This window comes from Suncus etruscus, chromosome 1, assembly GCF_024139225.1.
Source record: "Suncus etruscus isolate mSunEtr1 chromosome 1, mSunEtr1.pri.cur, whole genome shotgun sequence".
Lineage (NCBI taxonomy): Eukaryota > Metazoa > Chordata > Mammalia > Eulipotyphla > Soricidae > Suncus > Suncus etruscus.
In genome coordinates, this window is record NC_064848.1 from 183,023,231 (window position 1) to 183,094,139 (window position 70,909).

At 49.5% G+C, this 70,909-nt stretch overlaps 1 protein-coding gene across 1 annotated transcript; it reads right to left on the bottom strand.

Moving 5' to 3' along the window:
• Positions 1-6,551: 6,551 nt before the first annotated feature.
• On the bottom strand, positions 6,552-38,991 carry ITGA3 (integrin subunit alpha 3). Its single transcript, XM_049779039.1, has 26 exons — positions 38,969-38,991; positions 38,307-38,517; positions 30,493-30,620; positions 30,173-30,252; positions 27,870-28,119; positions 27,060-27,146; positions 26,530-26,737; positions 25,920-26,113; positions 23,277-23,365; positions 23,013-23,149; positions 22,787-22,873; positions 21,256-21,323; positions 21,049-21,185; positions 20,388-20,537; positions 20,185-20,282; positions 19,514-19,661; positions 19,236-19,304; positions 18,658-18,737; positions 18,489-18,566; positions 17,978-18,080; positions 17,664-17,846; positions 17,368-17,490; positions 16,717-16,830; positions 15,730-15,828; positions 8,891-9,016; positions 6,552-7,819 (listed from the first exon to the last, which is right to left on the bottom strand). Exons 2-26 carry the CDS (start codon positions 38,513-38,515, stop codon positions 7,664-7,666), a joined length of 3,201 nt encoding a protein of 1,066 aa, XP_049634996.1. The 5' UTR covers positions 38,516-38,517; positions 38,969-38,991; the 3' UTR covers positions 6,552-7,663.
• Positions 38,992-70,909: the final 31,918 nt, after the last annotated feature.

Genomic DNA, 70,909 nt, shown 5'->3' on the forward strand with positions numbered 1-70,909 from the left:
TCCTTTTTTTTTTTTTTTTTTTTTTTTAGTCCATACCAGGCAGTGCTCAGAGGTTACTACTGGCTCTGCACTCCGGAATTACTCCTGGAGGTGCTCAGGGAATCGTATGGAATGCTAGGGATCAAATCTTGGTCAGTCACATACAAGGCAAATGTCCTACCCACTGCACTATTGCACTGGTCCTCAGATTATCTTCTTAACGCCTCTTGGGGTATCCAGTGTTACTACTTTATTTTCAGGAGTCCACACATTTGATTGTCTGCTTACATATTTTTTGGCTGTAGCTTACTTTTTTTTTTTTTTTTTTTGCCAGAGGTGACATGCTTTGTTTCTGTGCATGCATGCTTCCTTATGCTGCTTTCTGGAAATCACACAAAAATATTCTAAACTTCCAAGGATTCCAAGCATTAGTGATGATAGGATCACACTCAGCATGTGTGTGTCAGGGATCAAACTTGAGTCTTATGTCTGCACAAAAGATTCTCTATCACTGATTTAGTCAATTAGCCCAGGTTTTTAAAGTTCTGACATTTTAAATCCTTACTGCCTTTTTTTTTTTTTTTTTTTTTTTGGTTTTTGGGCCACACCCAGCAGTGCTCAGGGGTCACTCCTGGCTGTCTGCTCAGAAATAGCTCCTGGCAGGCACGGGGGACCATATGGGACACCGGGATTCGAACCAACCACCTTTGGTCCTGGATCGGCTGCTTGCAAGGCAAACGCCGCTGTGCTATCTCTCCGGGCCCTGCTATTTCTATTTCTGCAGCTTTGGGCTTGGACAGGTAGCCTGGTTCAGCTTCCCTGTGACCCTGAAAGGCCAGGCTCCCCCCATCCCAGTGAGCCCAGAGTGTCTCACTCCCTGGGCTCCTAAGTCAGCCTTGACTTTGGGCTTCCTCTAGCCCAAAAGACCTCAGGCAGACCTCGAGCATTAGGTGTGGAGCTTGGGCCCCACCAGCTTTAGACTTGGTTCAGTTCAGCAGGGCTTTTATCAAAAAAAAATTTTTTTTTTATTTGTTTGGTGTTTGACCTTAAGGCCACAGGGCTTATTCTGGCTCTGTGCTTAAGATCACTCCTGGTGAGTTCAAGGGACCATATGGAACCATCCCTTGAACCCAAGTTGGCTATATGCAAGACAAACCACTGTACCAGTTTTTATAACCCTTATTAAGCTTTTTAAATTCCAGATTCAAAGAGATAATACAGCAGGTAGGATGCTTTCTCTGTACATGGTTGACTGGGTTCAATCCTTGGCATCCCTTATGGTCCCCCAAGTACTGCCAGGAGTGATTTATGAGTGTAGAGCCAGAAATAACCCTTGAGCATTGCCAGGTGTGGTCCAAAAACAAAAACCAAATCAAACCAAAAAATAGATGTTTAATTCTTCTGAAAGTTAAACAACAGTCTATATTATTGGTATTTTTTTGGGGGGGAGGACACAATTATTAGTGCTCAGTACTTACTCTTGGCTCTGTGCTTAGAGATTACTTTTGGAAGTTTTCTGGGTATCAATTGTGGTGCTAGGGATTGAACTTGGGTCAGATACAGTGCAAGGCAAGTATCTTACCCTCCATACTATCTATCCTCCTTAAACAAGGTGTTTTTTGTTTTTGATTTTGGTTTTTTGGTTTTTGGGTCACACCCGGCAGCGCTCAGGGGTCACTTCTGGCTGGCAGGCTCAGGGGACTAAATGGGATGCCGGGATTCGAACCACTGTCCTTCTGCATGCAAGGCAAACACCCTGCCTTCATGCTATCTCTTCAGCCCCTCCAACAGGATTTTTACAAGATCTTATTAAGGAACTGGAGAAATAGCACAGCAGTAGAACATTTGCCTTGCACGCAGCCGACTCAGGATGGACCTAGGTTCGATTCCCGGCATCCTATATGTTCTCCAAGCGTGCCAGGAGCGATTTCTGAGCTCAGAGCCAGGAGTGTCAATGGGTGTGGCCCCCCAAAAAGATCTTATTAAAATGCAATGGACAAAGACATTGCTCAGGTTTGAGGTATGTTTGTTTGTTGCTCATATCTTAGAATATGTCCATATTTGGCCAGAACATACTAGATTCTAGGAAATTTCAAATAATTTTAGGACTTCTATATGAACATTTATACACTATTTAAGAGGGCTAAATATTTGAGGCCAGAAATATAGTTCAGCAGGTAAGGCACTTGCCTTGTACAAGCTGACCCAGATTCAATCCCCAGCATCCCATATGGTCCCTGAGCACTGACAGAATTGATCCCTGAACCAGGAGCATCTCTGCATGTGGCCTTCCAAATAAAAAAGATTAAATATTTTTCCTTATGTGACAGCTTCTTCCAAGAAGTTTCACTATATATATATGTGACCCAAAAGCCAAATATATATATATATATATTTGGCTTTTGGGTCACATCCCACAGCGCTCAGGGGTTACTCCTGGCTCAATGCTTAGAAATGGCTCCCAGCAGGCTCAGGGGACCATATGAGATGCCGAGATTTGAACCACCATCCTTCTGCATGCAAGGCAAACAAACGCCTTACCTCCATGCTATCTCTCCGGCCCTGAAGTTTCACTATATTAAACAGGCCTATTTAATTTTTCTTTCCACAAGAAGAGAGAATAATTATGGAATGACTTTGGAGCTCATTTAAGATACCCTACTTTTTTTATAATTAAAACATTATTCTTTTCTGAAAAGAAACTTCGATTTCCTTGTTTATTTCCATTATAATTAAAAGGTTTATAACACACAGATCATTATCTATCAATACTTAATGACCCAAAGAAACCAAAGTGTAAGGATTTCAAACAGTGCAAAAAGCCTTCCGTGGTTGTAAATATAAGTTGGCATATTTAAAATCAAAACTAATGTGCTGGGGCCAGAAAGATAGTTCAGTGAGCAGGGTTCTTGCTTTACAATGGGCCAATTAGGTTCAATCATCAGAGCTTTATGTGGTCCCCTCCCAAAGCCCGGCAAGAGTGATTCTTTTTTTTTTTTTTTTTTTTTTTGGTTTTTGGGTCATACCCTGCAGCGCTCAGGGGTTACTCCTGGCAGGCTCAGGGGACCATATGGGATGCCAGGATTCGAACCACGGACCTTCTGCATGCAAAGCAAACGCCTTACCTCCATGCTATCTCTCTGGCCCCAAGAGTGATCCTTGAGTGCAGAGCCTGAGCACTGCTGGGTGTGGTTCCCCCAAAAGAATCCAAAAAATAAAAAAACTAGATTTGCATAAGTCTATGCAGTTATCTGATATTATATAATGCCTGTGTTTTCTATAAGTTACTTAATAATTTACAATGTTATTAAAATAGTCATAATCCTAAGAATATTTTTGCCTCTTAATAGATTAAATAAATCAGTCTAGTTTATAAGAACACTATGAATATTAAAAACTTAATTTAAAAATGATTATTTTGGGGCCGGAGAGATAGCATGGAGGTAAGGTGTTTGCCTTTCATGCAGGAGGTCATTGGTTCGAATCCCGGCGCCCCATATGGTCCCCCGTGCCTGCCAGGAGCAATTTCTGAGCCTGGAGCCAGGAATAACCCCTGAGCACTGCCGGGTGTGACCCAAAAACCAAAAAAAAAATGATTATTTTGGGGACCAGAGAGATAGCACAGTGGTAGGGTGGTTTGCCTTGTAAGCAGCCAATCCAGGACAGACGGTGGTTCGAGTCCCGGCATCCCATATGGTTCCTGAGCCTGCCAGGAGTAACCCCTGAGCATAGCCGGGTGTTACCCCCCCAAAAAAGATTATTTTTTTTGTTTATTGGGCCACACCCAGTGATACTAAGGGGTTACTTCTGTCTGTGCACTCAGAAATCACTACTGGGTGTGCTTGGGGGACCATGTCAGGGATGGAACCGGGGTTGTTATGAGCAAGGTAAATGCCATATTTGCCTACCAACTGGCACTATCTCTCATCTGCAGTAGAAAAGGTTTTGTCATAGGGTCACTACTGCATATGATTTAGCTAGGATGTTCCACAATATAACAGTACTGCTATATTGCTTGAGGCTGAAATTCCCATAGCTACAGTAAAATAAGGAAACAAAGAACAAAACCAAAACCAAATCCAAATCCACACAGAACTTTTAGCTGTAAAAATCCTCCTAAAGGAGCTAGGTAGAGGTCTTTAAATCTTGTCACAGGCTTACGGAATCTGCAATTAACACAAAGGTCTCAATGATCAAAAGTCTCAAACAGCCAGGATAGACGGTTTCTGGTCACACTAGGGATCACCCAGTCTTGGAGTCTGTTGATTCCTTCCAAATTGAAACTATTTTTCACCATTAAGAATGTGCCTAAGGGGCCCGGAGAGATAGCACAGTGGCGTTTGCCTTGCAAGCAGCCGATCCAGGACCAAAGGTGGTTGGTTCAAATCCCGGTGTCCCATATGGTCCCCCGTGCCTGCCAGGAGCTATTTCTGAGCAGACAGCCAGGAGTGACCCCTGAGCACCGCCGGGTGTGACCCAAAAACCAAAAAAAAAAAAAAAAAAAAAAAAAAGAATGTGCCCAAGGAAGCTGGTGCCATGAGGGGAAAGGAAGACTTCCCCAAGACAAATGGGGTTTTTCTGGGATCATCAACAATTTCACCCAGGAGGTCTGCTAAGTACAGACTGCTGTCTGCTCCCAGTACCAGGATTCACAGTTCCTCCTGGCTGGCTTGCCAAAATCTGTTACTAAAACCCAGATCTGATTGCTTGTTACTCAAAGTTCAAGACAGCCAAGAGTTGGTGTGAGAAACATAGTGACTTTATTTAGATGGCCACAACCTGAGAAGATGTGGTATTGTTAAAAAAAAAAAAATCCCTTGTAACTTCTAGACCTTGGGATTGGGGTTTATATAATGGGGAAAGGGTAAATGGGACAATGGGAGGGTAGGAGAGACAAAATCCTGTGGCTGTCAGTCTTGTGTCAGTGGTTTGGTGATGATGATCCACTTCTGGTAAAGGCTTTGAGGTAATTTCTGCTTCCAGGAGCCTTCCAGAATGTATAACCATATCCTGAGCTTCCTCTCCCCAAGGACCTGGCGATCTTTCTTCCATTCTTTTATGCCCATGACTGGCTCCTTGTTCAACCTTGTTAACACATTATATATGTAAGTACCCCTTTTATTATGAACTAGACCTGGTAAGGGCTGAGGGGAATGAAAAGTTGTAAGAAGTAATATATGACCAAGACAGAATCGCTGGTGCTTACTTCTAGATGCTCCAGTATTGAAAATGGCTACTTATTCTCAGGTGTATGTTTTAGAGGAGGAGCAAAAGGATTGTGTGTTCACACACACACACACACACACACACACACACACACACACAATCACTTGCAACACTGGGGATTTAATAATGGAATATGAAGATTGCACCTTTATCTTGAGCTGGAAAAGGTTGTGAAGGACAGGGTTGTTGGTTTGAGCTCTGCCCAACCGGAGTTGAACTTTGTCAGATTTTTCTTCTTACTAGCTGGCAATGGAACCCAGGATCTCACACATAAAAGGCAAGCTCCACTGTTCAAGTGGCATCCCAGGCCAACCTCGGCTAAACTTTGACAGCCAACCTGTGGGGTTTGTCCTGACTCAGTGAATAATTTTGACTTGGAGAATTTTGGATGGGGGCTGGGTCATCCTGAAGGAAAAGGTCACTTCCTGTTTATTAATCCGAGAAGGGGCAAATTCCAGCACAGAAAAGGAAGGGAGCCAAGATGGGAGTGGGGGACAGAGGTGGACTCCGGAAGGAGAGTAGGCAGCCACCACAGAAGCAGAGTGAGGTAGATCACTGGGAGGAAAACAGTGAGGGTCTGGAAGTTCAGTGAAGCTGAAAGGAGCTGACCGGAGTTTTTCTTTTTTTAATGAACAAACATTTCCAGCCTTCAGTGAAGTCTGGCCAAAGGGCTCAGCCTTGGGGAGAATTCAGAGAAAGCCTTGTACTCAGTTAAGGACAGATCCTGGGAAGGGCTGCATTATTCCTGCTCTCCAGTCCCCTGTGGAGAAGGAAGCAGGGGCCCTGAGGCAGTGCTGGGACTAAGTACTCAGCACTGAGCACTGCAAGAGCAGCTAGGTTCTGATACTCCTGCTAGTGCTGGAAGTGGCTACCATCTGTCTTGTTAGCCTTGGAGGAAAGCCTCACCTCCTACTGATGACTCTCATGGTGCCTAGGGATTCAGGCGGTGGGAAATCACAGTGCTCAGTGGAGTTCATCTCCACCAGGGTCTGTCTACCCTTACACCCTTATCTAAGACAGCCACTTTCTGCCTCTCCAGTCCCTGTGCACAGCAACTTCTGCTCTACCTCCCTATTCAGGGCCAGCCAGCACATTGTCCTCCAACAAGCCTTTTGGGACCCCATCATCTCTGGACCTCTCTCCCTTTTCCTAAGATCTGGGTCTGTTCTATGTGCGTGGCAATCCCTGAGTTGCAAGAACTTCCCCTCACCTCCAGATCTTCACTTTCCCACTTCCCAACACCTGATGCCCCTCACTTTGTTCACCTAGAGGGGCAACTGGTTGACAGTTATCTGTCCACTTGATACGGGGTTGGAGAGGTGGGATGCACAGAGACAGAGACAGCATACAAACGGGATCTGTTTATTGGTGCCGTGAGAAGCCTATATACAAAGAAGGCACAAGGAAGGGGAGGGGGCTCCCCATACAGTACCGTGGAAGGGGATGGGCAGAAAAGGGGTTTGCTGACAAGCAGAGGTCAGCAATGGTCTTCTGGAACCAGCCTCAACTTCTACAACAGGGCCTTGGGATCCAGTCCGTGGGAGAGGAAGCAGAGCCAAGTTGGCTCTGAAAGCTAATGACAGCCACAAAATATCCTTCCAGATTCCCAGCCCTTGGTCAGGGGGCGCAGAGGGTGTCTGGCTGGATGGGGCAGGAATAGGGTTCCCCTGCCCCGTTGCTACATTCAAGCGTCGCTCCCTCTGGGATCTTGTAGAGAAGTGGAGAGTTTTCTCTCCCGGCCTTTTGGGGCCAAAGATGCAGTGGTGGGCTAGAAGTGGTGTCTCCCCTCTTTGCCACATCTCTTCAGTCCAGGTTCAGTCTTCTCTGCAGAGGACCCTCTGTCCCCCTCACAGCGTGCCCAGCAGCAGGTCCCCTGGCTCCTTCCAGCTATAGCTGAGGAGAGGGGCTTTGCAGCACACTTTGGAAGGAAACCTTCCTGGGAACTTTCTAGTTCATCCTGCACACAGGTCTGAACCTATGAGGTCCTGCAGGGCCCCAACACTCTGGCATGGGTGTTGGTAGCTGCAGCTGAGAGCATTGGGGTGATGAGGGGAAGGCATGTTCCCTGTCAGTAGTTTTCAGCTCGAGGGCAGAGTCAATCCAGTGACTGTGGCTCGAGGGTCCAGTGTGAACAAGGGAGGGTTAATGCGTGCTCCGGTCCTTTCCTCCTGGCACTGGGGGTAGGTCCTTTGGTTGATTTGGGCACAGGCAGAGGCTGTGAAATGCGCCTCTGTACCATCTGCGTGCACAAGCACAGTCCATGAGCAGAGGGGTCCACATGTCCAGGGCACGGTGGACCCGGCATTGCAAGGTCTGGGGAGAAGCCTGTGGCCAGATAGCACCTGCATGTGCTTGAAGAGGCACGTCTCCAGCCAAAGGTGCACCGTCAGGGGCATCATTGATGATAAATAGAAGAAAGGGGCCTGGGATTAGGGGCAGGAGGGGACCAGGAAGGACATCAGTAGTAAGGGTCCCGACTCTGCCAGCTGGTCACCCAGTGCTTCTTGGTGGGCGGATTGGCCCCTGGAGGCGGGTAGCGCTCCTCCTCTCGGATCCGCACGGCGTGGTACTTGGGCATGATCTGGTAGTACAGAGTCCGCTTAAAGAAGTTGCACTGGAGGAAGTGGTAAGAGAAGGACAGTAGTCAGTGCTAGGGGGTGGCGAGTCTCTTCTTGTGGGGTGAGGTCCCTGCCCCAGAGGAGGGAGGAGGAAGGCAGAGAGGAGTGAGCAGGACAGGGACATGAAGACGGAAAGGCAGTGTGGAGGGGATGGCTCAATCCAACTGCAATATTAGGGGAATGTCTGTGTCACCACCAGAGGGTAACAGGAGAAGGAATGCTGGATCCCAGGAGATGGGCTCAGGAGAGGGCCCCTTCCCTGGGGTGGGGATGGGGAATTTGCCTTGGTGCCCAAAGAGATGGGTGTGGACTTTTTCCTGATTTCTAGCAAGCAAAGGAGATACTGGGAGGGGTTGATGACTTCTTCATGGGGTCTGTGTCTTTGAGGGGCTCAGCAGAAGGCTGTGAGGGTAGAGACCATGGCACTGCCAGGCTGTGGAGGGCAGGCAGACGGTGGCCTGCTATTGGCAGGGGTGCTGCTAGGGACAGAGGGAGGTGCAGAAGCGCCTTGTGAAAAAGGAGGAGACAGGACAGTCAGAGGCCCAGCAGCTGTGGGGCTCGAGGAAGAGGGCCCAAAGGCCTCGTTACCCGGGGGGCCGGGGTGGGGGGCTATCCCCTCAGTAGTCGTCTGTCAGCCTCTCTGTCTCTGACGGCTGGCTCTTCATCTCCGCCTTCTGCCTCTTGGCTTCATACAGGGCACGAGTGCGGGCTCGCTTGAAGAAGCCGCACTATGGAGGGGAGCAGTGGGGAGGGGCCATCAGGGGGAGCTGGTGGGGGGGTGCTAGGCCAGCACTGGCCGATACCTGGGCCCCAGTCACCGCTTGGTGGTATGCTCCTGAGTTCCCCTTTCTGGCTCACTGAGGCCGCCCCACCCCTTAACCCAGTGGGATCACCTGTGGGGAAGGTGAGCCTCGGACAGGGGGTGGACCTGGAAGCTAGAGAGTAGGGAGGGCATGCGGGAAAGGGGGGTGAGATGGACATGAGGAGTGGGGTGGACCACAGACCACAGGTCTGTAGGTAGGAGGGGTTGGAATGGGGGGGTTTGATGGGGGGCTTGGGGTTCTAACCTTCCATAGCAAAAGGATAATCAACCCAAGCACCAGCAGCCCGACGCTGACGGCCACAAGTATCAGCCAGAGCTCAATTTCGGGGGGCAGTTCCTCGGCCAGCTCAGAGTCAATGTCCACGGAGAACTGGAGTGGAATGGAGAGGGAGGGTCAGTGGGGCTCTCTGCCCGGACCTGCTATTCCGTTTGCTACCAGCAGAGGGCCCTCGACAACTGGGAAAGCCCGACTGCTCCAAGCTGAGGTGTTTTGTTTTTTTTCTCTCTTCCCATTTTAATCTGGAGTTTGGGTTCCCCACTCACACCTACAGAGTTGGGTACCAGCTCCACTGCTGAGAGCTTTGAGATCTTAATCAATTTTACTTCTCTGAATCTCCACTGCATGCTCTCTGAGATGAGATTTCTTTCTTTTTTTTTTAAGATTTACAGAAGTTTCCCGACAAGACATACAAAACGGTCACAAGCTTTTTGTTGAAAGGAGGATTTTACACTTGACAGCAAAATCACAATCTTATTAATAAAGGCTGTGGTGTTCGTTTAATGTTCCTGTTTTGGTTCCAACTTGATTGTCCATCTACAGTTGTCTAAATAAAGTTAGGCTTGGGCCCGGAGAGATAGCACAGTGGCGTTTGCCTTGCAAGCAGCAGATCCAGGACCAAAGGTGGTTGGTTCAAATCCTGGTGTCCCACATGGTCCCCCGTGCTTGCCAGGAGCTATTTCTGAGCAGCCAGCCAGGAGTAACCCCTGAGCAACGCCGGGTGTGGCCCCAAAACCAAAAAATAAATAAAAATAAAAATAAAGTTAGGCTTGGCTAGAGAGCATATGCCAAAGAACTGGTTAGTTGCTTTTAGCCAATGTAATTAGATCAAGATCACCATAATAAAGAGGAAAGGAACCCATAAAATTTAAAACTACCTTCCCCCCTCAAAACAAAATTCCCACACTCCTGCAGCTAACCCTGGCAGCTACCTTCATTTACAGTACTTAAACCATGATGGAAGAAATTAATAAAAGCAGCAAAGAGCGAGACTGGATTTTTTTTTGTTTGTTTGTTTGTTTTTGGGTCACACCCAGCAGTGCTCAGGGGCTACTCCTGGCTCTACGCTCAAAAATCGCTTCTGGGGGGCCGGAGAGATAGCATGGAGGTAAGGCGTTTGCCTTTCATGCAGAAGGTCATCAGTTCGAATCCCGGCGTCCCATATGGTCCCCCGTGCCTGCCAGGAGCAATTTCTGAGCATGAAGCCAGGAGTAACCCCTGAGCACTGCCGGGTGTGACCCCAAAAAAAAAAAAAAGAATTAAAAAAAAAATCGCTTCTGGCCATTTCGGAGGACCATATGGGATGCCTGGATTTGAACCACCATCCTTCTGCGTGCAATGCAAACACCCTACCTCCATGCTATCTCTCTGGCCCCAAGACTAAATTTTTTTTTTTTTTTTTTGGTTTTTGGGCCACACCCAGTGGTGCTCAGGGGTGACTCCTGGCTGTCTGCTCAGAAATAGCTCCTGGCAGGCACCGGGGGGGGGGGGGGGGGGGGACGGGACGGGGGACGGGACGGGACGGGACCATGTGGGACACCAGGATTTGAACCAACCACCTTTGGTCCTGGATCAGCTGCTTGCAAGGCAAACGCCACTGTGCTATCTCTCCGGGCCCAAGACTGGATTTTTACTGCCTACTTCCTAGTTAGCGGAGTAGTCAAGCATGGCCATGTACAAGATGATATTAATTATGTCATTTTGGGAGGAGAGTTACTTTACCTCTCTGTTGTTAATCTCTAAAATGGAAATTATAGAGGCCAGAGCAATAGCACAGTGGCAGGGCATTGCCTTGCAAACAGCTGACTTGAACAAACCTAGGTTTGATCCCCATCATTCCATATGGTCACCGGAGCCTGCCATGGAGCAATTCTTTGTGTGTGTGTGTGTGTGTGTGTGTGTGTGTGTGTGTGTGTATGTGTGTGTGTCTGTGTGGTCACGCCCAGTGGCACTCAGGGGTTACTCCTGGTTCTGTGCTCAAAAATCACTCCTGGCAGGCACGGGGTGGGTGGTGGGGGAATCATATGGGATGCTGGGATTCGAACCACCCTCTGTCCTGAATCAGCTGCGTGCAACGCAAATGCCCTACCTCTGTGCTATCTCTCTGGTCCCAGGAGTGATTTCTGCACACAGAGCCAGGAGTAAACCTGTGAGTGCCGCCAGAGGTGGCCCAGACACCAAAAATAAATAAATAAATAAATAAATAAATAAATAAATAAACAATAAAATAAAATAAATAAACAAAATGGGATATAATTAAAAAAACACCTGGGTTGGAGAAATAGTACAGTGGGTAAACATTTGCATTGCACATGCTCAACCCAGATTTGATGTCTGGCACTCCATATGGTCTCCCCAACTGCTGCCAAGAGTGATCTCTGAGTAAAGAACTAGGAGAAAGCCCTAAATGTTGTCAGGTATGACCCGAAATACAGAAAATAAACAAAGAGAGAAGCCAAAAAATCTACCTGATGGGTCAGACTGAGCTCAAAGGGCTTTGAGCAAGCTTTGTACTTAAGGAGCTCGGGTTCAACACTGACCCTCAAACACAGAGCCAGGAGAAGCTCCTCTCCCCAACCAGCACACTGGCTGTGGCCAAAAACCAAAACAAACTAAACCAAAATCAAATAAAACCTACCTCATAGATTTCTGAAGAGGATTTAGTATGTTTCATTAAATTTTGTTGTTGTTTTTTTATTTGGAGGTTACCTCTGGCAGTGCTCAGGGGTTATTCCTGGCTTTGCACTAAAGGATCACCTCTGGTGGGCTCAAGGAACCATATAGGGTGCAGGGATTGAACTCGGGTCAGCCACATACAAGGCAAGGACCCTACCCATAGTACTATCTCTTTAGCCTCCAGATTTAGTGTGTTTCATCTGAGTAAATTGCTCTGAGCAATATATGGTAGAGTAAGCATTTCCTATTTACAAAAACAAAGAATATTCTACCATAGTTCTTTCCCTATAATGGAAATATGTATATATATATATATTTTTTTTTTTTACAGGCTATGTTGAGTATTATATCTTACACATCAAGGAAAACTTTTGATCATATATGATTATTCCTTAAAAATTGGGGGGCCACTCCTGGCTATGCTTAGGGTAACTCCTGGTTCTATACTCAAGAATTATTCCTGGTGGTGCTCAGGGAACCATTTAGGATGCAGGGGATCAAACCTAGTTCATTCGTGTGCGAGGCAAGCGCCCTACCCTCTATACTATCCAGCCCGTCCAGTAATTTTAATCCCTAGAAATAAATGTTTAACATCTTGGTGGATCTCTTTCCATATCTTTGTATGCACATATCTTTGATTTTGAAGCCGCCCCTCTGTGGTGCTGCAAAGGGGCTATCCCCAATTCAGTGTTTAGGGGTTGGTCCTAGTGCTGCTTGGAGAACCATGTGGTGCTGAGGCTCAAATTCTGGGGTCAAACCTGGACTTCCCACATGCATGGCATGTTCTCCAGCCCATTGAGCTTCCTCCTGGTTTCTATACTATTTGTTGTTGTTGTTGTTGTTGTTGTTGTTTTGGGCCACACTCAGCAGCACTCAGGGGTTATTCTTGACTCTTTGCTCAAAAATCTCTCCTGGCAGGCTCATGGGCCATATGGGATGCTGAGAATTGAACCCCAGTCTGTCCTGGGTCTGCCATGTGCAAGGCAAACGCCCTACTGCTGTGCTGTCACTCCAGCCCCTGGTCTCTACACCTTTAATGGGCATGTTATATGTCTCTCTTTCTCTTACAGGAGTGAGTCTTATGTGTACTGCAGATACTCTTCCCTAGGCCTGCTTTCTTTCTCACTCCTTACTGTCATTTTTTTATATTATTTTTTTGGGGGGGTCACACCTGGAGGTGCTCAGGTTACTTCTGGCTCTGCACTCAGAAGTCACTCCTGGCAGGTTCGGAGGATCATATGGGATGCCAGGATTCGAACTGGGGTCCATCCTGTGTTGGCCACACACAAGGCAAATGCCTTACCACTGTGCTATCGCTCCGATCCCCTTACGGTCATCTTTTACTGTCAGTTCATAAAATCAACCTAATGTCTTCTGAGGCTTGCACATTCATCGCAGGAAATGTATCACAATATATTGAAACCCACAGAAAGACATTTAAAATGATTCCAGCTTTATGTCACATTATAAACAATACTTTTAAGTGGCCCCATATATTTCTCTTCACATACTTATTCAATAAGCTCCTTGAGGTGCGGGATTTAAGGAAATGGGCATTTAAAAATTTAATACATATTGGCAAATCATCTCCAAAAATAATCTACCAATTTATACTTTAATCGATAGCATTTTCTCCTACCTCATCAGAACCAGACAGCATTATTCTTTTTAATATTTTCTAATCTGACAAGAAAAATATCTCAATATGATTTTTATTTCTTTACACTTGAGGCAAGTACTTCAATTTCTCCCTAGAGACACTGCTTGTTATGTGTCCCTTTATCTTTTTGGGGAACCAGGATGGTTTGGGAACACACCAGTAGAGCTCAGGGGCTTCTGTGCTTAGGAGAACATATGTATTGGGAGGGGGTAAATGAGGGTCTGCATGCAAGGAACACGCCTTCATTCCTATATTATCTCTCTGACCTCTTCCTTTTTTTTAATCATAAATATATCAAGATATGTCAGATTTACTATAAACTTTTTTGTCTTGTTTTGTTTGTTTCTGAGCCACACCTAGTGATGCTTAGGACTTACTCAAGAACTACTCCTGGCCTTGCACTCAGGAATTATTCCTGGCTGGCTCAGGGAACCATATAGGGTGCCAGGGATCAAACCTGGGTCATTTGCATGCAAGGTAAATGCCTTACTCACTCACTGTACTATGTCTCAGGCCCCAAGTGTGTTGCTTCTTTAAAACTTTACAGCAGGTGGGGCCAGAATGATAGCACAACGGGTAGGGCTTTTTGACTTGTATGCGACCAACCTGGGTTTGATCTCTGGCATCCCATATGATCCCTCAAACCCTCCAGGAGTAATTTCTGAGAGCAGAGCCAGGAGTAAATCTTGAGTACTTCTGGGTATAGCCCCAAAAGCAAAATAAACAAAATTTATAGCAGAGGCTAGAGAGATAACACAGTGGGTAGGAATCTGCCTTGCAAGCAGCCTACCTGGGTTTAATCCCAGCATCTCTCCAGGTGTGGCCCCAAAACAACTATAAACAAAACAAAACAAGCAAATAGACAAACCTATACACTCTTGGGCTAGAGAGATAGTATAGTGGGTAAGACCTTTGCCTTACATGCAGATGACTTGGCTTGAATTCTCAGCATTCCATATAAGCCCCCAAGCACTGTCAAGAGTAATTCTTGAGCACAGAGTCAAGAATAACCCCCTGCACTGCCAGGTGTGGCCCCAAACAAAAAACAAACCCCCAAACCAAATACTCTCCACACTTTTAATTTCTTTACCATGTAGATTTAACATCTCTTCTAAATGAACTAATGCAGCCAAGAAGAGAATGTAGGTAGCAAGGAGTATGCTTGGTGCATGTAAGTTCTGGGTTCAATCCCCAGAACCATGTACCCAGAGAACACAGGCAGGAGGAGCCCAGTGGCCCCCATATAACTTTTTAGTGATAGTAAAACTTCATATAGTCTAATTTGTTCAAATTTTCCTGTGACTTCTGAGTTAACTGATCTATTTTTGTCTGGGGACCCCACCTGTTGAGGGATAACTCCTGGCTCTGTGCTCAGAGGTTCACTCTCAGCAGGGCTTGGGGGATCATATGGGGTCCCAGGGATAGAAACCTGGGCTTTTAAGGTAAGAGCCCTATCTGCTATATGATCTGTTTGTTCCAAGTTCTTAGTTTAATAACATAATTTCCTATTTCTATAGCTATTACTATACTTTTCTAGATTTTCCTTTTGGCATAACAGTGTTTTTTTATTTAAATATTTTGTGTAACTTTGGGCAGCAGCCATAGTTCAGTGGGTAGTGTACTTGCCTTGTATGCAGCCAAATCAGGTTTGATCCCTGGCATCCCATATTGTCCCCCAGGCCCTGCCAGAAGTGATTCCTGGCTGCAAAGTCAGAAGTAACTCCTGAAAACTGCCAGATGTGGCCCCAAAACAAAACAAAACAAAAATTCCATGTAAATTCAATGTGTTTTTGTTTATGGAATGAGGTAGAGCTTGTCTTTATTTTCCAAAGTGTGTTTGCACAATACTATTTAATAATCTACTTCCCTCAACTCATTAAAAACGCCATCTGCTCAACAGTGAATTTGTATTCAGTTCTTTCAGACCAATTTTTGAAAATAGAAGAGATCTAGCCTACCTTCCATTTGTCTCTTACAAGATCACTTGGAATTCTTCACTGATAGCCCTTTTCACACAAATACCAGCCCGTTGGTCATACCGGTTTTTCTACACGTAACTCATTGAGTTTTTTTGTTTGGTTTGGGGGCCACGCCCAGCAGTGCTCAAGGTTTACTCCTGGCTCTGTACTCAGGGATCATTCCTGGTGAGTTTCAGGGGACCATATGGTGTGCTGGGGATAAAAACCAGGTCAGCAGTATCCAAGGCAAGGGCCCTACCTGCTGTACTTTCACTAAATATTGGAACTTGGTTTCAATTTTCTATAGTAGTGGAACATCTAGAGAATGGGGCACAGACAAGCTCATATGGCCAGAACAGGGGGTGGAAGTGCCTTTTAACTCTTTAGTACCAGAATCCCATTCCATAGACAGCTCTCTCTGGGGGGTCAGCCTCAGGGGGTCAGCACTGAAATTGTGAACAGCTCCAAGGATGCCCCACCCACACCGCCTGGCCCAGTGCTCGCTCACTCACTTGCACTGTCTTGTTTTCCATGGTGATGGTGGGGATGTTAGTGCGAAGAAACAGTGTGGCCTTGCTGGTTACTGTGACTCTGTCAAAGCCTTTGTAATCCTAGAGGGGGAACATAGATCCAAAACAGCAGGTGAGTCCCCTCTGGCAGCTCTGCTGACCCCAAGCATGCCCGTTCCCACAGTCCCCTTCAATAGCCCACGCACAGGCTAGTGGGTCCTTGTATGTCCAGGTCTTTGCTAGAAGCAGTGACAGATGGCAGCAGCTTCTATACTATACATGGAAACTTGTCACACCCAATCATGAATGTGGGGCCACTCTGTGCTACTATAGTCTGGGCAAAATAAACTTTTTGGCCCTCCAAGATTTGCTATCTTGGACAAAGCCAGTTTCTTTTTTGGTTTGTTTGGGGGGGTGCATACCTAGCAGTGTTCAAGGGTTACTCCTGGCTCTGCACTCAGAAATCACTCCTGGCAGGCTTGGGAGATCAAATGGGATGCTGGGGATCAAACCCAGGTCAGTTGTATACAAGGCAAACGCCCTACCTATTGTGCTATCATTCTGGACTCAAGAAGGCCAGTTTCATCTAACTAGGAGGAGAAACTGGCATGTGCTGAGAAGATGGCAAGTGGTCATATGACTTTTGAGAATGTTTCATGGGTTCTCAGAAGAGGAGAGGCCATTTTCAGCTAAAAAAAAAGCCTAAGGGAGTTGCAAAAGCTGACCAGTTATGCTCCCATAAAGATGATGCAGGGGGGAGGGAGTGGGGCATAGAGGATGAACAGCTATGAATGTGCAATACTAGGGTGGACCCATGAATGGTCCTTTGAGATTGGAGATAAAGCTCATGGCATGTCCCCACCCACTGACAAGTGGGAGTGGAAGGCCCTCACCATGGTGACAGGTGAAAGAGGATATCACCAAGAATCCACACACATACACATCTCTCCCTGCCCCTCTCTGCACAGCTCGACCACCCTGGGTACTGACCTCGATGAAGGTGCTGTTCCACACGCGTGCCTTCACCGTCACATAGGTGGCCATTGAGGTATCAGGAATGGGGCACTCGAGCCACACACAGCGGGCGCTGTCACTGTTGCATGTCTGAGAGGGTGGGGACACAGCACAAAGACTGGCCAGGTCAGCCCATGCGTCAGGGGTTATCCCTTACCCTCCACTCCACCCTGGATTTTCTCTACCTACAGCTTATCTGAAGGGACCTGGCCCCTCCCTTCACTCTGCATCTACATCCTGAGCCCAAACTTACACATGTTACAGATTGTCTTTGTGCAGAGCACACACAAATGCCAGCCAGGGACCTGGGGAACAGGAAGTCTGATTTCTGCTTAAGGACCAGGTCCCCGCTCTGTCCCTCACATGCTCCTTTCAACTGGGACATCTCCACTACTGGAGCCTCCATGTTCCCCTCCAGCCCCCAGATCTCTCCATCTGCACCCCACAGCATGCTCTCAGCTAACTGCGGCTTGCTGGTGCCTATGTTCACAGCTCCCCATACCATGGACAGTAGGGTGTCCATGGGGAACAGGAACCACCTCACCTCTTCCATGGGGTCCCTGTTCCCTGTACCCCCACATGTCTAAAGGGTGGGCACCACCATCCAGAGCTGCCCTGATCACTCACCAGACTGGTTGCAGACTTGGCTTTTTTCACTGCAGCCAGAGTGATAGGCAGGAGGCCCTGGTCTTTCCCTGAGTCCAGTTGCCGCCGCCTTCGCTGTGGAGACTGTGGCCTGTCCCCAGGGGCCTAAAGCAGAGAAGGGGAGGCTTTGCTGAGAAAAGGGAATGGGGCAGAGGTTGGGAGAGAAAAAAGGGGTGGGAATGAAGGGTCCAGTGGGATCGGGGATAGAGGCATGGAAAATGAGCTTTCTGCCATGCCACAGCAAAGGAGAAGGAAAGGGAAGATCCTGAGGTTCTTACAGGAAACGAGAGGTTGAGGGGGTTGACGAGGTCCCCAGGGGGGTGGCAAGACCAGGTCTCATTGCCCCGGATGGTGATCTCTGTGGGGTACAGCAGCCACTTGCCATTGATGACTTCATAGGGCCACTCCAGCCCTAGGGCTAAGGTTCCCAGGGTGGCCAGCCCTTCTCCCATTGGGCCTACCTGTGGACACAAGGGGTGACATGGCTTCAGACAATATCTCACTATTACTCCTCACATCCTTAGACCTGGGAAGAAGACAGCTCCCCCCCACCCCCCAAGAAACTCCAATCTCGGGCACCGGAACTCCTTACCCGGAACTCATACTTGAGAGGGCTTCCCACATCCTCCACTGTTTTCATGCCAGATTCGCCCATCACCGTCCCCCCAAAGTAGCTTTGCAGCCGGTACCTCTCCCTAGTAGTAAGGAAGATGCTGCAATCAGGGTGGTGGGAGGGACCCTGAGCAAAGGGGTGAACATCACAAAGGGTTAAGCACTGCGGCAAATTCTTCACTCTAAGACCCAGTTTCTTCTTTGCTAAAGAGACGCTCACAGCAGTGACTCTATTCTATGAGAAGACAGTGAGATGGAGGGTCTGCAAAATCCTTAGCATGATAGATGGAGGGGCCCCCCTTAGCCCAGTGTGGCTGATCCCTCCATTGGTCCTGTTTGGCAGCAGCCATCCTAAGAATACTACAGCAGCTTCCCTGTGGCTTTAAAGGGAAGTCTCAGAGGCCTGACAACACTGTCCAGAGGGGGCTCAAGAACTTCAGGACCCCTAGGAGGCAGGGGGCTGCAGTGGGCTGGGGAGGGGAGGCACCCACATGGTGAGAGAGGTCTGGAGTGTGTAGTCCACTAGCAGTTTCAGGGTGCGGGGCTGCAGGTCATCTTGGTGACTGGACCTGTTGGGGAGAAGGCAGAGCAGGGGAGCAGAGGCCTCTCAAGGGCTGTGGGTGCCCCTCCCCATGGGTACCCCCTCGAGGCATCACTCACGTGGAGAGCTGCAGCTGCACCTCCAGGTCCCGGGTCTGCAGCGTCAAGCCACTGACTTCAAAGGTGATGGACAGCTCCAACTATGAGGGAAGGGGGTGGCAGGGGAGGGGGTGTGTCAGAGGCAGATGGGGGTATTTGGTGCTTGGCAGGAAGAGAGGGATGGATCTCTCTGTAGGACCCTGCTACCTACTTTACTTCCTTTCCCTCTTGCCTTGTCAGTGACTGACTTTGAGCATGTTCCTGACACCTTCCAAGTCTGTGCTTCTTTCTCCCCCAGAGGCTATGAAAATTCTCTCCCAGGAAGGAAGCACAGAGCTATACTCGGGCCTGGCACATATTAGGTGCTCAGCAAATTGCTTTTCCTCTCTCCTGCAAGCTCTAGCTTTGTGCACAACTCTAAAGTAGCCCATAGATGTAGGTTTAGGGGCCTCTCTCTTTTCCTTTGTCATTCTCCCCCTTATCTGCTCTGGATCAACATTAGGAAAAGTGGGGATGGGGAGAGCAGGCAGGGAGAAGTGAGGACCTCCTGAGAGAAGCTGGAGATCCAGAAAGGCCTGTAGATCTGGTCTGGGGCTCACCCTCTGGTTCCGTTTGAAGGGATTCCCCAGTTCACAAACCAAGGTCTCGTTGGCCCGGCAGGTCCCAGACTGAGGAAAGAAGACCAAACGATAAATCAGATCTTGGTGATTGGAGCAGGGCTTGTCCTACCCTTCCCTGGGTCACTGCGTCAGTCATCCTTCTAGAGGCTGAGAACTGGGTTCTCCAAGCAGCTGGCACACTACAGACACAAAAGGCCAGTCCAGAGGCAGACAGGACACCCAGCAGCAGCCCTGATGGGTTTGGAGCCAGCACTCACGGGGCGCACTGAAGACAGCAGCAGGGCGGAAGGCAACTCCAGAGTGAGCAATGCCTCGTGAGCATCTTCCCCAGCCCGCGCAGGACTTGGGGCATTGGTCACGTTGATGCTCAGGAGCAATTTCCGAATGTCTCCACTGTACTGGAGCCTGAAGGCAAGGGAATCAGGATCTGAGCCAAAACTTTGTCCCTGTCCTACCCTATCCCAGTAGTCCCCGTCCCCCAACGCCGACCCTATAGTCATTCTCATTAGGGCACAAGTGCTCCTTTTCTGGCCAGTGGAGGCCAGGCTTACACAACCCTCTATTTTATTTATTTATTTGTTTGTTTGTTTGTTTGTTTTGGTTTTTGGGTCATACCCGGCAGAACTTAGGAGTTACTCAAGGCTCTCTGCTCAGAAATCGTTCCTGCCAGGCACAGGGGACCATATGGGATGCTGGGATTTGAACCACCTTCTATCCTGGGTCCGCTGCTTGCAAGGCAAACATCCTACCTCTGTGCTATCTCTTTGGCCCACACATCCCTCTTGACCAATCAAATCACTCCTCTCAGACGCACCTCCCTGAGTCCCACTCCACTGAGACATATTGACCAATAGGACGGCATGTCCTATTGGTGTAGCCACGAAGTCCCGCCTTGTTCCTAGCCAATCAGGCTCCGGTCAGAGCTTACCTGCTTAGGGGCTGTCCCTGTTCGGACATGAAGGCCGCCTGCATCTGCAAGTTGCTCTCACACTTGTTGTCAGGCCCACACTCCTTCTGGAACTGGATCTGGGGTGGGGTGGAGTGGATGAACATGTGGGATCCACTGCTCCCAGCATGTTCTGACCCTCCAACCCTCCAGTATCCCCCCTTCCTGGCCCTGTCTGCACGTACCTCGGTTTGGTTCTCCAGGCCCTGTGCCTGGTTGAGGACCGGGTAGGCATCCAGGGACCGCAGCCCCAGTCGGGGGCGCTCAGGCATTCGCAAAGGTAAAGAGTAGTTCATGGAGATGACGATGGGGCGGAGCTTGTCACGAATGTTGTCCTGGGAAGGAGGGTGAGACAGTCCCATTCTGCACTACCCTTCCTTTTAAGTACAAAAGTCACACGATCCAATCTGGGATCCCCATGGAGAGGCTGGGATGCCCTCTATCCAGAAAACACCCCAAACCACTAGACAGAACCCACCCACCCCCAGCTCAATCATTTTTTTCTATCACAAGGAAGAGAGACAGCTTCTACGGAGATTACTCTGGGTGGGGTCTCTAGGCTGGGGCCCCCAGATTGAGATTTCCCCTTGTACTCTTTTTCCCCAGTGGGGTGGACCTTGCCCCTTCACTCATGGGCCCTTTTTCTCAAAGATGAGCTAATTTCACTAGCACATTCACTTTTTTGGAGGGAAAGAGTCCTTCAGTCCCACCCACTCCACATGCTTGGGTGCACTGTACCCTTTAAGGACCTATTGCCTTCCAGGGGATCTTCCTCCATTTTCATCTCTGACCTAGGGGGACTCTAGTTCCCTGCTCCTGGCCTGCTAATTCCACTTCCTCACTCACCATCAGCAGCAGCTCTAGCCTCTGGCAGCGTGTCTCGGGCATAGAGAAGTAGCCGTGGAGGACAGCTGATTGGCTGCCCGCAAAGCGAAGCCGGGGTGGCCGGCGGTCCCGATCAGCCTCCAACGTGTAGGCCAGGGCTGAGGAGGATGCACAGGTCAGCAAGGATCCAGGTGAGATGCCCCACCGTGCCCTGTCCCCCGCACTCACTGATATTTCGCCTGTAGTTGGGGTTCCCAGCACTCTGGTTGTAAGCAAAGCACAGCTCCACCTGTATGCTATAGGGGGGAAGGGGAGCACAGGAGAGCTTGGTCAGAATCAGCTCCAGTTTCAGCCCTGGCTCACCTGTTGTATTGGGCAAGAAAAAACCGGGGCCCTTGGAGTAGGGGAGAAGAGGACAAGGTGTCCAGTGATGGTCTAGATTCTAGACTCTAGAATGACCTGGTTTCTTCCCTCCCAATTCCCATTAGGACTGTTAAAAAAAAAAAGAGGGTAAAATGGCAGCAGTGGACAAACTGAGGTCCTAAAATCAGAAGGAGTTGCCTGAAGTCATCAATGGCTGGTCTCACAGCCTCCTGCAGGCTACCAGTCAAGTTCTACCACCTGTTCCCACGCTTGGTCTCCCTTTGCTTTGGTCCAGGCTACCCAGTCACAAGTACCTGGGCCCTCACCATCATTATCACCATCAGAGCCATTTGGAGCATCCAGCAACACTGCTCAGGGCTTATTTTTATGCATTCTCTTATTAGAGCCACCCTGTGAACTGCTTGTTGTTATTATTATGGTTTTAGGTTTTGAGCCACACTGGTGGTGCTCATTGCTTACTTCTGGCTCTGAGTTCAGGGATCACTCCTGGCATGGCTAGGGGACTTTCTGGAGTGGTAGATCAGTGGCCAGCAAGGTAAGTGCCCTATATACTATACTATAGCTCTGGTCCCTGAATTGGTTATTATTCATTTGTTTTGGGTTGTTTTTTATTAGGGGGGGGTCCACATTCCAGTGATGCTTTGGGATTATTCCTGGCTCTACACTCAGGAATTATTCCTGATAGGCTCAGAGGACTATATGGTATACTGAAAATCAAATCTGGGTTGCCCATGTGCAAAGCAAACACCCTATCTTCTATCTGCTGTACTATTGCTCTAGCCTTTTAAATAGATAGTCTTACCATTCTGTTTTTACAGAGGAGGGATATTAGATTCAGAGATTCAGTTGGTCTGTGGCAGCTCTTCTCCAGGTCTATCCAACATGTTTCCCTCTTTCCTTCCCTGGAGCTCATCCCCTAGAGTCCATCCATCCCTACCACAGTAGTAGCAAGACTAGGGTTTGAATCCAGAGATCTCATTCCTAACCTCTGTGCCATATTGAATCCCCAATATCCCTGTGATCTCCTGCAAGTTGTTTTACTCTTTAAAGAGGTTGGGTAGGGGCTGGAGAGAGAGCATGGAGGTAAGGCATTTGCCTTCATGCAGAAGGACGGTGGTTCAAATCCTGGCATCCCATATAGTTCCCCGAGTATGACAGGAGAGATTTCTGAGCGTAGAGCCAGGAGTAACCGCTGAGCACTGCCGGGTGTGACCCCCCAAAACAAACAAAATAAATAAAGAGGTTGGGTAAAGAGGGACCCTGTTTGCCTTTGAAGTAGAGTATGGGGGTTGGGGAGAGGACAGAGAGACCAGGGCTTGACGAAAGGGAAGGCCAGGGCCTGCCTTGCCCTTAGATGAGGTGCTGAGGGTCTCACCAGCTAGTGTCTGTGCAGAGTGAAGGGTCCAACACAGATGGCCTGGCCACCAAGGTCCTATGCAGGATGTTGATGACAGGCCGTGCCCTGAAGAGAAAACACGAACATCAGTGCTGCCCATCTGCCCCAGGCAGGGCTGGGCCACAGTCTACACACCGCAGCTAGACACATAATGCCCCCAGGGCTGGAGGCAGGAAGGTCTCTATGCATGGCGGCCCTGGCTCACCGCAACAGCACGATTTGGTCTGACAGGCTTCCCACTAGCAGGTCAGGATAGAAGTTGTCGTCCACATCCATCCGCCCACTCAGGGAATAGCCAAAGGTGGCCAAGCCAGGTAATCCCAGCTGCTCCGCCTGAATGATCTGAGGGAAGGGGAAAGCGGTGAGGGTCAGGTGAGTACCAGATGAGAGGTGAGAGGTGGGCCTCGGGGTAGAGGGTGGAGTGGTGAGGAAACGAGGGGCACCCTCCTCATTCTCCAACGCTCCATACCTGCTGGGGCTGTTTAAGAAGCCCCCTGGAACTGCTGTGGTAGATGTACACTTTGCCCAAGCCCTCGAAAGGTGCTCCAACAGCAATGTCTGCGGAAGAGAGGCAGAGGGGTCACTCCATGGACTATGGACCCCATAGCATCCTTACCCCCCCCCCAACCAAGCCACAGAGCCCAGCTTGGCACTGACCTTACTCTGTCAGGCAAGCTCTGAGCATGAGGGACCAAGTATGGGGGTTATTGCAAAGTTTGGGGTCACCAGCACCTGACTGCTTCTGGTTGGTGTAGGAAAGTGGGTTACTGGAGGAGAATGACTCATGGCAGGTTAGGGACACTAAAGTCATGAGTGCTAGTGAGTTCTGTGCTTTCCTTCACCTGGTGAAGGAGTAACCTTCAGGTACCTGCCTTTTTCAGTAACCTGACATGCTGGCAATGCTCAGAGGAGCATAGGGGATCACCAATGCTGTACTCCCACTTTATAGATGAAGAGACAGTCCCAGAAAACTCTCAGCTAGTAGGAAATTGGAAAGGGACAGCTGAGGGCCTGACTCCAGCAGGAAGGCTGGATATCAATGACAGAACTAGAGGACACTTGTTAAAATGAGGAGACTTTAAAAAGAATGGCATTATTTCATTTCTACAAATAAACTCTACATTAAAGCGAAGAAAAACAAAACAAAAACACATCTACAGTGCTTCTGAGCTCCTAATTTACCGCCGGAAAGCAGGCTGGTCAGAGACCTCTGGGGCCAAAGAGGATGCCCAGCCCAGACTGATGCCCTTGTATTGGCTAATGGAAATTACTGGCACCTATTTTGGCTCTCTGAAGTCTCCCCTCACTTCCTCTTGGCTCTCAGCTAGAGTATAGAGGTTGTCAGAAACTTCTAGGCAGCCAGAGGCTCTGATCCAGTCCAACTTCTTGATCTGTCTCTCTTCTACCAAGCCTGTCAGGTCCCTAAGTCCCACACAAGGTGACACCCCTCTCTCCAGAGGTGACATCCCTCTCCCTACTGGTCCCAGATCCTAATACCCCATACCTAAAAGACTCATATGTGTGTGTGTTTACATATATATATATATGTATATATAAATATACATATATATATATTTGTTGTTCTTGGTTTTGTTTTGGGGCCACACCCAGCAATGCTCAGAGGTTACTTCAGACTCTATCCTCAGGAACTACTCCTGGTGGTTCTTAGGGGACCAAATGGGATGCTGGGCATCAAAATAGATAGACTGCATGCGAGATAAACATGCTACCCACTATACTATTGCTCCAGCCACCATTTATATATAATTTTTAATAGGGGCCAATGTCTGGTGGTGTTCAGGAGAATTCCTGAAAGAACTCCTGGAAGAACTTGGTTTGATGTAGCCATCAGTGCTTGGGGGGGGCCCAAGACTATACCCAATAGCTCTTCAGGGTCCAGGCTGTGCCACAGATTGAACTCAAGACCTTGTACATGATAGGTGTGTCTTCTACTACTTAATCTAAATCTGTGGCCCCGATATATTATATTATTGGGTTGTTGTTTTTTTTACAGTGCAAGGAATTGACCTCCATGCCTCATGACTGAGCCTCGTGCCCAGCTCCATTACTGATCTTAATTCTTCCACCTCACTTAGCACTACTCCCATTGCACCTTCTGGAATAATCTTTAAAGGTACACAACTAATAGTACAACATGTCTTGCACTTGTTTGCCTTGCAAATGGCCAACCTGGGTTCAATTCCTGGCATCCTATATGGTCCTCTGAGCACCGCCAGGAGTAATTCCTGAGAGAAGAGTCAGGTGTAATCCCTGAGCATCATCAGGTACAGCCCCCCCCAAAGACAGTTCTTATCTCCTAGCCTTGCCCCATAAACCTCCTCTGAACCCCCTCTACCATTATCAAATATAAAGGTGCTCACTTCTGGGCCCGGAGAGATAGCACAGCAGCGTTTGCCTTGCAAGCAGCTGATCCAGGATCAAAGGTGGTCGTTTCGAATCCCGGTGTCCCATATGGTCCCCATACCTGCCAGGAGCTATTTCTGAGCAGACAGCCAGGAGTAACCCCTGAGCACCGCCGGGTGTGGCCCAAAAACCAAAAAAAAAAGAAAAAGGTGCTCACTTCTCTGCCTGACTTGTTTGTTTGTTTGTTTGTTTTTGGGCCACACCAGGCTCAGGGGTTACTCCTGGCTGTCTGCTCAGAAATAGCTCCTGGCAGGCACGGGGGACACCGGGACTCAAACCAACCACCTTTGGTCCTGGATCGGCTGCTTGCAAGGCAAACGCCGCTGTGCTATCTCTCTGGGCCCTCTGCCTGACTTTCAAAGCATTCACCCTACCCCCTGTCTACCTTGTGGACTCATCTCTACTCCACAGCAGCTAGAATCAGCTACAGGCATGCATCCTACATTCATGCTGTACCCCACCTGTCCCAACACTGTGTGCATTCAGTCCAGCATTCTATGCCTAGCAATATAGACCTGCCACTCCAAGAGGTTCCCCAACCTTGCATTGAGAGGCTCCTGCACTTTCCCTCTCCTTCTGGGGGTTCCCCAGACCAGGCCCCCCCTTATCTCCTCCGGGGTTTTGTCAAATGTGGAATGCAGCTGGCACTCAGTCAGTGGGTGTGCTGGGGCAGAATGCTGGCTCTTACCCTGAAATCCATCCTGGTTGATGTCACCAATGCTGGCCAAGGAGAAACCAAAGGCGGAGCCACTGGACCCATGGAGAAGGAGGGAGGGCTCGGGATGGAAGTTGCCTGCCTCGTTCATGAAGATATAGACGGCACCCCCCCACTCCTCCTTCCTCTCGAAGTAATAGGGGGCACCCACCAGGAGGTCCTGCCATCTGCATGAGAGAAGGAGGGGGATGGGAGAGTGAGGTCAGTCCCCACTAAAGAGCATGACTGTTGTGCCAAGGCTGTGCAAAGGGCATCTTTGGTCATTGGAAAGACATGAAAATGCCTTCATGACTCCTTGCTGTGAACACATACATCAGGGAGAAGCCGTGCAGGCCCAGGCCACACAACCTAGAGCCATATGAAAGGCAGAGTTAGGCAATGAGAAGTAGAAGACATGCAAATTACAGGCAATCTCAGAAAATCTGGTTGTAAATCTACACCAGAACTTTGACTTGCAAATCTCCACAAATGACATTCAAACAGATGCACTAGTTTGTAAACCTCCAAGTCTCCACCCTGTTGTTGGCAACCTGTCCCCTGTCCCCAGTCTCTGTGGCCCCAGCAAACATCCCTGGATCCTCACCCATCATTGTTCAGGTCTGCCAGGGCAAGGGAGCTGCCAAAATAGGCGCCCACCTGCGTGCCCTCCAGCATCTTCTTCCTCCGTAGGTCTCCACCAGACTCCTGGCTCAGCAAGAGGACGGCGCCCACATGTTCATGCCGTGGTGCGCCAGTCACAATAGTGATGTCTGTGGGGTGCAGAATGGCGCTGCCCACCTGTATTGAGTACCCTGGAATGGGGGAAAAGGTGATGAGTAAGCTTTGTTCCTTCTTCTTTGAGCTCCCTCAAGCCTCTGCACTGTCATCTGGTCCTCAGTTTTAATGTGGACCTTGGATGCCTGGCCCCAAGTCCTGCCCATGCACTAGACTGTGAGTTCCATGAAGGGAGGAACTCTTCCTCTTGATGCAAGCAGCTGGTGCTCAATAAGTGTGTGCTAGTCAAACTAAATGCTACCAATCACACTTGCACCATGGCCTCACTGTCCCAGGCCAGCAAACCAGAGAGTGAGCCTCTCCTGCCCCTCCTACCAATGGGCCGCTGAAAAGACTCACCAATATAGCGGTTTCCTGTTTGCTCTGGGTCCTTGAAACTGTATTCGAAAAGATCCCAGTCCTTTCGCTGAATCATATAGCTATTTCCTTCATAGAGATTTGGGGAGAAGGAACATGAGTTATCACCCAAGATCCCTCCTATGCTCAGCTCCACAACCCCAGAATTGGATAATAACCCAATTGACTTGTGAGCACATTATGTGCAAATTATGTCCTCCTCAGTAGCTTTAGGAAGTAGATGAGGAAATTAAGGCTTCCAGCTGGGCAGTTAGGTCTAGACCCACCGGTTAGGATACAGTGGACCACGATCCTAAAGCTGAGGCTATCTCTGGCTCTATGCTATTATTTTCCCCTGACCCTACTTCCAAATGGGTGGAGGCTGCCAGCCAGGCCTGACTCCAGGAGCTGCAGTTAAAGCAAGCCTGATATGGGGCAGGGAGTATAGATTCTGAAGGACCAGGGAGACAGGGCAAAGGGCACCTCAGAGATGCCTATAATCACCAGAGCAGTCAAGAGATTTGGGACTGCCTTTGCATGCTGACACTGCAACAGTAAAGGTGCAGGTAAAGGTAGAAGGGTGACTTGTGTCCCCTGTGTGGTTGAGGGAGCCTGAGATTGGAAGGGGTGTGGGCTGCCAGCCTGTCGTAAGACACAGTACTCATATATATTCATAGGGAGGTGTTCCAAGACCTCCACCAGATATCTGACGAAGTTCTGTCTCTCCTGCATGAGGGGTGGGGAGGTGGGCCAGCTGTTCTGACAAGCACCTGCATGTGCTAGGCTCTGTCCTCCCTCATCCTCAGCCCCCACCTTTCCAGTTATAGGCCCCAGGCGCGCCGAAGAACACAGTGTTGTGGGTGAAGCCGCCGCTGACTCCCAACTGGCACATGCCCGTCTGCAGGTAGTTGTTGTTGCTGTCACACATCTCGTTGTGGTAGGTCTGCCACTCGTCGTAGGAGTCCAGTTGCAGGTCATTGCCCCGCACGTAGCACTTGCCTACCATGCGCCGCTGGTCCTCCTCCCCTGACCACAGCACTTTGGTGTATCGGTGAGCACAGACCTGAGGACACCCCCCACAGACATTCACAAGCTGAGCACTGTGCAGCCAGCTTTCTCCTGGCCCATACCCCTCACTTGGAGGACAGCAGCGGGCATGGACTTCAGGTCCCCTATCCCCAGGAGCACACTCTATAGAGCCAGATGGTTTGAGGTTTGAGAGCTTGGCCAAGGGAAAACATAAAAGGATGAGGAAGGGCCGGAGCCATAACAGGTTAGGGTGTTTGCCTTGTATGTGGCTGACTTGGGTTTGATCTCAGTATCCCATATGGTCCCCTGAGCCTGGCAGGAGTAATTTCTGAGCACAGAGCCAGGAATAACCTTTGAGCACCACCAGGTATGGCCCAAAATAAAAAGATGAGGGAATGTGGGTTCCTACTCTTGGTTCGCCAAGAAACTAAATACAGAGCAGATGAAGGGACAGCTTTTCTGAAGTGGCCAGAGGATTCTGTCCTCATAACAAGGTGCCCAGTCTCAGCACCAGCATTGCCACAGTGGCAATGGCAGTCCCTCATCATATGCCCATTCTCTGAGCCTCCCGAAGTCTCTGGAAGAGGAGCCCTACCATGGAGGACAAAATCTCTTGTCTGTGACCCTACATCTGGGCTGTGACAGAAAAAGGTCCAACCCAGGCTGCAGGTCTGGCAGCCAGGCTAGCCCGCTTCTCATCTACCTATTAACCCTTCTCCATCCAGGAACCACATGAATTGTGACACTTGTTCAAACCACCTGGGATACCAGGGAAAACACTAACATGGGGTTGGATCTGGTTCTCTCGCCCTGCTGTCCCCTTCCTGCTGTGAGTTGGCATTACCTTGCAAGTCAGCAGAGTACAAGGTGATGCCCATAGAAGGCACCACTGTGGAGTGTGGCACAAAGCCATGGGGGCACCACTGTGACTAGAACTTACTCTTACACCCTCCAGAGCTTTGTAGAGAGGGAGCAGAGAGGTCTGCATGAACTAATGCACACAGTATTCCAGAGGGACAGACAGCACCAAGCATGGCTCTAGGGGTAGTGGCCACTCATGGGAAGGGAAAATGTTCTCGAGAATGGTGTATGTAAGCTCTTTGGGGTGTATTGGTTGCTCATATGCAAAAGTGGCTCAAACTCATCACAACCTCAAAGCTTTTTTTGTGTGTGTGTGAATGTCACAGGATTTATTATTATTATTGCAATTATTATTTTAATTTTTGGACCACACCCGGCTGCGCTCAGGAGTTATTCCTGGCTCTGTGCTCAGAAATCGCTCCCAGCATGCTGAGGATCAAACCCAGATTATCCTGGGTCGGCTGCATACCAAGCAAACTCCCTATCGCTGTGCTAACTCTTCGGCCCTATGTCACATGACTTAAAGAATTCATCTTTTGGGTCTAGAGAGATAACAGCATCTAGGGCGATTAATTGCCTTGCATGCAGACAACCTGGGTTTGATCTCAGCATCCCATATGATCCCCTAAGCACCACAGGAGTAGTTTCTGAGCATGGATTCAGAAATAACCTCTGAGCATCAGAAAGTGTGTCCTCACTCCCTCTCAAATCTTTTTTTTTTTTTTTTTTTTTTTTACTTTATTGTCAATCTGGAGCTCAGAAACAGACCACAGGGGACCAGAACTGAAGAATGTGGATACAAGAGGACAACTGACAGCAGGGAGTGGCCTTTGCACACACGAGCCACGTAATCCAGGCTCCAGGGGCTGCAGCACTTCCGCCAGCCTCCCAGGAAGGAGCGTGCCAGCCCACACTGCCCCAGGGCCTCCCTGCCCTTTCCTCCTTAGAGCTGGAGTTTCCTCTGCTCTGTTCCCACGGAGGGTGAGGGTGGTGGCAGGGAGGACATGGGTGAATCCAGGCTAGCCCTTGGAAGATCAACAGACCTCGTCAAAGGTCAAAGATCAAAGGCACTCCACAGCCAGACTTGAGCATGAGCAAGACCACAGGCCCCAGCCCAAGGAGCCTTCTCCTGCTACCCTGTCCTCCCTTGCCTCCTCCTGTTAACACCCAAGGGGTGACAGGAAGAGCTAAGGCATATGCCAGAGCCGAGAAGAGCTGCCACTTACCAGGACTCTGCCCGCAGGACCCTGGCTGGCCACAGTCACCCCCAGCCACATGTCTTCTATAATATGGTGGCTCGGGTCACCTGTGGGCATCAGAGGGATCGTGAGGCAGGGCACTTGCAGTTTGGCCTTTCTTGAACTTTCCACAGCCCCAGCATTGGCCTGCTTCTCTCTATCTCATGTGACCTACTGCCCTCTGGGATTCCCTCTTCTGTGCTGGACGAGAAGCAACCAGAAGCTGCCAGGCCAGTTCTGTCTGATTCTCTGGGCCCACCCTCCACCAAGCTCTAGAATCAGCACTCAGACTCAGCCCTGCATCTCACTTTTTTCTGTGATGTCCATCCTCTCGCAGTCATTCTTCTGGCCAGTGAGGGGACACAAGTACACAGCTCCAGTGCGGTTGGTGTAGCCGTCAGGCATGGCGAAATCACGGGGGGCACCAGCTAGGAGCCTGGGAGAGGCAGAGAGGAAGGTGGGTTTGGTCCCTGCCCCCCATGCACACTTCAAGCTGCTCATTCCTCAGCTGGCACTTTAGGCACCTGCTCTGCTGCCTGCCAGGCACTGGGGGTGGAGAAATGAATGACCCCTGGCACTGCCCTCTAGCAGGGCCCAGGGCAGAGGTGGGCAGGAAGGAGCCAGACACCCTTGCTCAGAATCTCCTGAAAGAGCTTTAGGATCAGATTCTCCATAAGGGTAGTCAGGGAGGGCCCCCCCCCCCAATCCTTCTGAAGTAGAGGATGAGGGGAGATCGTCAGGTGGAGAAGAGCGGAAGGACACTTCCAGCAAAGGTACAGCCTGTTTGAGGCCAGGAAACATGAGCAAGCTGGTGATTCAGTGGTTGTCAGGCCCTGGGGATAGCCAAGTCCTGGGACAAGGAGGATAAGGAGGGGCGGGTGGCCATGGAGGCCACAGAAGCATTGCCAAAAAGGAAGTGACCAGGCAGGTTTTTGGGCCCAAATGTAGGAGTCAGGCTAGAAGACACAGCTATGAGGGAGGCCTGAGCCCCTCAGCAGCCAGGCGAGGTTCCCCTCCAGGAACAGGTCAATAAGACCAGGGGTGGGAACCGGGCACTGGGAACATGACCTAGGGGAAAATGTATGTCCCTGTGCAGAGTTGTTTTTTATTTTTGATTTTGGGCCACACTCAGCATTGCTTAGGGGTTACTCCTGGTCTGTGCTCAGAAATCACTCCTGGCTGTGCTGTCTCTCCAGCCCTGGGTAGAGTTCTTGAAGGTGGACACAGTATTCAGGTGGGCAAGGCCACAGTCCTGACTCCTTGGAAGTTCACCCCCATCCTGGCCTTATTCTTCTTTATGACATGAACCCCACATTCTCACAAAGTTCTCAGAGCCCCAGAGCAGGTGAGCATCAAGTCTGAAATTACATCCATCACAACGCAGGGCTGGAAGTGTTAAGTTAGAGAATATCACCTGCACCCCCAGTAACCCCTGGACTGAGAACCCGACTCTAACCCCCAGCTGTCACCCAGCATCTAACCCTGCAGCCCAGACTCAGCTGGGGAGCGCCCCATCTCCTGGGTGGCAAGTACCTCCTAGGGACCCCTTAGCTGACTCCAGCACTGCTGTCACTCCCGAGGCTCCCAACCTGAGTTCTGGGTTCCTGCCAGAGTCTGGAGGTGCCAAGCAATGACCTGTGCAGGGAGCCAGTAGGGCAGGGCTGGGCATGCTGGGCCAGCCACCTCCACCCACAGGGTGTCAGGAATGCGCCGCTGCAGGGTGCCGGGAAGGGAGCAGAACCTCAGCTCAGGCCTCACCTTAAGGGAGGTGCTCCTGGGGGCAGAGGTGCAGCCTCTGCACAGAACATGGGCCTAATGTGTTAGTCACCAGCGCCTGGGTGGAGGAGAGTGATTCCACTGCATGATCCCCTGAGGGCACAGTCTGTCCCTACGACAGAGAACTGGATCTATCCCAGTGACAGGAAAAGAGAGGTCACAGGGAACCTCTGCCCAGAGCCTAGTGGGGTTCATTGTACCTTGAGGACACTTCCCTTTCCCTCTCAGGCCATAATGGCTCATCTGTGAAACTATGTCCTCAACTCTGGGTTCTTAGGATCAACCCATTTCAGTCAACAATGGGACTTTTTGGGTGTAAAGCCACAACTGATGAGGGCAGCATGGTTCTGATTTTGTTTGGCACCAGGAATGTCTGTCCATCCCCACCCCAACATGCCCATTAAGGGAACCTGAAGTAAAGCACACACAGATGCCCAGGGTCCTCCCAGGGCAGAAATTCAGACCTGGCTGGAGGGCCACAGGGTTGTGGCCACAGATGCCCTGAGTGGGTCTCTGGGGAAACCAGCTTGCATTCCCAGTGGTGTGAGGCAAAACAAGCATTGCTGCCAGGTCGCTCACTACTATGTCGCAGTGGCAGGGGGAGCAGAAGGGGATGGCCTTGCTCCCCGCCCCAGCCCCTTTAGTCTCAGAGGGAACTGAAGGTCCCCTCCTCTTAGCTTCCTGGGGCACCTCAAGGATAGCACTGGCCTTACAGTATCTTTGTTTTTGTTTTTTGGGTCACACCCAGCAGTGTTCAGGGGTTACTCCTGGCTCTATGCTCAGAAATTACTCCTGGCAGGCTCGGGACCACATGGGATGCCAGGATTCGAACCACCGTCCTTCTGCAAGAAAGGCAAACACCCTACCTCCATGCTATCTCTCCAGCCCCAGTGTCACTGGGTTGGAATAAATGTCCTTTTGTCCCCACCTTGCCCCTGCATCAGCCTATACCCACTGATGGGCAATGGGGGCAGTGCCAATGCCCTCATTCCAGTCCCACATCCCAGCCCCTCCTCCCAGATTCCACAGGGAGCCCCCCACCCCCACCCCTGGAGTATTTTTAGCTTCTACTTGGCCTACTCAGAAGCCCTTTAAGGCCCTCTGGCTCCCAGCCCGGGATCCAATGGTTCTATAGCCAGAGGCCTGAGAGTGGATGGGGGAAGGTGGGCCCAGCCCCCAGCAGCAGCCAGGTATGGATAAATCTGAGGGAGTCCTCTTGTTACAGACTCCATGCAAATGAACACCTTTGCCCTCTGCTAGGTCTGTGCGAATCCTTCTGAAACCACCAGCCCTCATGTCTGAGGAAGGGGCCATGGGGGACCTAGGAGGAAGGTAGATGGGCCGAGCAACAGCTTCTTGCCTGGAATGAGGTGGATGAGGAGGGAGGCAGGGAAAGATGGAGAGGAATGAAATAACCCCTCAAGGGTATCCAACAGCTGCCCTTTGATCCTGTCCTGACTCCATCCACCTGGATAGCCCCTCTGAATGTCTGCAGAGCCCCTTGAATGTCTAGTTTAGGGAAAAGCACCTCCTTGCCCTGCCCCTTTCTTCCCCCACAAGTTCACAGGTAAAGCTAATGGAGCTGCTAAGCACAGAACTGGAGGTAGCCAGGAAATAGATGTGTCCAGATAATCGGGCTGGCTCTTCTCAAAAAGAAGGCAGCCCCTCGGAAGGGCACAGGGTGGTGAAATGCTATAGAAATAGCACTGATAGGGGCTGGAGAGATAGCACACAGAGGTAGGGCATTTGCCTTGCATGCAGCCCATCAGGACAGACAATGGTTCAAATCCCGGCATCCCAAATGGTCCCCTGAGCCTACCAGGGGCGATTTATGAACACAGAGCCAAGTAGTAACCCCTGAGCACCACCGTGTGTGACCCAAAAACCAAAAAAAAGAAAAGAAAAAGAAATAGCACTGAGAGTCTACTTTTCAGGTGCCTCCTCCTCTCAGGAGCTTGTGGCAGGGGGGGATCTAACGGGAAGATTTCATTAGCTTTGAAGGAGCAGTGAGCTAACCAGTATCTAGTCCTATTCCAGGCCAGGAGCAGGTTGGGGGGGGGGTCTCTCGAGTTCTGAGCTCTGGGCTAGGGGAAGCGCTTTTAGACTCCTGGATCTCAGCCCTGTGCCAATGCTGCTGCCCAAATTAGCCATCTCCCCAGAGCCTGCTCCTTGGTAGCTGAAACAGCAGCCCTCTCCATCCTCCCCCTACTTCTGCTGCCCACCCAACCCCCTTCCCCCTTGGGTGACTCAGCCCTAGAACAGGAGCAACAAGCTGCCTCCAGCAAGAGAATGAGAGCAGCCAGGAAAGGCACTTGGTGGAAAGAATAAGGCTGCTTTTCTAGATGCTTCTCCAGCAACCTGGCTTTTTGGTACCAACCCCTCTTGGGTCACTTCAGCAATCCTCAAGCTGCCTAACTTCCATCCCCCTTGCTGTGGTGGGAACCAGCCTCCCCCTTCGATCTAAGTCTGCTCAAGCCCCTTTTCCATTTTCCTTTTATACAAGGATAGACTCCTCTGGCTGCCCACCAGGTTAAAGCTCCCTGGCTGGGCAAGGCAGTCCTCAGCACGCAGGCCTGGTGCCTGTGGCTACAGCTGTGGCGCCGTTTCCTCTGGCACGAGCCTTAGAGGCCGCCAGGGGCCTGCCCCACGCGGGGAAACGTGTTTGAGGAGTCCGCAGCAGGTACTCTGGTTCTTGCCTGCCTCAGGCATGACCTCATCTTCGCGGTGCCCCAGCTATCCCCGCCCCCTGCTTCCCAGACACCCTCATTTCCAGGAAAGGGTGAAAGAAAGTGAGGACCCAGACATCTCCCATAGAACCCAGGAGGGGAAGTTCTGGGGGTCAGGGGAGTGTATGGGACTCATAACCAGCTTCTGGAGAAATCAGTCCTTCTCTTTCCCAGGCATCTCTCATGGACTCATCCTGTTCCACAGCGCTCACTTCCGGAGCTTCAGGAATGAGGGTCTGCCTGGGGTGAGCCTTCCATGTTGCAGGAGAAAACCTCAGTCCAGAGATGAAGGTGATGGCGCAAGCAAAGGCACAATCTGGGTTTTAGCCATTTTTAGAAGAAGGCTTTCTCTGGGACTAGGACGAAAGCCCAGCCCTCCCTCCCAGCCTCCTAGCAATGCACAGACATACATAGTTTTTTTTGCCTTTATTTTCAGGGGTCCTCACCTCTCCTGAAAATTTTCTTTTAAACCCAGGTTAAAAGTATGTTTGGGGGGCCAGAGAGATGGCATGGAAGTAGGGCGTTTGGCTTATATGCAAAAGACTGTGGCTCAAATCCTGGCATTCCATATGGTCCCCCGAGCCTGCCAGGAGCAATTTCTGAGCTTAGAGCCAGGAGTAACCCCTGAGCACTGCCGGGTGTGACCCAAAAACAAAACAAAACAAAAAGTATATTTGGGGCCAAAGATTCTCCTTCCGCCCCCCCAAGGGACTCGGAGGAATACCTTACCTGTCATTCCCGGAGCTGTGCCCTAAGGCAGCTCCTCACAGCTGCCTCCACAGCTGGCTGTGCCTAATGGCCAAGCTGACTTGCCTGAATACCAGTGGGCAGATTTAGTGAGCTCACCTTAGCCAAGTATAGAACTACCCACACTACAGGAACTGAAGATACCCCAGAGGGATACCCCAAGCCACCTGCTTTCCTGGGTCCCTTCATTCCTGGGGTCCCCCAGAAAGGAAAAGTGGAAACTCTTGTCTGGGTCTCTTGGGTGAGGCCCAGTGTGAAGGAGGAATTTCTAGGTCCTGAATTGCACATAGAGCCCTGGGCTACTTGCGCAGAGCATTTGACAAGCTGTCTGGGCAGAAGGCCCACTCTTCCAGCCTTCCCCTGCAGGGGGCTCTACCCTCCCTGGGAAATGAAAACTGGGTAGCAGCAAAGGACCCCAGGCTGGCTGTGAGGTTGAGCCTTTTCTTTCTCCATAGAGGAGAGCCTCTTAGAGGTTAACAGAGGCAGGAAGAAGCATAGAGATCAGTGTTTCCCAAAGTGGGTGACACTGCTACTCTTCCTGGAATGCTGGAACCATCCAGAAGGGCAGTAAATGGGGAGAGCTTTCTATTGGTCTGTTTAAAGAAGGTAAATTTTCAGGGGTGGCACTGAGTAAATTTTTCACTTTGGGACCCTTTGATCTAGATCCAGATCCAAACAGTCAGTGGGGAAAATTGATTCAGAGAAGGAAAAGTCAGGGCTAGATATTACAGCAGGTACTTGCCTTTCATACGGCTGACTTGGATTCTTTTTTTTTTTTTTTTTTCAGTTTTTTGGGCCACACCCATTTGAATGCTCAGGGGTTACTCCTGGCTAAGCGCTCAGAAATGGCCACTGGCTTGGGGGGACCATATGGGATGCCTGGGGATCGAACCTCAGTCCTTCATTGGCTAGCACTTGCAGGGCAGACACCTTACCTCTAGCACCACCTCACTGGCCCCTGACTTGGATTCTATTCCCAGCATCCCATATGGTCCCCCAAGCCTTGATGGGGGTAATTTCTGAGTGCAAAACCAGGAGAAACAGGAGCATCACCAGAGGTGGCAAAAATAAATAAATAAATAAATAAATAAATAATAAAAACAGGGAAGGAAAAATCTTGCTCCAGGTTATACAAAACAAGGAGGTAATTCTGCCAGAATCATATTTTCTCTGATTTACAATTTGATCTCTTTATATATTGTTGCCTTCCAATCTGCAGATTCATCATTTAAAAAAATCTGGGGGAACTAAGGCAATAGCACAATAGGACATTTGCTTTGCATGCAGCTGAACTGGGTTCTATCTCCAGCATCCCATATGTTCCTTTGAGCATGCCTGAAGTATTTCTCAGAGCAGAACCAGGAGTGACCCCTATCCACCATATCGGTATGGCACAAAAAAACAAACAAACAAACAAAATCTGAGCTAACAGAGAGAACCAACAGAGAAACAGGTGATGATGGTCAGGTAAAGATCTCCAAAAGGAGGATCAGCCAATTCCAGACCCAAGTCAAAGTTGTGGGTTCCAGATTGGGAAGGGTGTGGTGGAAGTGTGATGGACTTGTGGCCAAGTTCAGGTAGTCTGGCTGGGGCTGGGCTATCAGAGCATGGGTCATGACTGAAACCGGCTGAACTTTGGACTGTATAATCTCTCTCAATACATCTTTTACCTAAGTACAGGAAGAGAACTCAAAGGGCTGGATGGAGCACGTGGCTGGTAAGCGCTGAGCTCCCCTGTTTGATCCCTGGCATAGCATGGTCTCACCAGTGTAGCCCTATTGATCCTGAGCTACCCCCCAAATTAAGTAAACAAGAAACTATAAGTGAGCATGAGGAAAGCCTTCTGTCTGACCATGACCCCCTCCCTGCTCAGTGGGACCAGGAGCTGAGTGGGTGGATTCCTGGTAGGTGCTCAGGAGCATGCCTGCAGAGACCACGAGGTCAGGGAGCTGCGCATGTAAGCTGGGAGTGGAGCAAAGGGGGACTGAGCATCTGGGCCTGATCTCCCACTCCTTTTCCCCCCCTCTCTGCCTAGCCTTGGCCCCCTCCTTTTTGCAGCTGTTGGGGAAGGAGAAGAGAAGAAAGAGCAAAACACCATTTCCCTCTTCAAACCAAAACAAACACACTCAGGGTTGAGGATTCAACATGAATCTGTGGAATGCAAGGAAGATGTCTGGTGGGAGGGAGGGTCACTCTGGGGGTGGAGGAGGAGACCCAGCCAGAGCTTGTGCCAGTCCCTCAGCACCTCCCCTCCCCGTTGCCCCAAGGGGTCAGAAGGAGCACCTGGACAGCTCCAGACCCCCTGGCCAGGCGTGTCCATCCCCAGCCCGACAACCGACAACCAACCCGCAGGAGCAACAGCAGCAGCAGCAGCAGCAGAGAGAAGGCGGACAGGCCGGCTCAGAGGAGGGTGTGGCCAGCGCTGCAGACTAAAGGAAAAGATGTAGGGGGTTGGGGGCGCTTAAACGCCTATGTCGGGAGGTTCTCCCTAAAAAAAAAGGAAAAGGGACCTCACTCCTTTCCCTAGCTCCCAGAACTTGCATTTGGTATGGGTACCTGCCAGGTACCCCTAAGAAGGGGGTCCCGGAAATGAGGATCCAACTTCTGTTCTCAAGTCAGGTTTAAAAAAGGTCGAGAGGTTGTGTCTAGACAGGGTTCTAGCCTCCTCAGCACCAGCCAGTAATTACTGGCCCCCTCTTTCTCCAGCCAATCTTTCAGCTTCCCGCCAAACCTTTAGACGCCCAGCAGGTTGCCCAGGTCCCGCCCCCCCCTTTGAATCTTCACGCTCAAGGTCTGGAGGGATCGCCCCGGATTCCAAATCAGCTCGGGGGATCCTGCTCCCCGCCGCACCCCCACATCGACCCCTTACTCACAGGTAGCGCTGCTGCCGCTCCGTCTGCCGATGGAGGGCGACCGAGTAGCCAAAGAGGCTGCCGGGGTTCCAGGCCTCCTTCACCACCAGGAATCGGGTGTCCAGGTTGAAGGCGGAGGCGACGCGGCCGCCGGCGGCCACCAGCAGGACGGCCAGGGCGCAGAGCGCAGGGCGCTGGGCACGGGCTGCGCGGAGGGACCCGGGGCCCATGGCTGCGAACCGGGGGGAGAGCGCACGGACCTGTTCGAACACCTGCTCCCCCGCGCCTCCTCCGGAGAACTCGGGAGGGCCTCGGCGTTGGAACCCCGCGACGTGGTGGCCCCGCGTCCCCCGCCGCCAGAGTCCTGGTGCCTTTTCACGCGCGCTCTCGGATCTGCCCTGCGGTCCGGTCCGGCCCAACCAACCAACCACCCCGGGCGCTCACACCCGCCACTGGCACCGGGCCGCACCCGCCACCGGGCGCTCCGCCTCTCCGGCTGGCAAGGGCCGCGCCCCCCTCGGCCACCCTAGCTCCTTCCTAGCTCCGGGCTCGGCGGCGGATCTGGACACGCAGCGCCGCAGACCGCAAGCAGGAGGGGAGCCAGGGAGGGAAGGAGGGAAGGAGGGGTCCCCTCCGCGCGCGCCCCGCCTCGCCTCGCCACGCCCAGCCCCGCACCTCCCCACCTTGCGCGCCCAGACCCGGCCAGCTCCGCTTTCCTTCCGGGGAAAGAGACGACGAGGTTTCGGCTCGGCCACCGCCTCTTAAAGGGGTGGTAGCACGGCTCCTCCCTCTCCATCCTCCCCAGCCTGGCTCCGCCCTTCTCCCCAAACACCTGTCCCGAGCCCCCTCCGATTTGGGAGGTTCCCCTCTCCGGCCCCTCTCCGCTGCACCTCTCCGGGAAAGCCGCGTCTCCCCAGGTTAGAGTAGAGAAGATGGGCCAGGAGGAACCGAAATGGGATGTCTCCAGTCGCTGCGCAGCTGCGGTGGCTCCTGCACGCACCCCGAAAGGAGGCCCTCCCTGCCCGCCCCGGCATGGCATGGAGCGCCCAGGCGCTGGCGCATCTAAGCACCGATCTCCCGGTGCATTCAAGCTGCAACACCCCGTTGGTTTCCCCTCGCACGCAAGCTGTGAGTTTGGGAAGGACGGCTTAGTTGTCTCTGGTTTGTTTGTTTGTTTTCTTCCCCCCCTTGCACCCGGTTTGCGCGCTAGAGATTTCTTTTTCTGTTCCTGCTAACCCACAAAAACCCCAGTTGGGTTCGAGCGGTCTCTCCGGAGGGTCCTCCAGATATTAAGCGAAGGGGATAAAGAAGCAAAGCATGGATAAAGTCTATAGCATGGAGGCAGCGCTCTGGCAAGGGGCGCGATAGCGAGTCTCTGGACGTAGAAACGAGTCTTTTTTTCACTTCGTGGGTGGACACCGTGTGTCCTGAAAGCCGAACCAGGCCTGGGCTCATTGCGTTTTCAGCCCGGCCTTCAGGGCCCCGAGCCAGCAAAACCTGCGGCTCCTCCTTCTCTCTATAGCTTCCTGAGCCGTTGGAAGACAGGGCGGGACGCAGGTGTGCGGTGGGTGGTGCCAGGTAGAGGCAGGTGGGCGGGCCACGAAAGGTTGGCTGTGCGCAGAAAGAATCTAAACTGAAAGGGAAATTCAAGAGGCCACTATTCACTTTCCTGGCTGGCACTTCGATTTCCCTTACTGCCTTACTGTCACAGCAAGACCCGATTTCTTCTAAGCTAAGTGAGCTTGCTTTCTTTGGGTCCAGAAGCTGAGCCTCTCTCCGCACTCACTTCCTTAAAGTTTCCTTTTGGAGGACTTATCTCCAAGGGGTTGTAATAAGAAAACAAGAGCCGTATGGAAAGTCCTTTTGCTAAGCGCTTTACAGATATTAATACATTAAATCCTCTCAATCACCTTTGAAGTGTTATCTCTATTTTGGGAAGAGGAAATTGAGCCCCTGCAGAGGTCAAGCCAGGTGGGGACGGTCACACAGCTGGGACTGTAATCCTGTGCTGTTTGACCCCAGAGCCCTTCTTGGCCACTCATGCTAATAATTAACGTTTGTACAATACTCAGGCTGGACCCGGCTTTGGCAGGACCTGACCCTTTTATAATTGGAAAGCTTCTTTAAGGTGACCACATTCAAGGGCTGGAGTGATAGTACAGAGGGCACTGTTCACACATGGCCAACTTGAGTTCGACCCCCAATATCCATATGGTCCCCAAGCCCTGCCAGGAGGGATCTTTGACACAGAATAAGGAGTAACCTTTTAGCACCACTAGGTGTAGCCCCAAAACAAAACAAAAATTAAGAAGAATCCACAGTTAGGGGCCCATTGAGACTGGAGCAATAGCACAGTGGGTAGGGCACTTGCCTTGCATGTGTCCGACAAGGATTTGGTCCCAGTATATCCTGTATGGTCCCTGAGCACCACCTGAGTGCAAAGTTAGGAGTAACCCCTGAGCATCATCAGGTGTGGGTGCCCCCCCCACACAAATTAGGAATCCATAGTGAAACAGAGCCAACTAAAGGATCTGAATGATATTTTGTTCTTAGCCATCAGTGAGGTCAGGTTTGATTAGTTCTTAATAGATTTACAGGGGAACCTGGACTTTCTAGGCCAGCCAGTTCTTAGAGGTAGGCCTGGGAGTCACTGATCACAGCCATGTTTTTAAGAAACAAGCTTTGGACAGATGTTGGTCAAGCAGATACACATGCTTAAACAAAAGCAGCTGTGATAACAGCTTTCGCTGCAGAGTTTGGGAGAGGACACTTGTCCCTGTCTGCCCTTGAAACAGCATTTGTTCCCGAGTTGCACCTCCCAGAGCCAGCAGCCTCTCCACGTCTGCCTGATGGAGCGGACCTCCAAGGGTAAGAGACATCTGGGGTGAACCAACAGGGAACTGAGCCCGAAGGAAGACCACCCCCCTTGCCTCACTCTCCTGCTGGCTCCCCTGTCATGTCCCTATCACTGACCCTACAAGAACTGACCAGGAGAGCTTGGACCAGAATGAACCTTCAGAATGGGTGAGGGTCCCTCTCGAGGCCACATTAAGACCTAAGGGATGCCAGATGGGCTCCGTGCCAGGCGTTATCTCTGGCCGTCCCAAACAGGAATGACCAGCATGTCCGATCCCAGGACTGGAAGCAGGAAAGGGATGAGGAATGGTTTTTCCACTCCAGGGGAGTGTCCAGAGGGAATGTGGGAGCAGGAGCAGGGTCGCCTGGCGGGGGGAGGACTGGAGCTAAGGAATGTAGAGGAGTGTCATACACAACTAGAGGATACAGGGCAGTGGGGAGGAAGAGAAGGAGACTGGGAGGGTCTCTGCACTGCAGAGATGCAGAAGGAGAAACCCCAAGCACAGCTGAAAGTCTGACACCCTTTAGTTTCTGTAGTTTCTGTGGCATTGTTACCCACAGTCTCATTTCATCCCAGCATTTACTGTGTCAAGCCAACCCTTTCCAAAAAGAAAGGGACCCGCTTTGAAGTGTAGGCACAAAAAACACAAGGGCCCATGTGCTAGTGATAGGTACAGTGGGGCATCTGAATCTATTTCTTAAAAGATGACAGGTTTTTTGGATTTTTTTTAAATAAAAATGTTTTATTTAAGCACCATGATTACAAGCATGATTGTAGTTGGGTTTGTCATAAACAGAACACCCCCTTCACCAGTGCAACATTCCCATCACCAATGCCCTCGTCCACCCCTGCCTGTAGAAGTAGAAGTAGTAGTAGAAGTAGAAGACATTCTACTTCTCTCATTAACATTGTCATGCTAGTTGTTAGTGTAGTTATTTTCCTAACTGCACTCACCACTCTTTGTGGTGAGCTTCTTATTGTGAGCCAGTCCTTCTGGCCCTCATCTCTATTGTCTCTGGGCATTATTACAATAATGTCTTTTTGGATTTTTTTTGTTTGTTTTTTTTTGTTTGTTTGTTTTTGGGCCACACCCGGTAATGCTCAGGGGTTACTCCTGGCTATGCACTCACAAGTCGCTCCTGGCTTGGGGGACCATATGGAACGCCAGGGGATCAAACCTCGGTCCGTCCTAGGCTAGCGCTGGCAAGGCAGACACCTTACCTCTAGCGCCACCACGCCGGCCCCTTTTTTGGATTTTTTTTTAATGTTTTGTTTTTGGGTCTCACCTGGTGGCATTCAGGTCTTACTCCTGGTTCTGTGCTCAAAAATTGTTCCTGGCAGGCTCAAGGGACCATATGGAATACCAGGATTGAACCAGGGTCTGTCCTGGGTCGTCCGAGTACAAACACCCTACCGCTGTGCTATCTCTCCGACCCTGAATGGGGTTTTTATTTGTTTGTTTTATTTTATTTTGGGGCCACATCCAGCAGTTCTTGGGGCTTACTCCTGGCTCTGTGCTCAGAGATCATTCCTGGTAGATGCTTGGGAGATCATATGGGGTGCTAGGGCTCAAACCCAGGTTAGCCATGTACAAGGCAGATGTCCTATCCACTGTTTTATCACTTTGGCCCTAATTGCTGACAGTTTTTAAGACTCACTAATGGAGTCAGAAATAATACAGGAGTTAAGGCACTTGTCTTATACCACCAACTCTTGTTCCATCTCTGGCACCATATGTGGTGAGCACTGTCTGGAATGATCCCTGAGGTCAGAACAAGAAGTTAACTCTGAGCACCAATAGGTGCGGCCTCAACCTCACAAAGACTTACCTTCACATCCATACAATCCTCAGAGTCTCCCTCCCTATCCATGCCCATATTGGGGCAGGATGGTTAAAAAACAAACAAACAAACAAACAAACAAGAAAGCCTGTACTCCACACTCCAGGACCACAGAGGTTTGGACTGTACGGGCCTCTGGAGAGCTGATACTCGCCCTGGCTTCACTCCCTAACCTCAATGAGACTCCAGGCCAACCATCCCTCTTGGCTTTCCCAAGCCATTTCAGACTCGCTCTCCTGGAGACCTCAGTTATGTAAATAATAAACTCGGTCATACCCTCTGGGAGTGTGTGTGGCGTCTTGTGTCCTGACAGCAAACTTTAGAAGGGGCCTAAAGTTAGAAGTGAAGTGTGTGTGTGTGTGTGTGTGTGTGTGTGTGTGTGTGTGTGTGTGTGTGTGTGTGTGTGTGTGTTTCTGCTATGGGCCCCAGGAAGTTTCTTGAAGAAAGATGTCTGGACTTGGAGAAGGACTGGGGAGGGGAGAAAGCAGCAGAGTTGGGGCCTGGTTTGGGGAGAGGCTTTCCCATTGCAGCACAGACACCAATCTTCCTTAAAGGCACCTTCCTACAGCCTGTCTTCAGCCCCAGAATATATGCTCCTTCCTCTTTCACACCCCCAGGAAGAGGTCAGGAGACAGGAAAGTTTAAAGCTGACAGCTTCTCCCGGTGCATGGCCCACCCCCACCCCAGCCTGAGGCTGACAGCTCAGAGTCTGCCCTGATTCTCTATGTGGGTTGCTGGAGAGAGGAAATCTGATAAACCCACACACTGCACACTCCTCCCTCCCAGTGATTTGCATTTGCAGTTCAGGTCATTTGGACACCTAGTCTCCTGTCACTTCCGAGATGTAGTCTTCCACTCAGTTCACAAACTGTAGGCATCCTTGGCACTTACAGGCTACTGGTGGAAGAATCAGAGAGAGATCAAAATTGGGAAACTGAGGCCAGGAAAGTAACCTGTGCACCAACAGAGGACGCCAACGCCCGCATCACAGGACACCAAGGTTCCGCTTCTGTTTTCTTCTCCATCCTGAAGCTGCCCTTGTGTTCCCCAGTGCTAGCTGGCTAAACCCACAGCACGCTATGGGGCAGGGCTGGGCCCTGGGGGACAAGGATGGCTGCTAAAAAAAGATTTTTTTTTTTTTGGCTACTGCACAAAATTGGCATTGCCAGGAGAGACTGCCAGAAGTGGAGGTCTGAGGGACAGGAGAAGGTACTGAGAGATTATTTGGGCAAGGGATGGGGAAGCTAAGCAAGGACTGGATGGACCAAGGGAGCATGGAGAGCTAGGGGGTGAGAGACTCAGGGCTCTGATAGCGCTTGCACTTTAGGAAGAGGTTGGCAGTGCCTACTGTTGGGAGGGGAGGGAAACCACAGAGGGGCCTAAGAGATAATAGGATAAGGACACCCCCCAGAGGGGTTATGGTGAATGGGCCCCAAACATTTAGAAACTTCCAGGCTGGAGAGATAGTACAGTGGATAGGGTGCTTGAGTTGCAAGAATCTGATCTGGGTTCAATATCTGGCACTCCATATGGTCTCACAAGCCCAGTCAGGAATGATCCCTGAGTGCAGAGACTAAAGTAAGCCCTTAGAAGGAAGGGGGGAGGGGAGGAGGAAGGAAGGAAGGAAGGAAGGAAGGAAGGAAGGAAGGAAGGAAGGAAGGAAGGAAGGAAGGAAGGAAGGAAGGAAGGAAGGAAGGAAGGAAAGTTAGTTCCCTGTCAGGCCCTCCCTACCACTCTCTCTGACCTCACTGGCTCTTTCTCTGCACGGTTCCTCCACCATCCAGGTCTAACCTAGTGCCTGTTCCTTTTCTCCTCCACAGGCCTGGGACTACAGCATTTGTTATTTCATGCTAAGGTAGCCTTTGAGGTTGAGAGGCCATAGAAGCCGCTGGGTACCCTATCTGAGATGCCAGCCCTCAGAAGCCTTGCATTTCTCTGGGGAGATGTGGAGCTACAGAAAAAAAGTTGGACAGAGTAGGGAACTTCATCTCCACCCCCCAATAATTCTGCTAGTGTCCTTAGATACTTTTCGGGGGGGGGTGGAGAGTATTGTCTGTATCTGTACACTTGGGAATTTCCCCTTTTTTAATAGGTTTTATCTTATCAGGGGAGCGTAAAGCTACCCCTGGATATGCTCTGTGTTCCGGAATCATATCATACCAGGCAGTGCTTAGGAGCCTATATGCAATGCTGAGAAAAAAAAAAATTTTTTTTTTTTTTGGTTTTTGGTTTTTGGGCCACACCCAGCAGTGCTCAGGGGTTACTCCTGACTGTCTGCCCAGAAATAGCTCCTGGCAGGCACGGGGGACCATATGGGACACTGGGATTTGAACCAACCACCTTAGGTCCTGGATCGGCTGCTTGCAAGGCAAACGCCGCTGTGCTATCTCTCCGGGCCCGCAATGCTGAGAATTTAACCAGGACAGCCACATGCAAGGGAAATAACTTAATCCCTGACCCGTTTAAATTATTTGCCCCTTTCTTCAATGTGATTATGCTATTGATTTGAAAGAAGTTGAGTTTGAGCTGCTTTTGGTTTTTAGCCTCCTTTCCCATTCTCACTTATTTTCACTTTGGGAGACGGCCAAATATCAAGAAATAGACTAAAGGGAAGAACTAGGCAAATGTCCTTCTTTCCTTGCCGTTCCACACATTCTTCTAAGTAAATCAGCTTAGTAAGTTGTAACCTTAGTAAATTGACTTTGCTTCCTGGTTCATTCTTTTACATATGTTGTGTAAAGATAAGCAGGATGTTTATGTTTCCTTATATCTTCTTTCCCTTATTTTTGTTTTGGAGCCATGCCTGGTGGCGCTCAAGGCTTACTCTTGGCTCTCATAAATTACTCCTTGCACAGATATTCTCAGGAAGTATTTCTTGCACTCAGGAATTACTCCTGGTGGTGCTTCAGGATCATATGGGATTCTGGGAATTGAACCCCAGGTAGCGACGTGCAAATCAAATGCCTACCTGCTATACTATCTCTCTGGTCCCATTATTTCTTCCTTTGTGTGTGTGTGTGTGTGTGTGTGTGTGTGTGTGTGTGTGTGTGTGTGTGTGTGTGTGTGTGTGTGGTTTTTGGGTCACACCCGGCGGTGCTCAGGGGTTACTCCTAGCTGTCTGCTCAGAAATAGCTCCTGACAGGCACGGGGGACCATATGGGACACCGGGATTCGAACCAACCACCTTTGGTCCTGGATCGGCTGCTTGCAAGGCAAACGCTGCTGTGCTATCTCTCCGGGCCCTTATTTATTTTGTGCAGTACTTTAGATGTGCTCTTTTCTCTGTGTGTGTTGTTGTTTGTTTTAGGGCCACACTTGGTAATGGTATGTTCTTATTCCTGGCTTTTTGATCAGGGATTACTCTTGGTGGGGCTTGTGGAACCATATGGGATGCAGAGGATTAAAACCAGATTTTCAAGGTAAATGCCCTACCAATTCCAGTGGTCGGCAACCTGCAGCTCACAAGCCACATGTGGCTCTTTACACTTTTAATTTGGCTCTTCTGTGTGCCAGGCGGCCGCTCCAGAAGTCAAGGCTCTGCTCCTAGCCTCTGTCAGTGCACACCCTGTGTAGCTCTCAAAATAAATTTCAATCGTGGTTTGGGCAAGATTTGGCTCAGTTGAAAAAAAAAAAGGTTGCTGACCACTGAACTATACCATCACTCCAGCCCCTCAGTGTACTATTTTCTAATGGCCCCATTTGGTGCTGAGGTCCCCACTGTACAGAGAAAATGAGATGTGAGATGCAGAGGTGTGGGAGGGGTGAGCATGTCCCCCAGGTCTTGGGCCATTCCCATTATTCTCCCCCATTATTGCACCTTCTTGCTTTCTCTCCCTCCTCACCTTCTCTTAAGCAGGTCCCAGAATTCCATCAGCTCTCCCTGCTGGAGGGGTCCTGCTCTAGATTATTGAGGTTTCTAGTCTGGCTTCAGCCTCTCCAGACCACTGGGTCCTTCTCTCTTTGGGTTCCAGCCTTCTTGGAAGGTCAAACCCAATAGCTGACTTTAGTTTTTGTCTCTGCTAACTGTCCTCTGTATTCAAACTCATCTCCACCCTCTCCTGAATATTCCCATTCCTTACCAGCATCCCTTAGCCCATCTTCCTCCTGATACCCCTAAATCTTTCTCCTCCATGCTGCCCTCTTCCCCAGCCTCCATGTTCTACTCTCCCAGATATCTTGAGTCATCTACAGTTCCTCAGATCCTGAGAGTCTTCCAACAGGCACAGAGTGTCCCCCTCATCCTCAGAGCTACATCCCTGTAACACCCTGAGTCTCAAGATTTTATCCTTGGGCCTGGAGAGATAGCACAGCAGCGTTTGCCTTGCAAGCAGCCGATCCAGGACCAAAGGTGATTGGTTCGAATCCCGGTGTCCCATATGGTCCCCGTGCCTGCCAGGAGCTATTTCTGAGCAGACAGCCAGGAGTAACCCCTGAGCACCGCCGGGTGTGGCCCAAAACAAAACAAAACAAAACAAAAACAAAACAAAAAAAATATTTCATCCTTGCTCTTAGCAAAAGTCCACAGTCACCCCCAACTGATTCATGTCACTTGAGATTTGCCCCTTGACCCTCTGCCTAGAATGCTCTTTATCCTGTTTACTTGGAAAATAGCCATATGTTCTTCGAAATCTTTTATGAGTTTACTTTTGTGTTTTGTTTTGGGGCCATCTCTACCTATGCCCAGAGATTATTCCTAGAGGGCTCAGTGGATCCTGTGGGGATGTTGAGGATGGAACCAGGGTCAGTCACATGCAAGGCAAACACCCTTCTTGCTGAACTATCTCTCTAGCCTCATCTTTTTTTTTTTCTCACTTTCTTCTTCCCATCATGCTCTTTTCTTGTACCCTCACATACCACACAAGGTCACAAACACATGCTTACACAATCACTCTTGAGTCTTTTAGGCCTCACACTGACTTCTAGCCTGGGCTTGCAGGAGGAGAGTGGAATGACAGGAGCACCTTGGACAAGTCTCTTCCCCTCTCTCAGCCTCAGTTCTTTCCTTTGTAACTTGGACAGACTTGGGGCTGGTGAGATACTACAGGAATTAAGGTGTATGCCTGAGTATGTGGCTGACTCTGGCTCCATAACAACACCTAACCCTAGAGCACCCCAAAGTGTGGTCCTGGAGGCCCCCAAGAACTGTCAATATAACTTAGGTGAACCCCAGGACTGAGGGACCTGAGAAGCACCTCATCCCTAGGCCTTTGCATTGAATCACCAGCCTAGTTGATCAAGAACTGTCAGGAGGCATCCCTGGGGTCCTTGAGCAATGCTTAGGAGGTGCCCAGCCTCATGCCATGATAAAACAGATACCAATATATAATAATATAATATATAAATATAATACATAATATAAGTATATAGTATAAAAATATATAATAATAATTTAATAATATATAATTATATTATAATTAAAAACAAATAAAACATAGAGGGAAAGAAAAAATGGTATATGATTTACATGATTTACTTGCCTTGCATATATGAGGCCCTAGATTTAATTCCATTCTTGGTACCACTGAACACTGGATGACCACCAAATACCACTAGGTGTGCTCAAGAAAAACCACTAAGGGGGTTGACAGGTTTGCTACAAAGAGTAACCATGGCTGAGAGAACTGGATGAAATCTCTATGCACTCCCTGTGCTGTCTGTCCTTCTGGCCCTGTGATGGTCTTTCATGCATGAAGGTCTTCAAGCATTGTGTGACACGTCATATACTATTTATAGGCCTAAGTGGGGGCCATGTGGATGTGACTTGGGGGCCTGCTCCGCTCTGGAGAGCCTCCAGTCCCCTTCCTCCCCCACCCGTCTTGGCTCAGATGGTTGAAAAGGAAAGTCAAGCCGTGAGGCATGAGTGGCGGTGCCTACTGACTCACTTCCTCCTGCCTCTGCTCCAGGACAGGCCTGCCTGAGTAACACAGGTTGTCATCCGCCCAGTCCCCACCCAATTCCCAAATGCCCCTAGCCCCTCATCAGCCCACACTCATGGTGGACAGAAGAAAAGAGGAGGTGTGCTTGCTAACTGGAGACCCTCAACAATGGGACCAGAGCACAAGGAGTGAGGTTCTCCACCTGCCAGCAGAAATTTTCCCCGGAAATCAGCCTCATCTTTGATAAAAGCATGACCTCATGAAGGCTATAGGTGGTTAGAGATGCCTGCAGGAAGCACCCAAAATAGCTCCTAGGGGTCCTCCACCCAGCTCCCACACTGAGTTCACCCCCCCCATCTCAACTATGCCTCCTCCCTCTCAACCTCTTGTCTTAACTCTTTGGGTACCTTCTACTACAACCCAGAGACCTTTGTAGAAGACCCCAGAGGACTGTCACCCACCTTCACTGTGGCTGTGCAAACATGGCTTGACCCTTGCCATTGACATTGGGGTCCCCCACTTCAAGACGTTAAGATTGCTTCTCTTCATCTCAAAGCTTCTCTGTTTGCAGAAGTGATGCTCATATGGCAACTCTAGGGGTTGTCTAGTGACTAGACCATGGAGAGTCTCTAACTCTGGATGTATACAAAACTCTCCCTCTTCTCTTTTTGGTTTTTTTGTTTTGTTTTGTTTTGTTTTGTCACACCTGTCAGCACTCAGGGGCTACTCCTGGCTCTATACTTATATGGAACCATATGGGATGTCGGAATTTGAACCGGTGTCCATCCTGTGTTGGCTACTTGCAGAGCAAATGCCTTACCACTGTGCTATAGCTCCAGTCCTACCCCTTCTCTTTATTCCCTCAAACAATGGTCTGCAGCTTCTCTTCTGACCACACTCAGAAGTCACACTTGCAGGGAAGCAGGGGTGGGGGGGAGAGCCTGGAGAGCTTAAGTCTAGGGTCCTCTTATTGAGCTAAGAGTAGACCCCTGGGAGACCTTACAGAACCCAGCCTAAATCCTATCTCCTGACCTGGCTTTGAGTCTACCATGAGCACCTCTTCATTCCATCCCTTGCCTTTCACTGCCTCCCAACTTCCCTACACAGCCATTGGGGTGACCTACAACCCTAATCCCTACTTGCCCCTTCCCCAAGGCCTTTGACTCCTCTACCTATAAGCAACATTTCAGCCTCCTCCAGTTTAAGCAAGACCTACCAATCTGGCTCCCCGGTTCTGGAAAATTCGTTCTGCTTGGAGAGGAGAAGGGACATTTGCCACCTTGGGACACGTGCCGCACAGTCACACAGTAGCACTGGGCCCAGCTGTTTAAACTCTGTGCCTTTGTTTCTCTCCCTAAAATGGAGTGGTTGCCCTGAGTCATGTCATCCTGGAGAGGAAATGAGGAAATGAGTGAAGCCCATCCAGGAGTGTGGTGGTAGGGGGCAGGGACCTCTCCAAAGAGCTGTGACCTTCAGGAAAAGCCAACTTGCATGTCCCCCTTACTATCCTTCCAGTAGCTTCTCCCATACTTCTCTCTGCTCAGAGCCTCAATGATGTCCATCAAATTGGAATTCTTGGACCCACTACAAGATGCCCCTGCTGTTCTCCTGAGACTATGGGATGTGGCTGTTTCTGTGTCCAGGGAGCAGATTTCCAAAGCTAGCAGAACAATCAATGGGGAACCCACCAGAGCACATCCTCATGGAGGAGCCAACTGACTGTACCCAAGAGCCTAGACTAAGACCCCAACACTAAAGATGGAAGCATGTGGGTAAGCAAGATTGAGTATCTTGGGAGACTTTCCAGAGGAAGAAAATAGGGAGAGATAAGTTGAGTAAAGGGAGAATAAGGGTGCTGAGTCCTTCCTGTGTATTCTGTTCCCTTATTCTCCAAACCAGCCTGTGAGGACAGACACACTCTCCCTTTCTCCTAAAGAATAAAACAACAGCCTAGACTGGCAAAGTGACATGGGCACCATCACGCGGCTGAATTCGATCCCGCGTGTGCTGGGCTGGGAGTGGAGGGCAGCAGAGAAGCAGTGGACACTGAGGCGGGTAGGAGAATTCCAACCCAGGCCAGCTGCCTACTCAGCCAGGGAGGCAGTGGGTGGGGCGGAAACAGTCACCAGAAAGCAGGGGCACGCGGCAAGCAGGGGGGCCAGGAAATGAACTGGACTCAGGGCCCTTCCTCCCGGCCCGCCCTGTGCCCCAGGCCTGCTGCCTCCTGTTTCAGCTCTGTCTTAGGGAGCAGAGAGATCTGGGCCAGAGCCCAAGCCATGGTCCTGCTCCCCCCCCCAAGAAGCTAGGAGGGGCCTTGCCAGCCCAGGTCCCCAACTCCCATGGGTGGGGGAGAGACAGGGCGGGCAGGGTGCCAGGGCTCGGCCCCAGTGGGCCTCTGATAGGGCTCAGCCGGAGAAGGCAGTCGGAGAAGCCAGAGGACTGAAGATGTAGTGGGATTGAGCCCCTGGTCAGCAGGATATGAGGAGGCCTGGCCTGGCTTGGCCCGACCTGGCCTCTGCCTCCACCGATGACCCAGAACAGTACAGAGCCTCCCCCATCGAACCAAGCTGCAGTCTGGAATGTTCGCCACCGCTTGGGACCCTTCCAGCTCTGACAATGCAGTTCTATTAATTCTTTTACTCACTCGCTGACTTGTTATTTCAGCGCAATCCATAGAGCACAGTCAGTCCATCATAACTGTTGGTGCAGGGGAAGAGATGGGTAGAGTTTTGGGAATAAGCCAAGATGAAAAGGAGGGTAGGAGTTCTAGTATCAGGCTCCCCAAATCTCCCTTCCTCCTCTTCACTGTGCAACCCACGGCAAGTTACTGACCGTGCTGAGCTTCCTTTTCCTCATGTGTAAAATGGGAATAAGCGGTAGATATACCCCACAGGGCTAGACCAAAGATTAAAAGAGATCATCTAAATGACTTAAGGAAATGTAGGCACACAGCGAGGCCCAGTAAACATTAGCTGTTAATATTCTTTCAAGGTTGAGTGAGTTTCAGCTGGCAAAGACTGAGAGGGTGTGTTGGGGCACAAAGATTAGAGGTATTATGTATCAGAACAGCATATTCTAGGGCAAAAAAGGCAGAATGACCCAGTGCAAGACTAAGGAATGTCCCCTAGCACTGCTAGAATGTTTGCAGATAGCCCCCCAAGCAAGGCTGAGAAGGCCCTGGTGTTTTTCAGCTCTGCTGGACCTAAGATCTTGGGCCCTGACATTGAACTACCTTTTTCAATAATCTTCAGGAGTGACCCTTGCCCCAGCCCTGCTTCAAAGCCCCTCTTTAAAAAAAAAAAAAAAAAAAAAAAAAAAAAAAAAGGGGGGGCCAGAAGAGATAGCACAACGGCGTTTGCCTTGCAAGCAGCCAATCCAGGAACAAAGGTGGTTGTTCAAATCCCGGTGTCCCATATGGTCCCCCGTGGCTGCCAGGAGCTATTTCTGAGCAGACAGCCAGGAGTAACCCCTGAGCACCGTTGGGTGTGGCCCAAAATTCAAAAAAAAAAAAAAAAAAAAAAAAAAGAAAGAAAGAAAGAAAGAAAAAAAGCCCCTCTTTTAAAAAAGAAAACAAATAACTCAGTTAAGAAATAGGTGAGGGTCCAGAATAATAGCACAGGGCTAGGGAGTTTGCCTTGCATGCAGCCAACCCTGGTTCAATCTCGGGAATCCCATTTGGTCCTCCGAGCATACCAGGAGTAACCCCTGAGTGCTGCCAGGTGTGGCCCCCCTCAAAAAAAAAATAAAAGGAACAAAAAGAATTAGGGGATAGAAGGGTTGGAGAATAGTACAGCATATAGGGAAATTCCTTGCATGCAGATTACCTGAGTTTGAATCTCTGCAGCCCATCTGGTGTCCTAAGTCCCTCCAGAAGTGAACATGAGCACAGAGTGAGGAATAGGTCTTGGGCATCTTCGTGTGTATGACCTCCAACCCTTCCCCAACAACAAAAAAAGAAATAAAAGTGAAAAAAATATAGTCAGTCAATGTACTTGTACGCACCCAATGTGGATCCAATCCTCAATATTTCTTTTTTTTTTTTTTTTTTTGTGGTTTTTTGGGTCACACCTGGCAGTGCTCAGGGGTTATTCCTGGCTCCAGGCTCAGAAATTGCTCCTGGCAGGCACAGGGGACCATATGGGGCGCCGGGATTCGAAACCGATGACCTCCTGCATGAAAGGCAAACGCCTTACCTCCATGCTATCTCTCCGGCCCCAATCCTCAATATTTCATATGGTCCTTGAACACTGCCAGAAGTAATTCCTGAGTGCAGAGCCAGATAACCCAAAAACTAAACAAGATGGGGCCAGAGAGATAACACAGCAGTAGGGTGTTTGCCTTGTACACGGCTGACCCAGCACCAATCTGGATTTGATCTCTGGCATCCCATATGGTCCCCCAAGCCAGGAGCGATTTCTGAGTACATAGCCAGGAGTAATCCTTGAGCATCACCTGGTGTGGCCTAAAAATCAAAAACAAACAAACAAAAACTAAACAAGAAAAGAAAATAAACGAATGAAAAGTCAAACAAATATCTCACCAAAGACGATTAAGTAGGTCACAAACAAACAGGATGCTCAGCACTTTATAGCAGCAGGGAAATGCAAATGAAGACAGTGAGACAGCACCAGGCACCTCTTAGAATGGCTAAAATCCAAAACGCTGACAACATGAAATGCTGGCAAAGTGTAGAGACAGGAATGCTCATTCATTGCCGGTGGGAACACAAAATGGTGCAGTCACTTTCTGTGAACTCAGTTAACTTCTGCATGGATTAAAGAACCATTTTCTTTCCTCTTTAAGTTTTGTCTGTTTATTTATTTATTTAATTATTTATTGGTTTTTGGGCTACACCCAGTGGTGCGCAGGGGCTACTCCTGGCTCTACCCTCAGAAATTGCTCCTGACAGGCTCATGGGACCATATGAGGTGTCCGGAACCGAACCGGGTTCGTCCTGGGTCAGCTGCATGCAAGGCAAACGCCCCATCACTGTGCTATCTCTCTGGCCCCAGAATATTCATTTTCTGATTATGTGATGCTATTTGCTAGTGTTAATTCCTTGAAGATAAGGATTATGCCCTATTTATCTCTTTATATTTAATGCCTTTGGTTATTATTTAGACGTCACACCTGACAGTGCTCACAGGGCAATTCCTGACTCTGTGCTCAGGAGTTACCACTGGAGGTGTACAGGGGACCATAAGTTCACAAGTGATACGAGGGATGAAAGGGGGGGAATATCCAAAACCAAGTCACAATCATTGTGGTCACATGTTAGATAAGTGCCTTCCCTTGTATACTATCTCTCCAACCCTATATTGCATATCCTTTATAATAGGTTTTCAAGAATAAACAAAAAGAGAAGATTAAGGAACAGCAAGGGGTCAGTGAAGATAGAAAGGGTGAATGGTAAAAAACAGACCTACAAAACCTGGACATGGTCTTGTAGGTAGGTGTTTCCCCTTTGGTGTTCTCTGGCACCCAAGATGTCCATTAGATACAACTGGATGTTTTGTAAACATTCAAGGGATGGATGTGAAGAAAGAAATGTGTGATTCCCACATGCAGAAGAGAAAAACCAGATTCCTACCTCAGACCCTGTACCAAAATTAACTCAGAAGATGTCATTGACTTTTTTTTTTTTTTTTTTTTTTTTTTTTTTGGTTTTTGGGCCACACCCAGCGGTGCTCAGGGGTTACTCCTGGCTGTCTGCTCAGAAATAGCTCCTGGCAGGCACGGGGGACCATATGGGACACCGGGATTCGAACCAACCACCTTTGGTCCTGGATCGGCTGCTTGCAAGGCAAACGCCGCTGTGCTATCTCTCCGGGCCCGTCATTGACTTTTTGATCTAAGAGTCAAGTCTATCAGGTTCTGAGAGGAAAATGTAGGGATAAATCTTTGTTATCTTGAATTTGGTGGTAGATTATTATCTCTAATACCCCTGGGAACAAGCAGCAAAAGAAAAGCAAGATAGGGGTCTGAGTGTTATACAGCAGCTAGGGTGCTTGGTTGCACATAATCATTCTAATTCAATACCTGGTATCCTCAGGTATTGAACTCCTGGTGGTAACGCCACCAGGAGTGATCTGTGAATGCAGTCAGGAGTAAGCCTGGAGTACAGTTGAGTATGGCCCAAAAGCAATAGCCAAGCAAAAAAATTTAAAAAAGAAAGATAAGTGAGGTAGGGCTAGAGTTATTATACAATAATTGAAATAAGAATAAGAATTGTACTGAGGGGCCGGAGAGATAGCACAGCGGTAAGGCACAGAAGGATGGTGGTTTAAATCCCGGCATCCCATATGGTCCCCTGAGCCTGCCAAGAGCGATTTCTGAGCATAGAGCCAGGAGTAACCCCTGAGCACTGCCGGGTGTGACCCAAAACCCAAAACCAAAAAAAAAAAAAGAAAGAAAAGAAAATAATTGTACTGGGTGGGGCCAGAGAGATAGCATGGAGGTAAGGCATTTGCCTTGCATTCAGAAGGATGGTGGTTCGAATCTCAGCATTCCATATGGTCCCCTGTGCCTGTCAGGAGCGATTTCTGAGCATAGAACCAGGAGTAACCCCTGAGCACTGCCGGGTGTGACCCAAAACCCAAAACCAAAAAAAAAAAGAAAGAAAAGAAAATAATTGTACTGGGTGGGGCCAGAGAGATAGCATGGAGGTAAGGCATTTGCCTTGCATTCAGAAGGATGGTGGTTCGAATCTCAGCATCCCATATGGTCCCCTGTGCCTGTCAGGAGCGATTTCTGAGCATAGAGCCAGGAGTAACCCCTGAGCACTGCCGGGTGTGACCCAAAACCCAAAACCAAAAAAAAAAAAAAAAGAAAGAAAAGAAAATAATTGTACTGGGTGGGGCCAGAGAGATAGCATGGAGGTAAGGCATTTGCCTTGAATTCAGAAGGATGGTGGTTTGAATCTCAGCATCCCATATGGTCCCCTGTGCCTGTCAGGAGTGATTTCTGAGCATAGAGCCAGGAGTAATCCCTGAGCACAGCCGGGTGTGACCCCAAATCAAAAACAACAACAACAACAAAAGAATTGTACTGGGACTGGAGAGATAGCACAGTGGTAGGGCATTTGCCTGGCAAGTGGCCAACCCAGGACCAACAATGTTCAAATCCCTGTATCCCATATGGTCTCCTGAGCCAGCCATAAATTTCTAAACACAAAGCCAGGAGTAACTCCTGAGTGCTGCCAGGTGTGGCCCAAAAACCAAAATAATAATAATAATAATAATAATAATAATAATAATAATAATAGTAGTAGTAGTAGTAGTTGTTGTTGTTGTTGTTGTAGTAGTAGTAATAAGAATAAGAGAAAAAAAATAAACTTGTTTAAAAAAAAAGAATGGAAGAAAGTTTATTTACTTTGTGCTTGTTTGTTTGGGCCACATCTTTTGGTACTCTGGACTTATTCCAAGCTCTGTGCTCAGGGATCACTCCTGGTGGTGCTCTAAGGACCATATTCGGTGCTGAAGATGGAACCTAGGTCAACCATATACAAGGTAACCTCTGTACTATCTCTCTGGTCCTTAGAAGAGAATATGTGTTAATCTGATAAGAGATTTGTATCAAGAAGACATTCTTTGGACTGCTCAGTAATAAAAATAACCCATTTACAAATGGGCAAAGGGTTGACTAAGTATTTCCCCAAAGGCAAATGAGTGCTAGCTAACAAGCACCTCACAAGTGCTCAGCATCACTCATCAACAGTAGCAAAGTGCATATCAAACCCACATGGTGATATCCCTTAACTCTCCCAGGGGTGGCCAAGAAGGAAAGTCAGGAGTTGGAGTGTGGGAGATGGGAAGAAATTACAGGTGCCTCCGATGCTGTAGGAATGTAAAATGATGCAATGGCTTGGAAAGTAGCCTCGGATTTCCTCTAATGGTTGTAAACAGTTACTATTTGACCCAGTCATTTGGCTCAGGTATGTACCCTAGAGAAATGCAAATGGATGAGGGAACAAACACTTGCACGTTGATGTCTAGCACAGTACAGCCTCCAGTAAGTCCAACTTCCTGTCCAAAGGATGCTGAGCAGTAGCCACACTATGACTTGGCCAGAATAAGGACTGGAGGATTCATCTATGATACTTATGGATGAGCCTTTTGCAGAGCAAGAGTTGTTGGCCAAATGCATAAAGTCTGGCCCTCCTTTTTCAGGAAATCCAGAGCAGAAAATAAACGATCCATCTCCCAGGGTTGGAGGACAGATGAGGGGCAAGGAAGATGGGGATCAAGAGCTAAATGGTATGGGGTTCCTTTATTTTGTTTCTTCTTTTGAGCCACACCCTGGTACTCAGGGTTTATTCCTGACTCTGCTCTTAGGATTTACTTACAGTAGTGCTTAGAGGACTATATGGAATTCTGGGAATCAAGCCAGAATTGGTTCAAACTCAGACATGGGTCAGCCATGTGTAGAGCAAGGCCAAACCTGCTGTATTATCTCTCTGACCCCATATGGGGTTTCTTCTGGGATGAGAAAAGTGTTTTCAAATTGTTGGTGATGGGTGTACAGTTCTGATAGTATATTCAAAGCCAGAATCATACACTTTAAACACATTAATTGGGTGGAGAGCTAATACCAAAGTTCAGACACTTGCCTTTCAGGCAGTCAACTCCAATTTTTTTTTTGCGGGGGGGGGGGGAGGCCACACCTGGTGGCACTCAGGGGTTACTCCTGGCTCTGTGCTCAGAAATTGCTCCTGGAAAGCTGGGGGAATATAGGGATGCCAGGAATCAAACCCAGGTCGCTTCTGCATTGGCCATGTGCAAGGCAAACCCCCTACCCACTGTGTTATCACTCTGGCCCCCAACTCCAATTTATTCCCTGGCAAGTCAGGAGTAAGCCCTAATCACAGCTGAGTGTGGCCCAGAGCCTCCCACCCCTGTCAAACAAAAACCCCACACAAGTTGAATAATATGCAAGTTGTATCTCAATAAAGCTATAAAAATGATGGGGGGCTGGAGAGATAATACAGTAGGGAGTGCACTTGGGTTGCACATGGCTAACCTGGTTTGATTCGAAGCATTCAATTATGGTGCCCCAGCACCTCCTGGAGTGACCCCTGAGAACAGAATCAGGAATAATCCCTCAGCACTGTTCTCTGCAGCCCAAAACCAAAAACTGAAAAAAAAAAAATACAGAAAGAGAGAGAAAGAAAGAAAGAAAGAAAGAAAGAAAGAAAGAAAGAAAGAAAGAAAGAAAGAAAGAAAGAAAGAAAGAAAGAAAGAAAGAAAGAAAGAAAGAAAGAAAGAAAGAAAGAAGAGAGGAAGGAAGAAAGACATAATGGAGGGGGCAGGGACACAGCACTTAATTCCTGGAGAAATTCTTGGTGTAGGAGGGAGTCGCTGCTTTGGGCTATCTCTGAACCATCAGTGGACTCCCGGGGAGGCTCAAAGGATGCCCCATTGCCTGTTTTGACCAAGCAGATTGTCAATAAAACTATCTTCAGAGGACTCTCTATTCACACCACAGTGCTCATGGGACAGTCTGGCTTGGTTTGCTGTCAGCTACAGGAACAACTCGGTGTTCCTGAATGGCTGGGTGGTCTGGGCTATGTAGAAGGAGGACAGGCTGCTCACAGAGAAAGAGAGGGGAGGACAGCCTGGAGGCCCAGCGCCAATGAGGTAACTAAAAGGCCTCTGAGCAGACATTTATCCAAAGAAGACATATAAATGGGCAATAAGCACTTAACTTTATAGTCCTCAGGGATATGAGGGCAAAGCCACAGAGACAGGCCACTTCATACTCCCCACAGAAGACAGGCAGAGGTGGCAGGGACCTGAACACAGCCTGGGGGGACCACCCTGCCCAACTCCTCAAATACCCCAAGGTTGTTCCTAGAACGAGAAATTTCCCCTCTCCTGGCTGCCTAAAACCTAGGAATTCCTAGACCCTTCATGACCCAGATGCCCAGACCACCCCAGAGCTTCCGGAACGGATGCTGGTGGGGGGGTCTTTGCATCTACCCCAGCTGTGTTTATGTCCCTTTTCCTGGAAGTGGGACGGGCATCAGCCAGGCAAGGCAGGGTGGGGGGTAGGCACCGGATCTGGGGATTCATGAGAACCAGAAGGGAGAGTGTGTCACAGTGGGTGGGATCAGGTCTGGCCTGATTAGGACCAGGCAGGTTGTATGTGGGGCATGGGGTTAATGGGTTCCAAAGTTTGTTTTTTCCCATACAACCATTTGTCCTGCAACTCCAGGGCCTACAGTCTTAGATACAAAGGCTGAGAGAAGCAGGAAGAACTGACCTTCTGGTGCCGAGTGTTAATCCCTCTGGAAAGCTTTCCTGAGTCTGTATCTCCCCTCCTCAGTGCTCAGGGCCTGCGTGCATGGCTCATTTGAGCCTCAGAACAGCTATTCTCCTATGGCTTAGACTGAGAAACTGAGTCTAGAGGAGCCAAAGACTTGCAGATCCATCTTCCCAGTCCTGACCACAACCCAGCCAGCTGCACCCACAGCTGGAGGAAGATGGGAGAGGGCACCTCAAGACTTCTCCAGCACCTCCTGCAGCCAACAGCTGGAATGACCATACATTTTCAGCTGCTCTGAGCTGATGTTGACTCTGTCCCCTCCACATGTGATCTGAAAGGAGAGACAGGTAGTTGTAGGCTGTGACCCCTTACTGAATTGGGGATGGGTAGGAAGGTGACCTCCAGAACTATCCCCCCTTAGATATGAGTCCTGGTGGGTCAGGGGAGTGAAAGCAGGCAGACAGCCCTGCAGGAGGGAGCCCTAGGAAGCAAGGGGGAGCAGTGCCAGAACAGGTGTATCTTCCCTCCAAAAAAAGTAAAGGGGGTCTGGAGGAGTGTGCCAAGAGCTTTGGGGAGAGGGTGACTCAGAGCTGGTGGGGCAGACTGGACCCCAGAACTCTGACACTCACCCCAGCTCAGAGGCAGAGGAGGACAACAGAGCCTCCTTCCTTCAACAAGTCTCTGAGACTGCAGGAAAGAGCTGGTGGTGCAGGGAGGGGCGGGCACCATTCACTCCCCAAATATTTATGGACCGTGTTCCCAGTACTGGGCCCTGGGCCAAGGCCCTGGGTCAGCCCCGCTGCAGCCATTACTCTTGTCTCACTTGGCTGAGCGGGTTGTGGACACGGGTGGGCAGGGGTGGGCCCTTCCCCCCGCCCCCCCCCCCCCCGCTGGGGAGTTGGATGGCTGAGGCGCACAGTAGCGCCTGTGCACAAGCCCAGGGCCCACCCACAGGCCTACAATCTGGCCGAACTCCAAAGACTCTAATTGAAGGAAGGGGAGGGGGTGGGAGAAGGTCTGGAGGGGCCTGCTTGGGACCCCAGGATGAGGGTGAAGAGCCTCAGATGATCTAGGCCCCAAGAACGGGGGCTCCCCCAGGGCCAGGCTGGGTCAGACAAGCTGCTGCCTGTCTTACATCCTGGGCGGGAGGCTGGGCCTGCAGGCAGAGCCGACAGGAAAAAATAATCAAGGAGCTGACAGGCGGGTAGGGGCACTGCCCGGGGCCTGTCACCGACATGGCCACCTCCCAGGGCACACGGGCCAACTCACTCCAGAAAGTTCAGATACTGTGTTGGGGTCCCCTCTGCATCGCTTCCGCCCTCCTATTCGCCCTCTGAGCCAGGACAGGCTGGCTGCCCTCTGCTCCCTACAAGTCCCTCTGGAGCCTTCTCCTTGTCCCCTTTTATGCCATCACTCCATGTATATAGCATCAAGATCTATCTCCATCCCCCTCTTTCCTTTTCTCTCCTTTATCTCTGTTTCCCAGAGATAGGCTGGGCCAGGAAGTAGGGATTATGCCCTAAGAAGAGGTTTAGCAGAGGAGGTGAGGCCAGGAGAAGGGTGTTTGTGCCTTTGGGGTGCTGAGGGTCCAAACCTGCAGTTTTCTCTGCCCCTTCCAGCCTTCACTGGATGTGGGAACAGCCAGCTAGATTGAGGGGAGATGCCTCTTGGACCCAGAAAGTACCTGCTCCCCTTTGCCTTTAAGTGCCCATGCAGATTGTAGGGAGTGGCCCCTAGGAACTCCTTTCTGTATAGTGGTCACTAAGAGGAAGGAATGGCAGGCTGGGGGAGTCCACACTCTTTGCCTAAAGGGCTAAGTAAGGGTTTGCCCTGTGCTTGCAAAGGGGGTTCCTGGCCCCACTGGTCTTCCCACCTTCTCCCCAACTCTCAAGCCCTTCCTGCCACTCCTCTCCCTTCCCTCTCCCTCAGGAATGTTGGGGGGTGCTGATCAGGTTGGGAGCAGAGAACAGAAAAGACCCCACTCCTACTGCTCCAAACAGTCAGCATTAGTGGGGATAGCATAATAGTCCCCCTTTCCACAGCATCTATCTTCTGAGACTGGTTAGGATATGAGCACAGGAATAATCTTCCAGTAAGGGAATCTTCAAAGGCTTACTAGAGAAGGCAGCTTTTGGAATAGGCTTTGAAGGGAGTCAGGAATCTCCCAGGAGCTATGATCCCCACCCCCAGGCTGCCTCTCAGCCCCACACTGACCTGTAGCCTCTTCCTATATCCCGCCCTATGATTCCTCCTACAGGCTGCTTCAGGGCCTGTGGGCTCGTATGGGCTGGGGGTGCTTGATGAAGGAGGGAGGAAGCTACATCACCCCCTACTCCCAGTTCAGGCTTTACTCTTCATCCCTCATGTCACTCTGGTCCCCACCAGCTGGGACTCTCTGGTCAGGTCTGTCTCTGGCTGTTTTCTCGACCCCCTCTCTGCCCACTCTCCCTTAGTTTGGAGCCAGGTTCTCTCCCTTACCCGGTTCTCTGCCCACCCCCACCGCCCAGGAATCCCATCGCTCTGCAGTGACAACAGCAAATAGTTTGTTTTCCTTCCCACCCCACCTAGATGGACAAACTGAGCACCACCCCCAAGACAAAGTGACTTTCCTAGGGTCTTTGCAGAGTGAAGAATGGGGTCTTTGAGTTGCTCCCCGTCACCTAGAGCTGTGTGATTTGAGGCAAGTTAATGAGGCTCTCTGTTACTTGTTGCTTTAATCTCTTGTGACTTTTCTAGACCTGCAGGCAAAAAATGTTTTGAGTTTCCTCAGAAGTACACCCTAGTAACCCGAACCCAGAGAAACAGATGATCTGAGCATCTCCCTCTCCAACTTGTATTCCCCAGCCCCCACTTCTACCAGCCCAGACTAGTTTTGCCTGTTTCTGAACATTGTAGAATGGAATCATGTAGTCCATGAATGAACTGAAACATTCAGATAGCTGCATGGGTTTTTTTTCTCCTTCTGTTTTGTTCTCAGAGTTAAGATTTGAGTTAAGCATTAAGTTTAAGTGCTCTATGGGTATCGTTCCTGGGAGTTGTGATTCGTGCCTTCATATATCTGGGTAGAATATGGGCTGGATAGGGCCTGAGAGATAGCACAGCAGTAGGGCATTTGCCTTGCATGCAGTTGATTCAGGAAAGATGGTGGTTAGAATCCCAGAATCCCATATGATTCCCTGTGCCTGCCAGGGAGCAATTTCTGACTGCAGAGCCAGGAGTAACCCCTGAATAATGTCGGATGTGATCCCAAAAATCAATATATATATATATATATATATATATATATATATATATATATATATATATATATATATATATATATATATATATATTGGGTTGGAGAGAAAGTACAGTTCAAAGAATGCTTGCCTGACATGCAACTGACCCTGGTTCAACATTCAGCCCTGCTAGGAGTGATCTCTGAGCACAGAACTGGGAGAAAGCCCTGAACTCCGCTAGGCATGGCCCAAATCCAGAATACTGCCAAGGTGTTGACTTTCTGTACTTCTTCCCTGCTTTGATTTCAGCTTGGGACCTTGGCAATAGTGATCTCTCAGGTCTGTCTTCTGGAGTGTAGACCATGTTTCTTTCCCCCACTCCATCTTATTGATTGACAGTTAATTTACAAAACTATGGAGTTCCATTCTCAGGGGTTAGCAACACCCTGTGTGTGCAGTACTTAATCACCATTTCCACCACCCAAAAGACTCCAGTCCCTCACCACCAGCATTTGTTTTTTGTGGGGGGACCTGACAGAGGGCACGCATATGTTCAGCGGTTGATGGGAACTGAACACAAGCTTCCTACATACAAAGCATACAAAACCCTTTAAACCATCCCTCTGGCTCTTTTATTTATTTTCATAATTGTTACTTTTGGGGTACTGGGAAGGGCAGGGTTGCATCCAGTGGTGCATGGGGGGCTATTCTTAGCTCTGTGCTCAGAAGTGATTCCTGGAACCATCTGTGGGATTTAAACTAAGGGTTGCAGCTATAGTCTCATGCAAAGTAAATGCCTTCCCTCTTGCAGAATTTCTCTGACCCTTAAAAGTGTCTTTTGATAAATAGAAGTTCTTAATAATTTATCTGGGCCTGAGAGATAGCATGAAGGTAGGGTGTTTGCCTTGCATGCAGAAGGATGGTGATTCAAATCCTGGCCTCCTATATGGTCCCCTGAGCCTGCCAAGATCGATTTCTGAGCATAGAGCAGGGGTCTCAAACTCGCAGCCCTCGGGCCATTTGCGGCCCTCAATACAACATTTTGTGGCCCGAGGCCGGCCTTCAAATATCGCAGTATTCACGATTATTTGTTTACTGAATAATCGCATTAAAAATTGCATTAGTAAGAAAAAAAATCGCATTAAACATTCGCATACCCCGAGCAGTTCCATTCAGGGCATGCAAATGTTTAATGCGATTTTTTGCGATTTTTTTCTTACTAATGCAATTTTTTTATTGCGAATATTAGGTAAGCAAATAATCGCGAATACTTTGAGTCTAGCGCAGACGTCATTTCCGCTGCTCCTGCCCGCTGTCCCTTGCATTATCAGAGGCCTAAGGGAGATAAGGGAAAGAAGTTTATTACAGAATTAGATTTAGTCATACCTTCACCATGACTTCATCAAAGCCTGCAGTGAAGAGAAAGATTGATGACGAGCACAGACAATTTTAGGAAAAGTGGGAGACACAGTATTTCTTTGTTGAGCCACAGGGGCATCCCCACATGTCTTATTTGCTCAGAGAAAGTTGCAGTGCACAAGGAATACAACTTGAAATGCCATTATTCAACTAAACAGGCTGAGGAATGTGCAAAATATCAAGGAAATGAGAGAGCCAAGTGGGTTGCCAGTCTTAAAGCATGTCTAATGAGGCAACAAGATTTCTTCAAGAAAGCAACCAAAGAGAATGTTGCATCAGTTGAAGCTAGTTACATGGTTAGTGAGATGATTGCTAAGGCAGGGAAACCATTCACAGAAGGAGAGTTTGTTTAAAAAAAAAATGCATGTTACAGGCTGCAAGTATTATCTGTCCGGAAAAGAAAGGTCAGTTTAGCAAAATCAGCCTTTCTGCCAACACTGTGGCAGAGTGCATTTCTGACATGTCAAGTGACGTTTATCATCAACTGTGTGAGAAAGCCAAATGTTTTGATGCATACTCAGTTGCTCTTGACAAGGGCACAGATAGAACAGACACTACGCAGCTCACAATTTATGTCCGTGGTATTGATTGCAATTTTGAATTGACAGAGGAGCTGCTCACAATAATTCCAATGCATGGCCAGACCACTGCTAATGAGATATTTCGGCATCTGTGTGATGCCATTGAGAATGCAGGTTTGCCATGGAAGAGGTTTGTTGGAATAATAAGCGATGGAGCGCCATCGATGATAGGGAAGAAAAATGGACTGGTGGCACTTGTTCAAAAAAAAAAAAAACTTGAAGAGGAGGGTGTAGAGAAGGCCATTGCTCTTCACTGCATTATCCATCAGCAGGCCCTTTGCAGTAAATGCCTACCATGTGACAATGTGATGTCTGTTGTTGTGAAATGCATCAACCAAATCAGATCCAGGGGCTTAAAGCACAGGAGGTTCCGTGGTTTTTTTAGAGGAAATGGAGTCAGAATATGGAGATATGCTCTATTTCACCAAGGTACGTTGGCTCAGCAGGGGAAATGTCCTAAAAAGATTTTTTGAGTTGAGAGAAGAAGTGAAAGCCTTCATGGAGAAGGATGGGAATGCTGTTTCTGAGTTGAGTGATCACAAATGGCTCATGGACTTAGCTTTTCTTGTTGACATCACACATAAGCTGAATGTACTAAACAAGATGTTACAAGGCCCAGGGCAGCTTATCAGTGCTGCCTATGACAACATGAGAGCATTCTCCACAAAACTTGTGTTATGGAAATCCCAGCTCTCTCAGACAAACCTTTGCCATGTCCCAGCATGCAAGGAACTTGTGGGTGCAGGCATACCATTCAGTGGTGAGAAATATGTTGATGCTATTTTTAAGCTAGAGAAGGAATTTGATCACAGATTTGCAGACTTCAAAAAGCACAGAGCCACTTTCCAAATTTTTGTGGACCCCTTTTCCTTTGATGTGCAAGATGCCCCTCCTGTGCTTCAAATGGAGCTCATTGACCTACAATGCAACTCTGATCTCAAAGCCAAGTTCAGGGAGATTAGTGGAAAAGCAAACATGCATGGGCAATTTTTGAGAAAATTGCCCCCCAGCTTCCCTGAGCTTTCCTGAATGTTCAAGCGCACCATGTGCCTTTTTGGGAGCACATATTTGTGTGAAAAGTTATTCTCCACGTTGAACTTCAATAAGTCAAAGTACAGGTCTAGACTTAATGATGATCATCTTCAAGCCATACTGAGTGTCTCAACTGCTTCCTCTCTAAAGCCAAATGTGGTTCAGACTTGTGAGAAGAAGCGCTGTCAAGTCTCTGGCAGCAAGGAATAGGCAAAAGATGCCATATTCAGAAGAACTGTTTATGATCTTCACTCAATGTTCTATTCATGTTCAGAAAAAATAACTAAAACTGTTAATAATGACGTTTTAGGACTTTTTTTTTGTGAAATCCCTTATGCGGCCCTGCCTCACCCCGACTTTGCCTCCTGCGGCCCCCAGGTAAATTGAGTTTGAGACCCCTGGCGTAGAGCAAGGAGTAACTAACTCCTGAGTGCTGCCGGGTGTGACCCAAAACCCAAAATAATAATAATAATAATAATTTATCAAGTTTTATTAATTTTTTTATTTTGAGGCATACCCAGCAGCACTCAGGAGTTACTCTTGGCTCTGCACTCAGAAATTGCTCCCGGCAGACTAGTGGGACCATATGGAATGCCGGAAATTGAATCCTGGTTCTTTCCGGGTTGGCTGTGTGCAAGGCAAACACTCTACCACTGTGCTATTGCTCTGGCCCTCAAGTTTTTTTCTTTTTTGTTTTGTTTTGTTTTTTTTGGAGTCACACCCGATGGCACTCAGGGGTTACTCCTGGCTCTGTGCTCAGAAATCAGTTCTGGTTGGGGCCAGAGCAATAGCGCAGCAATAGGGCATTTGCCTTGCACACAGCTGACCCAGGACGAATCTGGGTTCAATTCCTGGCATTCTATATGCCCCCCAAGCCAGGAGCAATTTCTGAGCGCATAGCCAAGAGTAACCATACAGCATCACGAGGTGTGGCCCGAAAACCAAAAGAAAAATCAGTTCTGGTGGGTTCAGGGGAACATATGGGATGCTGGAGGTTGAACCCACGTTGGCTGAGTGCAAGACAAGACAAGCACTCTATCCACTGTACTATTGCTCCAGCAACCTGTTATGTTTGTTTTATTTTGGTTTGGGGCCATATCCTGCTATGCTCAGGGGTTACTCCTAGCTCTACATGCAGAGATCACCCCTAATTTGACCATATGGGGGGCATTTGTGATGCTGAAGACTGAACCTGAGTTGACTGTGTGCAAGATAAGCCATCTACTTGTTGGTCTGCCTTTTAAGTTTAGACCTAAATTTATCAAAAATATTTATGATTTTTGGGCAAGAAAGATAGCACAGTCGTAGGGCATTTGCCTTGCATGCAGCCAACCCAGGACAGATGGTGGTTCAAATCCCGGCATCCCATATGATCCCCCAGAAAAAATAAATTAAGGGGCTGGAGCAGTGGCACAAGTAATAGGGCTTTTGCCTTGCACATGGCTAACCTAAAACAGATTGCAGTTCGATCCCTGCCATCCCATATGGTTCCCCAAGCAAGGAGCGAGCACATAGCCAGGAGTAACCCCTGAGCATTACCGGGTATGGCCCAAAAGTCAACAAAACAAAAAAAACCATATGGCCCCCAAGCCTGCCAGGAGCGATTTCTGAGCAGAGAGCCAGGAGTAACTCCTGAGCACTGCCAGGTGTGACCAAAAAAAAAAAAAAAAAGCACAAAAAACTTTATGATTTTTTGGGCCACACTCAGTGGTGCTCAGAGGTTCCTGACTCTGCACTCAGGAATTATTCCTGCCATGTTCTGAGAAACCACATGGGATTCCAGATATTGAACCTGGGTCAGCCATGTGCAAAACAAATGCCCTACCTTGCTGTATTATCGCTCAAGCTTCTGGAAATTATTTTTAACTCATCGGGATCAAAGTATCTTTCTCTAAGTAGATACAGTTTTGTTGCATAAATACTGTTCTGAGAAATGCATAATCAGGAAATTGCATCATTGTTCAAAAGTCATCAGCTGTAGGGGCTGAAGAGATGGTACAGTGAAGGGCACTTAACTTATATGCAGCCAATTCAGGATCCATAGATCTGAGGAACCTAGAATCAGGAAGGGCAAGTCCTTGACCCAAGACACACTGAGAGGTGCCAGAGCAGCCAGAGTTCCTGGGTATCTCCAAGAGGAGAGTAGTCATGCAGAGAACTATAGACTGTCCCCCACTTTTTCCTTAGACTCTGGGGATGAGAGAAAAGGAAAGAAAAAGGGGGCTCAGGAAGATAGTACAGTAGGTAAGGCACTCGCTTTGTACATGTATGACCTGAGTTCAATCTCTGGCATCTCATATGGTCCCCTGAGCACCACCAGGAGTAATTCTGGAATGCAGAGCCAGGTGTAACTCCTGAGCACTGTTTTGTGGCCAGCCTGAAAAAGAAATGAACGGAAAGGAAGAACAGAATAAGAAAACAGCAGGAGCTAGTGTTGGGGTCACTGTGGTAAGTTCTGGAAGGCTTCCAGGAGACCTTAACTCCAGGTCTCAGGAGTATGTGTGCGCATATAGGGGGGGATGGGGGGGAAATCTGAGGTTCTCAGACTCCGGATATTAAAACCAAGCGGCATTCTCCTCTGCCCCCTCCCTGCCCACAGGGAATGTTTGGAATGTGATGAGCTGATAAGCTCTGGACTCCCATCCCACCTGGCAGAGAGATCATGGAGGGGGTGCTTCCCCCCCCCCACTTCTCAGAGAGTATTTCTGGGAGGTGGGGCATGATCCCAATGGCGGCAGGCACAAAAGGTGTGTGGGGGTCTTGCAGGGCTCATGGGCTCTATGCCAAAGCCATGGGCAAGGCCAGATGCTTTGTAGCTGAGCTGAGCTGTGACTCAGAAGACACAGGACCTGCAATGCCAAGGGGCTTCCCAGCAGCATCCAGGAAAGCTGGGTGAGAGGAGGGGGAAAGGGAAACAGAACTACCACCCAGGCACAGCTCCCCAGGGCATGCCTGGGGCTGACCATGCCCATGCCTGGAGCCTTGTGCAGACAGAGGTCCAGGAACATGTTCAGTTCTGGACACTAGACCCCCCAAATCTCAGAAGTCCCCCTCTGAAGGTTCTGCGTTCCTGCAACTGCAGCTTAGGCAAGACCCACATATGAGCCAAAACAAGGTGCTTCCACAACAGGCTGACTCTGGGGTGGGTTGGGTTGACTGTGTCCTGAAGCACCCAAGAGGTAGAGGGAGAAGACAATCTGGAGGAAAGAAAGAGGGTGCTGAAGCTCCCAGGACACCTCCCCACTCCTCCAGCCCCAGCGACGCTGGAAGAACGGGCCTAAGCGCAACAGCGCAACAGAAGGAAGGGAAGGGAATGGGAGGGAGGTGCCAGGCTCTGTGGCTTGAGGTCGAGTCTGGCTGGAAGAGGACCTGCGATGGAGCAAACCTCAGTTTCAGAAAGGCCACGAGGCTGCACCTGAGATGTAATGCGGGCAGCAGAGATGGGGCTCCCTGGAGGCGAGCTAAGCCTGGCTCAGGCCCATGCACGATGCGTGGCTCCTTGCTGCAAGACTCTGGGTCAGGGGCACCTTCCCACTTGGCTGCCAGAAAATCTCTCCCAGCTGCAGGTCTGACTTCAGACATGGTCACCACCACGGACCTTGGTGGGGAGACCTTGGTAGGGGTTGCACACCGTCCTCGCTCTCCTGGAAGGTGGGTAGGAAGGTGTCGGTTTGTTGGTCCCTGTGCAGGAGTCTAGGTCCCCTGTGCTGGGGTGGGGAGTCCTACAACGTAGATATCTTCCTGACCACTTCCCCTTCCTCCTCACACCTAGCACAATTCCTGCTGGCACTAGTCCGGACTCCAAAATGCTCGGGAATAAAAACCATGAATGAATAACTAATGACTGAATAAACAAATCCCTCTGCCAATCCCAAATCCCTGCCGCGCTGGTCTTCGAAGTGGACGAGCCTGCCCCCTGGTGGTAGCGGTGGTGGTGATCACTGCAGCCCAGGGTTGGGGGCTCCAGGGAGAGACACTCGGGTTGTAATTAGAATGAAAATAGAGGTGGTGGGCCCGGAGAGATAGCACAGCGGCGTTTGCCTTGCAAGCAGCCGATCCAGGACCAAAGGTGGTTGGTTCGAATTCTGGTGTCCCATATGGTCCCCCGTGCCTGCCAGGAGCTATTTCTGAGCAGACAGCCAGGAGTAACCCCTGAGCAATGCCGGGTGTGGCCCCAAAACAAATAATGACAATAATAATAATAATAATAATAATAATAATAATAATAATAATAATAATAAATGTGGTGAGGGGTCAGGGGAAATAGTACCTGGAAAGTGGCTAAACATGAGCACGGTTCCTCTGTAGGCCTCTGAACACCTCCAGGGCACTGGAGGGTAGAGCAGCGCCATATTCTCTGCCCTCTTCAATGTTTTTCTCAATCCTTGCAAGCTGCAGAATCCAATGACTACTCAGACCTAGCCCATAAAGAAATGAGCAGGTATGATATTTACTGTCACAGATATTCATTCTCCCCTGCCTCCTTAGTCACAGAACCCCACTTCAGAGTTCTCGGATAGGCAGCCTGTGAATGACCATAAGCCTGTCCCTTGACAGTAGGAGCTGGGCACAGCCAAGCCACTTTGTCTCTCTGTCCTTGTGGTGCTACAAAGACACTTTGTACTTGACGGCTCCTGCAATCAGTACTACCCAAACTACCAATGCAGTGCTCTCTTCAGACACCCCTCTCTTTAAACTGGAGTGATAGATAATTCAGTGGTTAAGTCACTTGCTTTACACGCAGCCAATCCAGGTCTATACCCTGTACCACATATGGTTCCCTAAGCATCACCAGTAGTGATCCCTGAGCACAGAACCAAGAGTAAGCGCTGAGCACCACTGAATGGGGACCGATCATCCCCCCAAATTTTAGCCCATCCATCTTGGACTAAGAAGCTCCATTGGAATCCTTCACTAACACTCACAGAAACTCCTAGCTGGGTCATGTGCCCACATGGACTCTTTTCTCCCCTCTCACCCTGAACTGGACTTTCTAGGGACCCCCCTTCCTGCTCCCACTCCCTGCATATCTCCCTGGAAAGCTGCATTGCGAATGGACACTGTCCTTCTACCAGGACAGGGCCACAAGCCAAGCTCCAGAGAGAGGCTCAGGGAGTCTAGCTAATGAGAGCAGGACAGAGGGGCAAGCTCAGGGTAACAAGGCAGGAACCCACTTTGCAAACCAAAGTGCCCCATCAGGCAAGGAAGGGCTGTTCCCAGTGAAGCTGCTCATTTGTCCACAGGTGCCTGGCTCCAGGGAAGGAGCCAGGAATTGAAACCAATGGAGTAGGGGATCAGAAGGGGTTATAGGAGAGAGAGAGGGTTCTAGATGGGGCAGACAGGGCTAAGGACTGTGGGTAGAGCAGGAAGGAGAAGAGGGTTCATTGGGTGACAGTGGTAGGACTTCATTCCTATAACTCAGGGGCTGGCCAGGCCATTATTTAATCTAACCTGCTGCCTGGTTTTGCCACCAACTATCTGGAGCAGCTTTTCTAGCATGGGGTACAGATTGGTGCACTTTCAAAGTGAGCATTTCA

Coding starts and splice junctions, on each gene's coding strand:
- ITGA3 (XM_049779039.1), bottom strand. CDS start 38,515: ATGGGCCCCGGGTCCCTCCGCGCAGCCCGTGCCCAGCGCCCTGCGCTC. Junction 30,621..38,306: donor GAGCGGCAGCAGCGCTACCT/GTGAGTAAGGGG, acceptor TGCCTCTCCCAG/GCTCCTAGCTGGTGCCCCCC. Junction 9,017..15,729: donor TGGAAAACAAGACAGTGCAA/GTGAGTGAGCGA, acceptor ATTCCACTCCAG/TTCTCCGTGGACATTGACTC.